Consider the following 72,089-nt stretch of genomic DNA (forward strand, 5'->3'; position numbering starts at 1 on the left):
ACCCCTCCCCCAGGCCTCTAAAGCTTCGCGTTCGCGTTGAGCTGGTCGCGTTCGCGAAGGATAAAGTCCCCATAGCTTCGCGTTCACGAAGAAGGAAAATTCAGCCAGCTCAGTTTGCTCTTCGCGTTCGTCAGAGTACATTCGCGAACGCGATGAAGGAAATACCAGAAGCCCAAAGTCTGTAGAAAACCAGATTTCCTAAGTCTAAAATCATCTTGTAGCCTATCCGAAACTTACCCGAGCTCTCGGGGCTCCAAACCAAACATGCACACAAGTTCTAAAACATCATACGAACTTGCTCGCGTGATCAAATCGCCAAACTAATACCTAGAACTACGAATCGGATACCAAATCAAAGGAAATGTTCAAGAAAACTTTAAAACCTTTATTTTTACAATCGGACATCCGAATCACGTCAAATCAACTCCGATTCTCACCAAATTTGGCAGACAAGTCATAATTATTATAGTGGACCTATACTGGGCTCTGGAACCAAAATACGAACCCGAGGTCAATAAATCCAACATCAGTAATTTCTTAAAAATCATTAAGCTTTCAAGCTTTTAATTTTTCATCAAAATTCCATATCTTGAGCTAGGGACCTCGAAATTCGATTCCGAGCATACGCTCAAGTTCCAAATCACGATACAGACCTACCGGAATATTCAAAGCACTGATCCGGGTCTGTTTGCTCAAAATATTGACCAAAGTCAACTTAGTTGAGTTTTAAAGCTCTATTTCACATTTTAATCTATTTTTCACATAACAACTTTTCGGAAAATTGTACGGACTGAGCACGTAAGTCGAGGAATGATAAATGGTACTTTTCGAGGTCTTAGAATACAGAATTACTTATTAAATTTAAAGATAACATTTTGGGTCATCACATTCTCCACCTCTAGAAAAAAAGTTCATCCTCGAACGGAGTTAGAAAAAGTACATGAGCTCGTGAATAAGTGTGGATATTTACTCCGCATGTCCAACTCGGACTCCCAGGTAGATGCCTCTACTGTCTGACCTCTCCATTGCTCTCGAACTGAAGGATAACTCTTAGACCTCAACTGTCGAACCTGCCGGGCTAGAATAGCCACCGGCTCCACCTCGTAAGTCAAATCTCTGTCCAATTGGACTGAGCTGAAATCTAACACATGGGACGGATCATCATGATATTTTCGGAGCATAGACACATGGAACACCGGATGAACCGCTGATAAACTAGGTGGTAATGCAAGCCTGTAGGCTACTTCACCCACCCTTTCAAGAATTTCAAAGGGTCTGATATACCTAGGGCTCAACTTGCCCTTCTTTCCGAACCTCATTACACCTTTCATAAGTGAAACTCGGAGCAATATTCTTTCTCCAACCATGAATGCAATATCACGAATTTTATGATCAGCATAACTCTTTTACCTAGACCGAGCTGTGCGAAGTCGATCCTGAATAATCTTGACCTTATCCAAGGCATCCTGTACCAAATCGGTACCCAACAACCGAGCCTCTCCCGATTCAAACCAACAAACTGGCGATCGGCATCACCTTCCGTATAATGCCTCATATGGAGCTATCTGAATGCTCGAGTGGTAGCTATTATTATAAGCAAACTCCGCAAGTGGAAAGAAATGATCCCAAGAACCTCCAAAGTCTATAACACACGCGTAGAGCATATCTTCCAATATCTGAATAGTGTGCTCTGACTGTCCGTCTGTCTGTGGATGAAATGCTATACTTAACTCCACTCGCGTGCCTAACTCACGTTGTACAGCCCTCCAGAAATGTGAGGTAAACTGCGTACCTCGATCTGAAATAATAGACACGGGCACACCATGAAGGCGGACAATCTCACTAATGTAAATTTCAGCTAACCTCTTTGAAGAATTGGTAACCTCGTTGTTCATGTTTGTAGCAAATCTATCAAGTATTGTAGGTTCAGGCATGTCAAATAAGAAGCATCATCCCGTGATCAAATATATGGGATAGGAAATTTTATGGTCATAGTCAAGCTAGCACATCTTAGAGAAATTGTTGGAGGTTGCCAAAGGTTTAGTTTGGGTGTTCGGCGTAGAGATTTAGAGTTGAAGAAAGTTAATGGGTTATTCTAAATATTTTCTGCATGAGGATGCTATGTGAATTGTCAATAAAGGTAAAGTATGTGAAGTCACATTAGGCCTTATGAAATTTTGAAAGGAAATAGGCTAAACTGTGAGTATGATGTTTTTCTATTATTGTTCTTCATGTACTCGGTGTTTCATGTGTCTATGTATAATAAGGTGAAGATAAGGGATAATGGGATTGTGAGGAGCAACTATTTGCTATCCTTGTTAGAAAAGTCCGGGAGTTGAGATTGTCTCCGTTAATGTGTTATGGTGAAGTCTGTAAGTTGAGGAGACCACATGGAGGGGAAAAAAGAGTTAAGGAAATAAAATGTTCCCACTTGAGTGTATAGTTAAATGATTGTGATTTGAAAGGTACTTCTGTGTGTTATGATTTAAATATGTGCAGCTCATGTCCAGATACCACTCTTAATAGTATAATGCCTATAATGATGAGATTAGTGGTGTTGTTATACATTGTGATGTTTTGTCAAGTTGCGGATGTGTTGTTAGGAATTGCTTTGGTGTTACTCTGGCAGATGGATAGGCCCAGTTACAGGGGAGACTCTGGCGAAATTATTTTTGGAAATTTAGGGAGTTAGCCAAATTTTGAAACTACTATGTGTGAACCAACAGTTGAACCACATTAAATTCTAATGACGGATTTTGACCCTCATTCGAGGACGAATGATCCTAAGCGGGGGAGAATGTAATACCCCGAAAAAAATTTGAAGTAATTCAGTGTAAAGCCCCGTAATTTTCTCAAGTGAATTCAAGGTTTTGTGGTTCCGGAGTAGGCTTATGTGTTTGAGAATGGTATAAGGGCTTACGTGTCGGACCTTTTGGGTTGAACAATGCACCGAAAAGTAAAGAAAAAGTTTTGGCGAAAAAGCGCGTTTATGCGGCCCATTATACGACCGCATAATCACTCTGCGGGCAGCATAATGGCCGCAGAGTGAAGCAGTAAGTTTGGCCAACTTGAGGTTTGCTTTGTGGTCGATTATGCGACTGCATAATCGATATGCAGACCGCATATCGATCTCATAATCCCTCTTGGGTTTTTGCGGAGGGAGTTCTGCGGTGCATTATGCGACCGCAGAACGAGTATGCGGACCGCATATTGGTAGCATACCTGGGCCGAAAGTTCAGGCCTATGTGGGCCATTTCTGCGGTCACTTTGCGGACCGCATAACCATTATGCGGTCGCATATGCTACCGCAGACCTGTGTCGGAGCACCCATTTTCTTAATTTAAAACTCAACCCCCATTCCATTAAAACAGCCCTTTAGTCAATTTTGAAGCTCATTTCTGATATTTCTAGTGTGAGAGAGAGAGGGTTCTAGAGGAAGGGACTAATTCTCATCAATTGATCTTCAACCATCACTCAAAGCCTTGGAAATATTCAAGTAGAGTACCAAAATTCTTCACCCTAAAAGGTAAGGCTTCATCACTCCAGCTCTTAATTTCAAACATAGCTATAATGGGGTATTAGTGTGATACTTCATGGTTATGAGGGTGATTCATCTTGCATGCATGTGATAAAGAGTGTGGGAAAAATAAAAAGTGAACTAGAACCATGAACGTTTTCCTAATTTTGGGTTCAATTTGTATACTGCTAAAATAGATTGAGGTTGCTAAGGGTTTCGGATAATTGTAGAGTCTAAAGAAGCGCGATTGAGGTATGTTGGCTAAACTTTCTCTCTTGGAATTGAATTCCATAATGTTTATGTAAGTTTCAAAGTGTGGGTTACGTATTAAAAGGTTATGGCTTTGAGTCGTGTTTCAATGAAAGATAGAATTGTCTAAAAGCTTTTGTACTAAATTCATGCCCATTAGTGGCTGCTTTAACTAATGCTTTGATTTATAAATATATCCAATGTGATTTGAGTTCTATATACTCATGTGTTGAAATTGTACATTGTCATTTCTGCGGGAGAGTATTGCAAGAGTAAATGGTGTATTGACTGTTTATGATTTTTCATGTGTGTTTCTATTGTTGGTTGGTATGCTTCATTCTTTGGGAAGAAACCATTTGTGTTTGAAGTTTCAATTTCAAATGGATTTGAAGTATATGATTTCTAAAATATCCTATATGTTTATACTTGATGGTGATCTTTGAAATTGAAAGAGGTGAAAGTGTGGAATATGAAATACGGCCATCGTGCCAGGAATAAAGAATCTTGTGAATGGCCTAATGAGCCAAGGAAATATTGTCGTTGTGAATAACTGGAAATACTAATGAGAATTCATACAATGTGAAAGATGTTGAGGTGAGTACAATTGTATTTATGATATTTCTTTTTGCAAATCAAATCAAAACTATTTTTGGGAGCATCATTAGCAATACCGAGGAAGGGTGGGTCATAAGGCCCACACCTGAAACTACACGTGCCGGTGTAGGGGTGGATTGTGATATTATTCCCCTTAACTGGGATAAAACTGGAACCTTTGTGGATTGAAAAATTCAACCCTCATGGCATATGTAGGAAGGCGGCCTAGTTGATTGGGTGGAGATCAGACGCCATATTGCGCATATGGTGGTACTACTCTTGGTAACAACTTTCATTCGCATCACATGTCAAACCACATTGTTCATGGGGAGATAGCCTAGCTGATCGGGCATGATCGGACTCCGTGCTAACAAAGACGGTGGTATATCGGTGCTAATGATCTCCCAACCAAAATTATATATGAAGTTCGTATTTTGAAAATTATTATGTTTTAACTGGATGTTTGGATATTGTTGGTTGTGACTTGCTGTTTCTATGTGTTGCCTTTTCTTATATGGGCATTCTATTTTGAAAGAGGATTTTTAGCTATACATACTAGTGTTATTCGACAGTACTAGCGTCCCTTTTGCCGGGGGCGCTGCATCTTTAATGGATGCAGGTGGTTCTTCAGCAGGCGGCATTGATCAGTGATAGCAGTACACTCTTTTCAGCTGATTTGGTGAGCCCCACTTCATTTTGGGGTCATGTATCTTTTGTTTCTCATGTACAGTGTTTTGAGGTATAGCCGGGGCCTTGTTGTAGGCATTTCCATATTACTCTTCTATTGTACTTAGAGGCTCCGTAGACAGGTTGTGGGTTATGGTTGATGTTGGGAATTGAACTAGAAATGTTGGTACTTGGAAATAATGTTTTCCATTAATTCTATAAACTCTCAATGTTTTGGAAATTATGAATGAAGCTACTAATGGGAATAAAAAGGAAGTTGTTAATAAAATCTTTTCAGTGATTGATTAATGGAGTACATCTCCTCTTTATTCATGGATGAGTTTGGGTAGAAGGAAGTCTAATAGGCTTGCTCGGCTAGGTTCTCTCGGTTGAGCGCCGGTCGCGCTCCCTGAGTTTGGGGCGTGACATTCATTCTCCTCCACCAATAATATTGCCGCAAATCTTGATACATTTTGGCGGTACCTGGATGAATAGAATACCTGGAACTGTGTGCTTCTTCAAGAATTAATTCACTTCGCGTTTGCTAAGGGCCTGTCACGTTCGCGATGAGTAGCAGCATGTGGCTTTCGTGTTCGCGAGTCCTCCTTCGCATTCGCGAAGGCTTCCCCCCCCCCCTTTGGCCTTCGCGTTTATGTGCCAGTGACGAGAATAGAAAGAGAAGAAGTCGTAAACAAGCAAACAACAAAAGCAAAGTACACAAGTACAGAAACAAGTAACAGGTATGGAAGAAGGCGCAGAAAACAACTTAAGCATCCATATACAAAAATATGTGGAGTTCATTACAAGAGCACTTAAAGAGGAAGACAAAATACACAAAAAAAAGTCTAAGAGAAAGACTACTGGCCCTCGCCATCACGGTCCTCTGCAACCTCGCCATCTCAGCCCCCGTCACCCTCGCCACCTTCGCCCTAAGGATAAGCGGTATCATACCAGGTGTCCTCCTCGAGCCGATCCATACCCTCTTCCCCATCCTCCTTATCATCCTGAGGTGTAGCGGGATCATATCCACAAGCGACTCGAGCTTCATGAGCCTTAACTCGGGCATCCTCAAGGGTAGCCTCAGGAACGGACCCCGCTGCATGTAAGTCCCAAAACACATCTAAATGGGCCTCGGCATGGATCCATTCTTCATATAACTCCCGAGGTGCATTGGGAAAATGTGAAGTGTTGGAAAAAGATGACCGTGCAAGTAGTTGAGCCTTTTAGGCCTCTAGAGCAGTCACTCGATCATAAAGGACGGAGTTGTCTTTCTCCAGCTCGCTGATCCTCTCCTCGAGCTGGTCTTCCTTAGCTCTCGCTGTTGATTGATCATTTTCCCGCTCGGCTCGAAGAGTATTATTCGCCAACTCAAACTTCTCTGCCTTTCTCCAAGCTTCCAAACGAGAGGACTCCGCCTTCTCAAGTTCCTCTTGTTTCTCGGCGATCTCACCTTTGAGGTCCTCCAACTGAAACCGACACTCTTCTAGTTGCCCTCACAATTCAACCACTTGATCTTGAAGATCACTGCATTAGGCCTCTACGCCCCTACTAACCTCATGCTCGTCTTCCTTACTCCTCAACGTCCCTTTGAGGATGCTACACTTCTCGATGGCCTGTACCAGCTCATCATCCTTCTTCTTCAGATTGTCTCTCAAGGCCTGTATGTCGCTGATAAATGGGAATTTTGATTGCTTATTAGCACCTTTTAGCTTTTGCTTTGCTCCGAAAGTATAGAATTATATTCCCAAAACTAATAAAATTGTGCAAATTAGAGAAATACTAGAAGTTTGGTCTCCCGAAATAAAATCTGACTCAAAAAGGAATGTTCTGAAGCACAAGGAAATGAATGGCACATAAGCACAAATATGCGATCCGCAGAAAGAATTCTGTGGCCGCAGAAGAAATTGCGGACCTCAGAATTCCATCTGCAGCCGTAAACCAAGAAGAAAAACCCAACAGGACTTTCAGCAATATGCGGACCACACATGAATTGTGCAGCTGCAGAATTGGGCTTTTACTGAGAAAGATGCAAATTTCAGAGAATATGCAAGAAGAACAAGTCGTGGAGACTTTGTGAACTGCGGACCGCACAAGAATTGTGCGGCCGCAGAAGTTTCCTCATGGCCGCAGTTCAGAAATGTACGGCCGCATAACTCACCTTCCTGCCAGCTGAAGAAATCGGCGGATCGCACATATAATTGTGCAGCCGCAGAACCTCCCGAGGAGCCTTTTTGTCCGCAACTTTTGGCCTTATATAAATAGACGAGTTTCATAAAATTAGGTCAAGTTTGAACATTAAAAGCTGTTGTAGCCGTTTCTTTTTACTACCTTAGGAAGTTTTACATTATTTTGGTGTATTAACATTAGATTTCATCATTTTAATCTTTCATTATGGGTTTAATTAGTTTTTCTTCTTTATTCTCTGCAATACCCATTATGAGTAGCTAGATTTTCACTAGGGTTATGGCCCAACCCTAATGTGTAAACCTTATGGGTGATTAATTTAATGCTTATTAATGATTGGGTGTTGATTATTTATTTTAGTTCATGCTACAATTTTAGAATTAATGATTGCAAACATTGATTCATGCCTATTTGACTTAGTCTCTACTTGAGAAAGAGAGACCTAGTCTAGGATAACTTGGCTAACAAGGAATTAAGTTAATTGAGAGATTGATTAGCCTAATTAAAGGGTTTAAACTAGAGATAGTAAGAACCCGACTTGAGCTCATATCAACTATTTTATTTGATACCCATTTATATTTGAGAAAGCCAAATTAGGCAAAATCACTCTTTGACCGAGAGGTATTGAGTGTGTAACGTAGAGTTGAGAGCTATAATACACCACCAATCAACAAAATAAGTATTAACGTCTTTATCCCATTAGGAAAACACCTAGGTTATGGTCACAACCCTAGGCCTTTAAACTATTTGAAAAAACATCAAAAACATTCATCTCTAATTTATTTACCTTAACTTACAATCAATAGAGTTATAGTAGAAATAGAAATCAAAACTCTATTGTAGAAGTTCAATTTAGGTAGTCCATTCACTTGCTTCAAATATATACTCTTGACACCCCTTATAACTCCCAGTGGATTCGACCCTGACTCATAGTTGGGTAGTTATTATTGCATACGACCGTATCATATCTGTTATTGAGGTGTGTTGTGGATGTCCTCAATTTTTGGCTCTGTTACCGGGGAGTTAAAAGGGTTAGCTATATATTTGGGTATGTTTTTTGAATATCTTCTTTTCCTTTCGTGTTACTAACTTGTGTGAGAAATCGTAGGTACAACCATGGCGAACAATAAGATCGAAAATTTACCTTTAGGGGATGTGGATGTCGAGGATGAGCAAGTTGATGAGGTTACTCTTGAACCTCAAGCCAATAAAAGAGGCCGAGTGCCTCATGACAATGTCCCCGCTCCATCCCCACCTCCACCACGAGTGGCTCCACACCGGATATTACCCAATGAAGGATATGCAAGTGTAATAGTCCCTCCCCGTATTAGGGCGGGAAACTTTCAAATCACTAATGTGATGCTCACTTTACTTGAGCGACGGGGTTTCTTCACCAGTTCTCCAACTCAAAATGTATACAAACATTTGAAGGGGTTTGTGGATACTTGTTGGGGGAGAAAACAAACAAATGTATCCGAGGATGCATTGAGGCTAAGGCTTTTTCCCTTCTCTCTACGGGGGGAAAGCTTTAGATTGGTTGGAACGTTTACCGAACCTTTCCATTCACTCTTGGGATGAGTTGGAGAAAATGTTTATTTCTAAGTTCTTCTCTATGGGGCACATGGCTACACTTCGAGATGAGATTTTGGCATTCAAGCAAGAGCCGAATGAACCACTACACGAGATATGAGAATGTTATATAAAAATGGTTAAGGAATGTCCCAACAACGATATGACGGAGAACATGATTCAACAAAACTTTCTATCGTGGGATTAACACAACAAACAAATGTGTAGTGAATCAACTTGCAGGTGGGAACTTCATGACTACGCCTTATGCGGAGGCATGTGAGATTTTGGATGAGATGGAAAAAACGTCATCAGTTTAGCAATCCTGGGCCAATGTTCCACAAGGTGACCCAAACATGATCCACCTTCACAAAGAGTTGCAAGACCATGGGCAAGCCATTGCCGAGTTGACAACCACCATGACGCAACTAGCAAAGGACCAACAAAATCAAGTGCAAAATCCCAACCAAGTCAAAGCCATGGAGGGAGTGAACATGATGGTGAACAAGAGGAGGACCAAGGGTCCACAAGTGCAAAATCAAGTGGAGAATTATGTGTAAGAAGATAGTGTTTTGAGCAAGATGATTCCTATAATGAACAAGAGGAGGAAGTACAATATGTGAACAACTTTCAAAGGCAAAGAAACAACTTCCAAGGCCCAAACCAACAACAATGGTGACCTCAAAACAATCAAGGCAATTGGAATTCTAACAATCAAAGCAATTGGAGCGGAAACAACAATCAAGGGAATTGGCATAACACCAACAATCAAGAAAATTGGAGTGGATATAATCAAGGAAATTGGGGGGGTAACAATCAAGGCGGATGGAACAACAATCAAGGCAACCGGGGTCGGGTATTCAAAGGTCCCCGATGTATCAACAATCGAGCAACCCGCCTCCTTATCCTACCCATGGTTCAAGTTCTTCAAATAATGAGATGGGGAGTATTGAAAATATGTTCAAGCAAATGATGGAAAAGAATGCCGATTCGGATGCTCAACTTGCCTCACACAACACATCAATCTGCAACCTATAAGTTCAAGGGGGAAAATCTCCAAAGCTCTAAATTCTCATCCTAAGGGGGCACTACCAAGTGACACGGTAATAAACCCAAAGGGTGGAAATAACATGAGGCATGCCATAGCCGTTACTACAAGAAGTGAAAGAGGTGGAAATGCACCCACCTCAAGTCAAAGGCAACTTGTAGATGATGAGCAAGTGGTGCAAGAAGAAGAGATCCCGACCAATATGGTGCAACCTAATGATGAAGTTAGTATTTATATTGATGATAGTGTGAAAGAGACTCAAGAGGAGGTGAACCCGTCTAGGGATCACATTATTGACATACCGGAGCAGGTAGTGCAAAAGGCTAAGGCACCATTGCCTAAGCCTCCACCTCCATACCCTCAAAGACTCGCAAAGAAAAATGGTGAGAATCAATTCAAGAAGTTCATTCAAATGATGAAGAGTATCTCAATCAATGTGCCATTCGTTGAAGCTTTGGAACAAATGCCCGGTTATGCCAAGTTTATAAAGGATCTCGTGACAAAGAAGCGGTCAATGAATTTTGAAACTATCAAAGTCACTCATCAAGTGAGTGCAATTGTGCATTTAATGGCTCCTAAGTTGGAGGATCCTAGAGCTTTCACGATTCCTTGTACAATTGGAAGTACCGAGTTTTCTAAAGCTCTTTGTGGTCTTATGGAAAGTATCAATTTGATGCCCTATACGGTTTTCAAAACTTTGGGGATTGGGCAACCAATACCCACCTCTATGAGATTGCAAATGGCCGATCGTACTATGAAGAGGCCTTTGGGAGTGATTGAACATGTCTTGGCTCGTGTTGATAAATTCATTCTTCCGGCAAATTTTGTCATTGTAGATTGTGAGTTTGATTATGAAGTGCCGATTATTCTTGGGAGACCTTTCCTTACTATGGGGAAGGCTCTTTGTGATGTTGAATCCAGAGAGCTTACATTCCGGGTTGGTGATGAAAAAATGGTATTCCATGTATGAAAGTATGTGCGGCAACCAAATAGCAATGAGGTGTGTTCGTTTGTGGACTTGGTGACCATTGTTATTATTGATGACACAAGTGCTACAATCAATGTTGGTGATATGTTAGAGGCCGTCTTTCTCAACTTTAATGATGATGAGATGGATGGTTTCATGGAATGTGTGAACTCTTTGCAAGGAATGGGTTCGTAAAACTATGCACCCCGAAAATTATCTTTGGATCTTGAAAATAGGACAACTCCTCCTACAAAGCCTTCTATTTAAGAGCCTCACACCTTGGAGTTTAAGCCATTGCCTCCACATCTTCGGTATGCATTTCTTGTCCCTTGTTCTACTTTACCGGTTATTCTTTCCTCTTGTTTGACTAACTTGCAGGTAGATTCCACATTGGCGGTGCTACACAAGAGGAAGAAGGCTATTGGGTGGATATTAGCGGATATTCGAGGAATAATCCCTGAATTTTGCATGCATAAGATCAAGTTGGAGGATGGCGCCAAACCATATATTAAACATCAAAGGAGACTCAATGAGGCTATGCAAGAAGTTGTCAAGAAGGAGATTATCAAGTGGTTGGATGCCGGGGTGGTCTACCCCATCTCCGATAGTTCGTAGACTTCTCCGGTTCAATGCGTCCCAAATAAAGGGGGCATGATGGTGGTCACCAATGACAAGAATGAGTTGATTCCTACAAGAACGGTGAATGGATGGATGGTGTATATGGACTATTGCAAGCTCAACAAAGTCACAAGGAAGGATCACTTTCTACTTCCTTTCTTAGATCAAATGCTTGATAGATTGGCCGACCATGCTTTCTATTGCTTTTTTGATGGGTATTCAGGCTACAACCAAATTCTTATTGCTCCGGAAGATCAAGAGAAAATAACCTTTACATGTCCCTATGGTACTTTCACCTTTAAGCGGATGCCATTTGGTTTGTGCACTGTAACGACGACTTTTCAAAGGTGTATGATGGCTATCTTCATAGACATGGTGGAGGAGTACCTTAAATTTTTCATGGTGACTTCTTGGTAGTTGGGGATTCTTTTGATGATTGTCTTGCAAATTTGGATAAAGTATTGGCTAGATGTGAAGAAACAAATTTGGTGCTTAATTGGGAGAAATGTCATTTCATGGTCAAGGAAGGCATTGTCCTTGGCCACAAAATCTCAGAGCATGGAATTGAAGTTGAAAAGGCAAAAATTGAGGTGATTTCTAAACTTCCACCTCCAACTTCGGTGAAGGGTGTGCGGAGTTTCTTAGGCCACGTGGGGTTTTACTGCGTTTCATCAAATATTTCTCTAAGGTGGTGAACCTGTTGTGCAAGCTTCTTGAGAAGGATGCTAAGTTCAACTTCAATGATGATTGCATGAGGGCTTTTGAATTGTTGAAGTTCAAGTTAACAACTACTCACATCATCACCGCTCCAAATTGGAGTGTCCCTTTTGAACTGATGTGAGATGCAAGTAACGTAGCGGTTGGGGCTATTTTGGGGAAACGCATCAACAAAATTTTCATCCGGTCTATTATGCTAGTAAGACCATGAATAGTGCCTAAGTCAACTATATCGTTACGGAGAAAGAGCTCCTTGCCATTATGTTTGCAATTGAGAAGTTTCGCCCGTACTTGATGGGTGCAAAAGTCATTATCCACACGGATCATACGGTGCTTTGATATCTTATGAGCAAGAAGGACTCCAAAGCTCGGTTGGTAAGATGGGTGCTTTTGTTGCAAGAGTTTGATATTGACATCCAAGATTAAAAAAAAGGAGTGAAAACCAAGTGGCGGACCACTTGTCTCGTTTGGAGGAGGAGGGGACGCTGCATGATGGCCTTGAAGTTAATGAATCTTTCCCCGATGAGCAACTCTTGGCTATTTTAATGAAAGAGGTGCCATTGTTCGCGGATCTAGCAAATTTTCTTGTGTATGGAATCATTCCGGATGAATTCTCTTCAAACCAAAGGAAGAAGCTCAAACGGGATTGTCAAGATTATTATTGGGATGAACCATGCCTTTTCCGAATTTGTAAGGATGGGGTGATTAGAAGATGTGTACCGAAAGAAGAGCAAGGTGAAATTCTTGGGGCTTATCATTCTTCGCCAAATGGTGGTTATCATTGTGGAGCAAGAACAGCGGCCAAAGTGCTTAGTTGCAGCTTTTATTGGACCACTCTTTACAAGGATGCAGGTGAGATAGTGAAAAGATGTGATGAATGTCAACGGGCCGGTGGAATCTCAAAGAAGAATAAAATGCCTCTCACAACCATTTTGGAGATTGATATTTTCGATGTGTGGGGTATTGATTTCATGGGCCCTTTTGTGAGTTCTTATGGAAATACCTACATCTTGGTCGCGGTAGATTATGTGTCCAAATGGGTTAAAGTCGTTGCTTTATCCAATAATGAGGCGATAAGTGTGGCGGCTTTCTTGAAGAAGAATATTTTCACATGGTTTGGTACTCCACATGTTATTATAAGCGATTGGGGGTTACATTTTTGCAACAAGGATTTTGATACTTTGCTTAGCAAGTATGGTGTTACTCACAAAGTCACGACTCCTTATCACCCACAAGCTAGTGGGCAAATGAAAGTCTCTAATCGGGAGATAAAAAGTATCTTATCCAAAACAGTGAATGATAACCGGACGGATTGGTCCAAGAAGCTTGATGATGCATTATGGGCTTATTGGACGGCTTACAAAACACCTATCGGAATATCGCCATACCGATTGGTGTTCAGAAAAGCTTGTTATCTTCCGGTAGAACTAGAGCACAAGGCCATGTAGGCTCTAAAAAAGTTGAATCTTGATTGGGATGTAGCCGCTTACTTGAGAGTTGCACATTTAAATGAATTGGATGAGTTCCGGTACCATGATTATGCAAGTTCGTCCTTGTACAAATAAAAGATGAAATATCTTCATGACAAATACATTTGAAATAAAGAGTTCAAGGTGGACGATCTTGTATTGTTGTTTAACTCAAGGTTGAGGATGTTTCCTGGGAAGCTAAAGTCTAAATGGAGTGGTCCTTTTGAAATAGTGGGTGTGACACCTTTTGGTGTATTAGACTTGAAGAACAAAAACAATGAACTATTCCAAGTCAATAGTCATCGGGTGAATCACTATTTGGGGAAGGTTGGAGATAGCCACGTCGTGGAGGTCATTCATTTCAATTGATGCTATTCTGCGTCGTGTCACGACGTTAAATCAGGCACTTCTTGGGAGGTAACCCATGTTTCTTTTCCTTTTTTTTCTTTTGTAGTTAGGTGTTATTTTCGTTCTAATTTGATTTGAAGTGTGCTACAGGGTTGAGTGTGACTTACGGGAATTGTGGACTGAAATCTGGCTAATATTGCAAGAATTGCGGACCGCGGTTGATTTGTGCGGACCACACATTTTGGGTGTTGTAGCAAAAGAACATTACGGTCGCACAATTAGCTTGCTGACCACACAAATGAAAGGTTAAAAATGTCAACTCTCTGAAATTTATTCTGCCAGAGAAAAGGTCGATGTGCGGCCGCACATGAAATCTGCGGTCGCACACAAAATTGTGCGGACTGTAGATGAAATGTTGAGAGGATGTCTTCAGGTAACAGAGTACGGCCGCACATGCCATTTTTTCCCTTAGCAAACCAAGTCATATAAATAGAGGATTAGGGCCACAATTACGTTTTGTTTTCACTCTTTGAACAAAAGAATAGTGTCCTTTTGAAAATTCTTGGTGATTTCATTTGTCCCCACACACAACATCTTTGATCAGTCACTCATTACACTCATTCATCTGGTGTGCTTCAATTTCTTGTTAATATTTTTCTTTTAATTTGTAGATTTTTGGTTCTTTTTAGGTCATTTGTCAATAGAATTCAATTGTGGATCCATGTGTGGGTAAATCTATAATGGGTTAACTAATACATTCTCTATGGGGAATGGGTCAACATATTTTCATGCCTCTATGATGTTGCCATGTCAAATTGTGCACGAAATTGAAAACCCTAGATAGAAAAAATTGAACTATTCGCAATTTTTGAATTCTGCGATCGCACTTGATTTTGTGCGGTTCGCAGAAATTGATTTTAAGGCAGCATCAATGAAGAAGGGATCTGCGCCCACAAGATAAAATGTGCGGACCGCAGAATTCCCATCGCGGTCACAAAATAACATGCTTACTTTCATCAGAGAGTCTACTTTTTACTCCAATGTGCGGCCGCATGTCTAATTGTGCGGACCGCAAAAATCATGTTACGGCCGCACATCAGCCATTTCTCTGTCATTAGAGAGTTGGCATCTTTTGGATTTCAGAGGTGCGGCCGCAAGTGAAATTGTGCGGACCATACTTCACTTTTGCGGCCGCACAACAAAATTGTGCGGTCCGCAAGTCCTCACCTACGGCCGCGAGAAATATTGTTCAGACCACAGATCATTTTCCTGCAAGCCTATTTTAACTGTGTACCCTCACTATGTCTTCTGGTTTATAGATTACTTGTATATCTCCTGTGTATCTCTGATCATTGAATTGCAACTAACAATTGCCTTTTCTTGATACAGACAATGTTTCAATCTAAAGGACACGGCGATACATCTTCAGGAAGAGGTAAACCTTCTCGGGGTCGAGGCAAGAGTGCCTTACCCCTTTGCAAACAAAAGACAATTACAAAGAAAGCTACAGCCGGCAGAGGGAGAGGTGAAAATCTCTCTGATACGAGCTTATATGTCTCGTCTAGGGAAGCATCAGAGGGCAACTGAGCCTCTATTCAGGAACAGTCGGCCGTATAGTTAAGGCCGCAAGGGAGATACCAACTCAGGGATGAGCCGTCCTCCTCTCATAGCACTTCCGAGGAATTGGAGAGTGCTAGTCAAGCTTCAGAGCCATCAACTACACCAGTCCCTGAGGCACAGGAGGCACCAGTTCAGGATATCCCCGATGATGGCAGAGGGGGAGATTCTACAGCTGGCGGTCTTGAAAGATTGAAGAAGAAAGAGGTTTGGGAGGACCGCTTTGTTAGCTTGGCTGCCTTCACCAGCTTTCATACATGGTGGCCAGCGAGGTCGCTAACCCTTGAGCAACAGTTTCTGCTGAAAGATTTAGAGAGGTACAATCTAGCCGTTTTGAGGCAGTTCAGGGAACGTAAGGGGTGGATGTGGTTCACTCAAAGTGTAGTAGATAGCAAAGAGTACCTTGTTCGGGAATTCTACGCCAATGTGGCTCATATCAAAAAGGGGACCAAGGTTACCAAAGTACGTAAACTCAAAGTGAGGTTTGATCAGCATACACTCAACACGTATTTGGGCTTCGAAGAAGTTGAGCCGAAGGAGTATTTGGATAAGTGTGCATTAGGAGACGCAGTCCGCCGTTGGTTAGCAGAGATTCTAGCAGCACCAAGGCCACCACCACCATGGATTGTCGTTGGGGTCCCTATCCACTGGAGCACTCTGAGTTTCGAGGTGAAGGGATGGCAAACCTTTGTCTGCAGCAAACTGGACCCGAGTCAAAATAAGAATCACTTTCCGATTCCTCGGGCAGTTTTGGTTGCTTCTATTATGGTCGGGTACCCTATCAATGTGGGTGACGTGATGTCGGCCAACATCTCAGTGATTTCTCGGCAAGATAACTTGTCCTACCTGTATCCCAACACTATTAAAGAATATCTCAAGGATGCAAGGGTAGAGCCGAGGGATTATGACACAAAGGTGAAGCCGAATGAGCCTTTTACCTGGTATTCACTGATGGTTACGAACAATTCGAAGAAGATTGTTCAGCCCCATACCACCACGGGCCAGTCTGATGAGCCAGCTATGGTAGTTGCTGAGGCAGTTTATGTTCCATCCACTTCAGCCGAGCCTTGCTCCAGTGCCACAGCTATGCCTCTTCCCTCCTCCACAGCCCCTACTACAGCTCTTACTACATCTCCCACCTCGGATTTGAATCCAGTGCCCCTGCCTCCTCATCCATTATCAGCACTGCGAGTCTCCCAGACATTAGCGAGTCTCAACAACTAGATGCAGATAGCCACTGTAAAGTTGTCTGACCTTTCCAGTATTGTTGCAGCGCAGTCCACCTCACATGCATCACAAGTTCCCTCTGAAATTAAGGAGACATTGAAGAAATTTTTTGGAGAATTAGAAGACTATCATGGACACCTTGGTATAGAATGGATCAGTGATTGAAGAGCTGGGAAAGGAAGTAAAGAATATGAGGAAGTCCCAGGCCAGCAAGAATTCAGTGGACAAGCTCCGGAGAGTGGTGACCAGTAATGCTACAGTCGGAGATCTCCCCTTTGATATGATACTTGACCCACACCATTCCACCACAGATCCTTCAGCACCATCTGCACCGGTGTCACCAGCTAGCCAGTCTGAAGAGCCAGACCTTGTTGCCGACACTGTTAAGGAAGTGCGTCAGATGTTCGCCAAACCAGCTACACCTAGAATTGAGGATGATAAGATTCAGTTGGATGATCTTGATGGCAATGACATTACTAGGGAAACAGAGATGTCCAAGTAGTCATAGGGAATTTTCTTCACTCTTCTCTCTTTTACTCTTATTTTGCTAAGCATTGGGGACAATGCTTACTTTTATTCGGGGGTGGAGTTTATTTGATACATTTGGCCTGTAATAATTTAATGATATTCTCTCTTTTCTTATTTATATGTACATATCTTCTCTCTCTCTCTCTCTTACTATGTAGATTCATTTTATCCTTAGTAGTTTTGTTCATTAGCTTCTTTATCTTTGTTTTTGCTTATTAGATTCTTTTTATATTTTAGTAGTGTATTAGCTTTTGTTTTGCTTAGTAGTTTCTTTTTATGTTTTAGTAGATAATAAGCCTTTGGTTTGCTTAATTCCACGGTTCTTTCCAAAAGGTAGTTTTAGTGTGAACCGGGTGGCTCATCCCAACGATGGATGGCGTGACAACCTTCTTAAGGGAATGAGTTTGTTTTTATGTTTAGGTAATAATAGTAATAGTAATGAATAAAAATACCTAATTAAGTCATGCTCGAAGGGTCAACCATACTTCAATTGGCACCAACACACTTAACTATGTGCTTATGGTTAGAGACAAGGTTTCTGAAAGAAATAGCTCTAGTTAGTGACTTGGTGACTCTTGTGTTGACTTTGGCAATCATCGAGTGGTTTAATTGGACCATACTAATCTTTAAACTTGAATGTGGTCATAGTGGGCCCTCGACTCTGTCCTCTTTTACAATCTGGCTGCGTGAGGGGTGAGAGGAATTGTTGCTAGTCCAAGTATCCGTGCAAATGATCTAGAACTTGCCCCGAATGTGTTTCAAGGCAAAATCCTAAGTTTTGCTTAGTTTGAGAAGTGATTGTAGGCTTTCCTTGGCCCGTTTGAGTTTTTTATTGCCAACCAATGTCATTATCCCTAGTCAACCCCTTTGAGCCTCTAGCCTTTCTCATTTGATAACCATGTTACAAGCCTTTACCCATTTTTTTGTGACCCTCTCTTGGCACCCGAGCTTTCTTTAACACTCATGTGAAACAAATGGCTTAAAACGTAAGTTTGGGGGAGAGATAAGGAACTTGAAAAAGGTATCAAAACACAAAAAATGAAAAGAAATGATCTCTATAAGAAGAGAAGGCATGACGTGGCTATCTCCAACCTTCCCCAAATAGTGCTAAGCAAAGTGTTGAAGGAGTCATTGATTTCAAGGCCATCATGCGGCCTCCCCTCCTCCTCCAAACGAGACAAGTGGTCCGCCATTTGGTTTTCACTCCCTTTTTTTACCTTGGATGTTAATATCAAACTCTTGCAACAAAAGTACCCATCTCATCAACCGAGCTTTGGAGTCTTTATTGCTCATAATATACCGAAGAGCTGCATGATCCATGTGGACATGATCCTTCTTAAGAAGATTTCACAACGGGTTCACCACCTTAGATAAATCTTTGATGAAATGTCACTAAAACCCCGCGTGGCCTAAGAAACTCCACACACCCTTTACCGAAGTTGGAGGTGGAAGTTTAGAAATCACCTCAATTTTTGCCTTGTCAACTTCAATTCCATGCTTTGAGATTTTGTGGACAAGGACAATGCCTTCCTCGACCATGAAATGGCATTTCTCACAATTAAGCACCAAATTTGTTTATTCACATCTGCCAACACTTTATCCAAATTTGCAAGACAATCATCAAAAGAATCCCCAACTACCGAGAAGTCATCCATGAAAACTTCAAGGTAGTCCTCCACCATGTCCGTGAAGATAGCCATCATACACCTTTGAAAAGTCGTCGGTGCATTGCACAAACCAAATGGCATCCGCTTGAAGGCGAAAGTACCATAGGGACATGTAAATCTTGTTTTCTCTTGATCGTACAGAGAAATAAGAATTTGGTTGTAGCCCGAATACCCATCAAGAAAGCAATAGAAAGCATGGCCGGCCAATCTATCAAGCATTTGATCTAAGAAAGGAAGTGGAAAGTGATCCTTCCTTGTGACTTTGTTGAGCTTGCGATAGTCCATACACATCCTCCATCCGGTCATCATTCTTGTAGGAATCAAATCATTCTTGTCATTGGTGACCACCGTCAGGCCCCCTTTCTTTGGAACACACTGAATCGGAGAAGTTCACGAACTATCGGGGATGGGGAAGACCACACCGCTATTCAACCACTTGATAATCTCCTTATTGACAACTTCTTACATAGCCTCATTGAGTCTTCTTTGATGTTCAATAGATGGTTTGGCACCATCCTCCAACTTGATCTTGTGCATGCAAAAGGTGGGGCTTAACTCCTCGAATATCTGCCAATGTCCACCCAATAGCCTTCTTCCTCTTGTGTAGCACAGCCAATATGGAAACTACCTGCACGTTAGTAAAACAAGAGGAAAGAATAACCGATAAAGTAGAACAACGACAAAGAAATTCTTATCGAAGATGTGGAGACAATAGCTTCAACTCCAAGGTGGGAGGCTCTTCAATAGAAGGCTTTGTAGGAGGAGTTGTCCTATTTTCAAGATGTTTCCGCCACTACTGAGGCAGTGCATCAGATGTTGGCCAACCCAGCCACACCTAGATTTGAGGATGATGAGATTTAGTTGGATGATCCTAAGGGCGATCACATTGCTTGGGGCACAGAGTGTCCAGGGAGCTATAGGGAATTTTCTTCACTCTTTCCTCTTTTACTCTTATTTTGCTAAGCATTGGGGACAATACTTACTTTTATTGGAGGGGAGAGGGGGTGGAGTTTATTTGATACATTTGGTACTTTGATACATTTGGCCTGTAATAATTTATTGATATTCTCTCTTTTCTTATTTGTATGTATATATCTTCTCTCTATCTTACTATGTAGATTCATTTTATCCTTAGTAGTTTTGTTCATTAGATTCTTTATCTTTGTTTTTGCCTATTAGCTTCTTTTTATATTTTAGGAGTGTATTAGCTTTTGTTTTGCTTAGTAGCTTATTTTTATGTTTTAGTAGATAATAAGCCTTTGGTTTTCTTAATGCCACGGTTCTTTCCAAAGGTAGTTTTAGAGTGAACCGGGTGACTCGTCCCAATGATGGATGGAGTGACAACATTCTTAAGAGAATGAATTCGTTTTATGTTTAGGTAATAATAGTAGTAGTAATGAATATAAAGACCTAATTAAATCATGCTCGAAGAGTCAACCATGCTTCAATTGGCACCAACACACTTAACTACTTGCTTATGGTTAGAGACAAGGTTTCTCAAAGAAACAGCTCTAGTTAGTGATTTTATGACTCTTGTATTGACTTTGGCAATCATCGAGTGGTTTAAATGGACCATAGTGATATTTAAACTTGAATGTGGTCGTAGTGGGCCTTCGACTTTGTCCTCTTTTACAATCTGGTTGCGTGAGGGGTGAGATAAATTGTTGCTAGTCCAAGTATCAATGCAAAGGGTCTAGAACTTGCCCCGAATGTGTTTCAAGGCAAAATCCTAAGTTTTGCTTGGTTTGAGAAGTGATTGTAGGCTCTCCTTGGCCCGTTTGAGCTTTCTATTACCAACCAATGTCATTATCCCTAGTCAACCCCTTTGAGCCTCTAGCCTTTCTCATTTGATAACCATGTTATAAGCCTTTACCCGTTTCGTCGTGATCCTCTCTTGGCACCCGAGCTTTCCTTAACACTCTTGTGAAACAAATGGCTAAAACCATAATTTTGGGTAGAGATGAGGAACTTAAAAAAGGTATCAAGGCACAAAAAGAGAAAAGAAATGATCTCTATAAGAAGAGAAGGCAAGAAAAGAAAAGAACACAAAAGCAAAATGCAAAAAGTTAATAAGTGGAAGAGTTGAATGGATTCAAAAAGATGTAATGATCCCAAACATGGAGAAATCAAAAAAGGGAGAAAAAGAATGAAATGATCAAGAAAGAGTGATGCTAAGTCTCTCTAGTCCCCAATAAAAAGAAAGTGCCTCTAAGACTTGGCAAAGTGTGAGCCGAGAAATGAAAGATGGAGTGCTTAAGGAAAGGTGTAACCACTTACCCATACGGTATCCTACCCTAACCCAAAAGACTTCATTACATCCCGAAAGAAGTACTACTTGATTCCAAACCGAGTAAACTTACATTAGTGGCGATCTACATGAGGGGCAAGCCTATGGTACTTGAAGCAGTACTTGTGACATTCTCTTGAGAGAGATAAGTGAACCTTTCATAAATCTTTGGATTGAGTGCTAAATTTCTTATGTGAGCTTGGCAAATGGAAAGTAGAGGAGGAAGAGTTTGGAGTCCACCATGGCCTATATTATAGAGCAAGTGTCCTTGATGAGTAAAGTTAATTCTTGAAGCTCAATTATCACATTAGAACTATATGTGCATGAATGTTTAACTTGTCGCCTTGTTGATAATGCACGAGTAGTGTGGGTAATTGTAAGTCCCAGCTGATGTATGGGAGGCTCACTGAACTAATTTATCTGCTTGAGGTCAAGCAAAGACTTAAGTTTGGAGGAATTGATAAATAGGGATTTTGACTGCTTATTAGCACCTTTTAGCTTTTGTTTTGTTCCGAAAGTATTGAGTTGTGTTCCTGAAACTAATGAAATTGTATAAATTGCAGGAATGCTGAAAGTTTGCTCTCCCGCGATGAAATCAGACTCAAAAAGGAGTGTTCCGAAGCACAAGACAATAAAGGGCGCAAAAGCACAAATATTCGATCCGTAAAAGGAATTCTGCGGCCACAGAAGAAATTACGGACTGCAGAATTCCATCTACAACCGTAAACCAAGAATAAAAACCCAATAGGACTTTCAGCAATGTGCGGCCGCAGAACTAGGCTTTTACTGACAAAGATGCAAAGTTCAAAGAATATGCAAGAAGAACAAGTCCTGAAGCCTTTGTGAAATGAGGACCGCACAAGAATTGTGCGACCGCAGAAGTTTCCTCGCGGCCGCTGTTCAGAAATGTGTGGCTTCATAACTCACCTTCCTGCTAGCTGAAGATATTTGCGAACCGCACATTGAATTGTGCGGCCACAGAACCTCCGAGGGGCATTTTTGTTCGTAATTTTTGGCCTTGTATAAATAGACGAGTTTCATAAAATTAGGTCAAGTTTGAACATTAATATTTTGTGTGCGGTCGCACATCGACATTGTCAGAAACCTCTTTCTTTTTCGATCTTTCAAGACCGACAGTTGTAGTATATTCCCATCTGCCATCATTGGGGATATCCTGAACTGGTGCCTCATGTGCCTCAAGGACTGGTGTAGCCGATGGCTCTGAAGCCTGACTAGCACTCTCTGATTCCTCAGAAGTGTTATGAGATGAGGACGGCTCATCCCTGAGTTGGTATCTCTCTTGCGGCCTTGACTGTACGGTCGGATGCTCCTGAACATAGGCTGAGTTGCCCTCCGATGCTTCCCTAGATGGGACATATGAGCTCGTCTCAGAGATATATGCACCTCTCCCTCTGCCGGTTGTAGCTTTCATTATAATTTTCTTTTGTTGTCCAAGGGGTAAGGCACTCTTGCCTCGACCCCGAGAAAGTCCACCTCTTCCTTTAGATGTGTCGCCGCGTCCTCTAGATCGAACCATTGTCTGTATCAAGCAAAGGCGATTGTTAGATGCAATTCAATGTTCAGACATACACAGGAAATATGCAAGTAAGCTATAAACCAGAAGACACAGTGAGGGTACACAGTCAAAACATGCTTGCAGGGAAATAATCTGCGGTCCGCATAATTGTTTTCGCAGCCGCAGATGAGGACTTGCAGACCGCACAATTTTATTGTGCGGCCGTAAAAGTGAAGTGTGGTCTGCACAATTTCACTTGTGGTCACTCCTCTGAAACCCAAAAGATGCCAACTCTCTGATAACAGAGAAATGGCTGATGTGCGGCCCCAACATGATTTATGTGGTCCACACAATTAGACATGCGGCTGCACATTGGTGTCAAAAAGTATAGACTCTCTGATGACAGTAAACATGCTATTCTGCGGCCGCGATGGGAATTCTGCGGTCTGCACATTTTATTTTGCGGCCGTAGATCCCTTCTTCACTGATGCTGCACTAAAATCAATTTCTGCGGACCGTAAAAATTCAGGTGCGACAGCAGAATTCAAAAATTACGAGCAGTTCAATTTTTTCTATCTAGGTTTTTCAATTTTGTGCTCAATTTGACATGGCAACATCATAAAGGCATGAAAATATGTTGACCCATTCCCCATATAGCATGTATTAGTTAACCCATTACATATTTACGCACACATGGATCCATAATTGAATTCTAATGGTAAATGGCCTAAAAAGAACCAAAAACCTACAAATTAAAAGAAAACGATTTACAAGAAATTGAAGCATACCATATGAATGTGTAATGAGTGACTGATCAAAGATGTTGTGTGTGTGGACAGATAAATTCACCAAGAAATTTCAAAAGTGCACTATTCTTTTGTTCAGAGAGTGAAAAAAACGTAATTGTGGCCCTAATCATCAATTTATATGACTTGGTTTACTAAGGGAAAGAAGGGCGAGTGCGGCCACACATTTTTATGTGCGGTCCGCACTCTATTACCTGAAGACATCCTCTCAACATTTCATCTGCGGTCCCCACAACTTTGTGTGCGACTGCAGATTTCATGTGCGGTCGCACATCGACCCTGTCAGAAACCTCTTTCTTCTTCAATCTTTCAAGACCGGCAGTTGTAGCATCTCCCCCTCTTCCATCATCGGGGATATCCTGAACTAGTGCCTCATGTGCCTTAGGGACCGGTGTAGATGATGGCTCTGAAACCTGACTAGCACTCTCTGATTTCTTGGAAGTGCTATGAGATGAGGATGGCTCGTCCCTGAGTTGGTATCTCCCTTGCGGCCTTGACTGTACGGTCGACTGCTCCTGAACAGAGGCTGAGTGGCCCTCCGATGCTTCCCTAGACGGGACATATGAGCTGGTCTCGGATAGATCTGCACCTCTCCCTCTATCGGCTGTAGCTTTCGTTGTAATTGTCTTTTGTTGGCCAAGGGGTAAGGCACTCTTGCCTCGACCCCGAGAAAGTTCACCTCTTCCTTTAGATGTGTCGTCGCATCCTCTAGATCGAACCATTGTCTGTATCAAGAAAAGGCGATTGTTAGTTGCAATCCAATGTTCAGACATACACAGGAGATATGTAAGTGAGCTATAAACCAGAAGACATGGTGAGGGTACACAGTTAAAACATGCTTGCAGGGAAATGATATGTGGTCCGCACAATTATTCTCGCGGCCGCATGCGGCCGCACCTCTAAATCCCAAAAGATGCCAACTCTCTGATGATAGAGCAATGGCTGATGTGCGGCTGCAACATGATTTCTGCGGTCTGTACAATTAGACATGCGGCCGCACGTTGGAGTCAAAAATTGTAGACTTTATGATGACAATAAACATGTTATTTTGCGGCCGCGATGGGAATTCTACGGTCCACCCATTTTATCTTGCGGCCGCAGATCCCTTCTTCACTGATAGTGCCCTAAAATCAATTTCTGTGGACCGCACAAATTCAGGTGCGACTGCAAAATTCAAAAATTATGAACAATTCAGTTTTTTCTATCTAGGGTTTTCAATTTCGTGCACAATTTGACATGGAAAAACATCATAGAGGCATGAAAATATGTTGACCCATTCCCCATAGAAAATGTATTAGTTAACCCATTATATATTTACCCACACATGGATCCACAATTGAATTCTAATGACAAATGGCCTAAAAAGAACCAAAAATCTACAAATTAAAAGAAAAAGACTAACAAGAAATTGAAGCATACCAGATGAATGAGTGTAATGAGTGACTGATCAAAGATGTTGTGTGTGTGAACAGATGAAATCACCAAGAATTTTCGAAAGGTCACTATTATTTTGTTCAGAGAGTGAAAAAATAACGTAACTGTGGCCCTAATCCTCTATTTATATGACTTGGTTTGCTAAGGGAAAAAAGGGCGAGTGCGGACGCACTCTGTTACCTGAAGACATCCTCTAAACATTTCATCTACGGTCCGCACAATTTTGTGTACGGTCGCACATCGACCTTTTCTCTGACAGACTAAATTTCAGAGAGTTGACATTTTCAACCTCTCATTTATGCGGTCTGCAAGCTAATTGTGTGGCCGCAATGTTCTTTTGGTACAACACCTAAGAATGTGCGGTCCGCACAAATCAACTGTAGTCCGCAATTCTTGCAACACTTAGCCAGATTTATGTCCACAATTCCTGCAAGTCACACTCAGCCCTGTAGCACACTTCAAATCAAGTTAGAACAAAAATAACACCTAACTACAAAATAAATAAAAAGGAAAATAAATAGGGGTTGCCTCCCAAAAAGCGTCTGATTTAACATCGTGGCATGACGCAGAATACCATCAATTGAAATGAATGACCGCCACGACGTGGCTATCTCCAACCTTCCCCAAATAGTGCTTCACCCGGTGACCATTGACTCAGAATACTTCATTGTTTTTGTTCTTCAAGTCTAGTGTACTAAAAGGTGTTACACCCACAATTTCAAAAGGACCACTCCATTTAGACGTTAGCTTCCCGGGAAACATCCTCAACCTTGAGTTAAACAACAATACACGATCGTCCACCTTAAACTCTTTTTTTCAATTGTATTTGTCATGAATATATTTCATCTTTTCTTTGTACAAGGACGAACTTGCATAAGCATGGTACCGGAACTCATCCAATTCATTTAAATGTGCAACCCTCAAGTTAGCGGCTACATCCAAATCAAGATTCAACTTCTTTAGAGCCCACATGGCCTTTTGCTCTAGTTCTATCGGAAGATGACAATCTTTTCCGAAAACCAACTTGTATGGCGATATTCCAATAGGTGTTTTGTAAGCCGTCCGATAAGCCTATAATGCATCATCAAGCTTCTTGGTCCAATCCGTCTGATTATCATTAGAGACTTCCACTTGCCCACAAGCTTGTGGGTGATAAGGAGTCGTGACTTTGTGAGTAACACCATACTTGCTAAGCAAAGTATCGAAAGCCTTGTTGCAAAAATGTAACCCCTAATCGCTTATAATAACACGTGGAGTACCAAACCATGTGAAAATATTCTTCTTCAAGAAAGCCGCCACACTTATCGCCTCATTATTGGATAAAGCAACGACTTTAACCCATTTGGACACATAATCAACCGCGACCAAGATGTAGGTATTTTCACAAGAACTCACAAAAGGGCCCATGAAGTCAATACCCCACACATCGAAAATATCAATCTCCAAAATGGTTGTGAGAGGCATTTTATTCTTCTTTGAGATTTCACCGGCCCATTGACATTCATCACATCTTTTCACTAGCTCACTTGCATCCTTGTAAAGAGTGGTCCAATAAAAGCTGCAACTAAGCACTTTGGCTGCCGTTCTTGCTCCAGCATGATAACCACCATTTGGCGAAGAATGATAAGCCCCAAGAATTTCACCTTGCTCTTCTTTCGGTACACATCTTCTAATCACCCCATCCGTACAAATCCGTAGAAGGCATGGTTCATCCCAATAATAATCTTGACAATCCCGTTTGAGCTTCTTCCTTTGGTTTGAAGAAAATTCATCCGGAATGATTCCATACACAAGAAAATTTGCTAGATCCACGAACAATGGCACCTCTTTCATTAAAATATCCAAAAGTTGCTCATTGGGGAAAGATTCATTAACTTCAAGGCCATCATGCAGCCTCCCCTCCTCCTCCAAACGAGACAAGTGGTCCGCCACTTGGTTTTCACTCTTTTTTTTATCTTGGATGTCAATATCAAACTCTTGCAACAAAAGCACCCATCTTACCAACCGAGCTTTGGAGTCCTTCTTTCTCTTAAGATACCGAAGAATCGCATGATCCGTGTGGATAATGACTTTTGCACCCATCAAGTACGGGTGGAACTTCTCAATTGCAAACACAATGGCAAGGAGCTCTTTCTCCGTAATGTTATAGTTGACTTGGGCACTATCCTTAGTCTTACTAGCATAGTAGACCGAATGAAAAGTTTTGTTAATTTGTTTCCCCAAAACATTTCCAACCGCTATGTCACTTGCATCACACATAAGTTCAAAAGGGACACTCCAATTTGGAGTGGTCATGATGAGAGTAGTTGTCAACTTGAACTTCAACAATTCAAAAGACATCATGCAATCATCATTGAAGTTGAACTTAGCATCCTTCTCAAGACGCTTGCACAACAGGTTCACCACCTTAGAGAAATCTTTGATGAAATGTCGGTAAACCCTCGCGTGGCCTAAAAAAATCCGCACACCCTTCACCGAAGTTGGAGGTGGAAGTTTATAAATCACCTCAATTTTTGCCTTGTCAACTTCAATTCCATGCTTTGAATTTTGTGGCCAAGGACAATGCCTTCCTCGACCATGAAATGACATTTCTCCTAATTAAGCACCAAATTTGTTTCTTCACATCTAGCCAACACTTTACCCAAATTTACAAGACAATCATCAAAAGAATCCCCAACTACCGAGAAGTCATCCATGAAAACTTCAAGGTAATCCTTCACCATGTCCGTGAAGATAGCCATCATACACCTTTGAAAAGTCGTCAGTGCATTGCACAAACCAAATCATCTGTTTGAAGGCGAAAGTACCATAGGGACATGTAAAGGTTGTTTTCTCTTGATCTTCCGGAGCAATAAGAATTTGTTTGTAGCCCGAATAACCATCAAGAAAGTAATAGAAAGCACGGCCGACCAATCTATCAAACATTTGATCTAAGAAAGGAAGTGGAAAGTGATCTTTCCTTGTGACTTTGTTGAGCTTGCGATAGTCCATAAACATCCTTCATCCGGTCACTGTTCTTGTAGGAATAAACTCATTCTTCTCATTGGTGACCACCGTCATGCCCCATTTCTTTGGGACACATTGAACTGGAGAATTCCACCAATTATCGGAGATAGGGTAGACCACCCCGGCATCCAACCACTTGATAATATCCTTCTTGACAACTTCTTGCATAGCCTCATTGAGTCTCCTTTGATGTTCAATAGATGGTTTGCACCATCCTCCAACTTGATATTATGCATGCAAAAGGTGGGGCTTAACTCCTCGAATATCCGCCAATGTCCATCCAATAGCCTTCTTCCTCTTGTGTAGCACCGCCAATGTGGAATCTACCTGCACGTTAGTAAAACAAGAGGAAAGAATAACCGGTAAAGTAGAACAAGGGCCAAGAAATTCTTACCGAAGATGTGGAGACAATGGATTCAACTCCAAGGTGGGAGGCTCTTCAATAGAAGGTTTTGTAGGAGGAGTTGTCCTATTTTCAAGATGTTTCCGCCACTGTTGAGGCAGTGCGTCAGATGTTCGCCAACCCAGCCACACCTAGAGATGAGGATGATGAGATTCAGTTGGATGATCTTGAGGGCGATGACATTGCTGGAGACACAGAGATGTCCAAGGATCCATAGGGAGTTTTCTTCACTCTTCCCTCTTTTACTCTTATTTTGCTAAGCATTGGGGACAATACTTACTTTTATTGGAGGGGAGAGGGGTGGAGTTTATTTGATACATTTGGTACTTTGATACATTTGGCCTGTAATAATTTATTGATATTCTCTCTTTTCTTATTTGTATGTATATATCTTCTCTCTATCTTACTATGTAGATTCATTTTATCCTTAGTAGTTTTATTCATTAGATTCTTTATCTTTGTTTTTGCTTATTAGCTTCTATTTATATTTTAGGAGTGTATTAGCTTTTGTTTTGCTTAGTAGATTCTGTTTATATTTTAGTAGATAATAAGCCTTTGGTTTTATTAATGTCACGGTTCTTTCCAAAGGTAGTTTTAGTGTGAATCGGGTGACTCGTCCCAACGATGGATGGCGTGACAACATTCTTAAGGGAATGAGTTCGTTTTTGTGTTTAGGTAATAATAGTAGTAGTATAAAAAGACCTAATTAAGTCATGCTCGAAGAGTCAACCATGCTTCAATTGACACCAACACACTTAACTATGTGCTTATGGTTAGATATAGGGTTTCTGAAAGAAATAGCTCTAGTTAGTAATTTTGTGACTTTTGTGTTGACTTTGGCAATCATCGAGTGGTTTAATTGGACCATAGTGATCTTTAAACTTGAATGTGGTCATAGTGGGCCCTCGACTTTGTCCTCTTTTACAATCTGGTTGCATAAGGGGTGAGATGAATTGTTGTTAGTCCAAGTATCCATGCAAAGGGTCTAGAACTTGCCCCTAATGTGTTTCAAGGCGAAATCCTATGTTTTTCTTGGTTTGAGAAGTGATTGTAGTCTCTACTTGGCCCGTTTGAGTTTTTTATTGCCAACCAATGTCATTATCCCTAGTCAACCCCTTTGAGCCTCTATCCTTTCTCATTTGATAACCATGTTATAAACCTTTACCCATTTCGTCGTGATCCTCTCTTGGCACACGAGCTTTCCTTAACACTCTTGTGAAACAAATGGCTTAAACTATAATTTTGGGGAGAGATGAGCAACTTGAAAAAGGTATCAAGGCACAAAAAGAGAAAAGAAATGATCTCTATAAGAAGAGAAGGCAAGAAAAGAAAAGAACAAAAAAGCAAAATGCAAAAAGTGAATAAGTGGAAGGGTTGTATGGAATCAAAAAGAGGTAATGATCCCAAACATGGAAAAATAAAAAAGGGAGAAAAAGAATGAAATGATCAAGAAAGAGTGATGCTAAGTCTCTCTAGTCCCCAATGAAAAGAAAGTGCCTCTAAGAATTGGCAGAGTGTGAGCCGAGAAATGAAAGATGGAGTGCTTAAGGAAAGGTGTAACCACTTACCCATACGGTATCCTACTCTAACCCAAAAGACTTCATTACATCTCGAAAGAAGTACTACTTAATTTCAAACCGAGTGAGCTTACATTAGTGGCGATCTACATGAGGGACAAGCCTATGGTACTTTAAGTAGTACTTGTGACATTCTCTTGAGAGAGATGAGTGAACATTTCATAAATCTTTGGATTTAGTGCTAAATTTGTTAAATGAGCTTGGCAAATGGAAAGTAGAGGAGGAAGAGTTTGGAGTCCACCATAGCCTACATAATAGAGCAAGTGTCCTTGATGAGTAAAGTCAATTCTTGAAGCTCAATTGTCACATTAGAACTATATGTACATGAATGTTTAACTTGTCGCCTTGTTGATAATGTATGAGTAGTGTGGGTAATTGTTGGTCCCAACTGATGTGTGGATGGCTCGCTGAAATGACCCTTAACTTTTGGAGGTGGGAACTAATTTATTTGATTGAGAACAAGCAAAGACTTAAGTTTGGGGGAGTTGATAAATGGGGATTTTGACTGCTTATTAGCACTTTTTAGCTTTTGTTTTGTTCCGAAAGTATTGAATTGTGTTTCCAAAACTAATAAAATTGTGCAAATTGTAGGAATTCTGGAAGTTTGGTTTCCCGAGAAGAAATCTGACTCAAAAGGAGTGTTTAGAATTACAAGGCAATAAAGGGTGCAGAAGCACAAATGTGCGGTCCGTAGAAGGAATTCTGCGGCCGCAGAAGAATTTGTGGACCGCAGAATTCTATCTGCGGCCGCAAACTAAGAAGAAAAACCCAACAGGACTTTAAGCAATGTGCGGACCACACATGAATTGTGCGGCCACATAACTGGGCTTTTACCGACAAAGATGCAAAGTTCAGAGAATATGCAAGAAGAACAAGTCCTGGAGCCTTTGTAAAGTGCAGACCGCACAAGAATTGTGCGGCCACAGAAGTTGCCTCGCGATCGCAGTTCAAAAATATGCAGCCGCATAACTCACCTTCTTGCCAGGTGAAGAAATTTGCGGACCGCACATACAATTCTGCGGCCGCAGAACCTCCTGAGGGGCATTTTTGTCCGTAATTTTTGGCCTGTATAAATAGACGAGTTTCACAAAATTAGGTCAAGTTTGAACATTTAAAGTTGTTGTAGCCATTTCTTTTTACTACTTTAGGAAATTTTACATTATTTTGGTGTATTAACATTAGATTTCATCATTTTAATCTTTCATTATGGGTTTAATTAGCTTTTCTTCTTTATTCTCTTCAATACCCATTATGAGTAGCTAGATTTTCACTAGGGTTGTGACCCAACCCTAGTGAGTAAACCTTATGGGTGATTAATTAAATGCTTGTTTATGATTGGGTGTTGATTACTTAGCTTAGTTCATGCTTCAATTTTAGAATTAATGGTTGCGAACATTGATTCATGCCTATTTGACTTAGTCTCTACTTGAGAAAGAGAGACCTAATCTAGGATAACTTGGCTAACAAGGAATTAGATTAGTTGAGAGATTGATTAGCCTAACTAAAGAGTTCAAACTAGAGATAGTAAGAACCCGACTTGAGCTCATATCAATTATTTTGTTTGATACCCATTTGGAGTTGAGAAAACCAAATTGTGCAAAATTACTCTCTCGCCGAGAGGTATTGAGTGGGAAACGTAGAGTTGAGAGTTATAATACACCCCAATTAACAAAATAAATGTTAACGTCTTTATCCTATTAGGCAAACACCTAGGTTATGGTCACAGACCTAGGCCTTAAAACTATTTAGAAAAATATCAAAAACATATATCTCTAGTTTATCTACCTTAGCTTACAATCATTAGAGTTATAGTAGAAGTACATATCAAAACCCTGTTGTGGAAGTGCAATTTAAGTAGTCCATTCACTTGCATCAAATATATACTCCTGACACCCCTTATAACTCCCAGTGGATTCGACCCCGACTCATAGTTGGTAATTAGTATTGCATACGAACGCATCATATCTCTTATTGAGGTATGTTGCGGATGTCATCAGTTGTCGCCCTCGCAAAACCGACTGCGAAGATCCCGATACTTGTCGCGATACTCAATGTATTTATATTTCAGTTTCACGAAGATCTCTTTACGCCTCTTCTCCATCCGGACGCCCTCAATCTCCAAAATCATCGTCTGTAAACCAAAAAAAGAGAAGAAAAAAGTCAGAACAAAGAATGCCTGAAAAATAGGAAAAAAGTTCGAATCACAAATACTCACCCTAAGAGTGAGGCCAACAATGCTCCTCGACCAAGCACCGTCATCTATTTCCTTAAGGGTCTTACCCTCAACTTTAAAATAGAGAGGACCAAGAGCACGGACTACCTCCTCGATGTTCACAAATAAGTCACGATCCATAGGGATCGCGATAGTCCTTGTAGACCCATCCAACCTTACCTCGAGCTGAGTTAGCCCATCTCCAATCATCCTTAGGTCATTCGCATCAACATCAGAACCCGATTCATCACCCTCTTCAGCTATGCTTTTGTCCTTTCCGTCAGTAGGCAAAGAGGTATCAGCGGCTGTCCGAGAGGTCAAAGCCTCATCTCACCACGAAGGGTCAAGAACATTGGCAGTCGCCCCCTCAGTCTCCATCCCCTCAGAATGAAGGGATACGTATGCATCAACTACCACCGGCCTCAAAGCCTCGAGACTCTGTTCAACATTATCTCCCACAAAAATCATCGTCGTCTCGCGTAGCAAAAGGTCCCCTTCCGTCACACCAGTGGCCAGGGCAACTCCGTCACCCGCATCCACAGACCTCCTCTTTCGAGGTTGAATATCTTCATCATTGGGCGAAGGCTCACCGTCCTCATCAATGAGAGAGTATAAAGGAGAAGCAGAAATCACAATGGCCGAAGTGGAGGCGAAGACGGAAGTGGCAACGGGTAGAATGGGAACAAAGATAGGATCGGTTGTAGTCGAATCAGGGGCGAAGAACTAAGTTGGATTGGACTTCCTCTTTCGAAACGAGGGCGTAGGAGCTCTCTACCTCCTCGTAGAACCCCTGACCAAAGCTAAAGAAAAACGGGAAAAGAAAAAATCAGCAAAGGTAACAGGCATGGGTGAAGAAATCATGGCGTTAACGGTAGGGAGCAAGTTATCTACCGAGTAAAGAGACGGCCTAAATCTCTGGGAAAAGTTCGACCAATCGCGTATCCTCGACGTATGAGAAAGAATCTGTCTAACCCAATCGGCAATGTGGGCCACCATCTGGAGAGCTCGAGTAGTAGCTGCAGAAAGGAGAAAGTAGATTAATCGACCCGCAGTAAGGAAAACATTAGAAACAAAAAGGTATGTAAACTAATACGAGCACTTACGAGTAGGGTTCCAAGCTTCAGGGAAGCCTGCCGCAGTGGACACTACGTCTTCGGTCCTGACAAAGAAATAGTTAAGCCAAAAATGCTGACTAGCCTTGTCATCCATCATCACCATCAAAACGTTTCCCCCGTGGTGGTGAAGATTTTGCAAAGTCCCTAGATAGAAATGAGGGGCGAAGAGATGGATAAGGTGGCGCATTGTTATGTCGACATAGGCCAATTCGGCGAACTTCGTCAACATCATGACCACCTTAAAAATATAAGGGGCGAGCTACGCTGGGCATACGTTGTAGTAGTGGCATAGCTCTCCTATCAACGGCGGCAAAGGTAACAAATATCCAATTAAGAACGAATATGCGTAAAGGGCGCAGAAGCCGGGACGGTGAAGCCGAACCTCGTCGTCGCCCGCAGGGATCAAGTTCACGTGACCAGGTAGGTCGAGTCTAGCCTTGAGTTCGGTTAATCGCTGAACCATCATCGTGGATTTAAACCTCTCTGTCACCACTTCCGATTCCTTTTGAAAGTCGGGTGTAGCATCGGGACACCGAGGTACAATTTCCTCTATAGTAGGTAGGTTTTTCTCCTCAACAACAGTTCCGCCATCTTCCCCCTGGTCGGGAAAAACGACGTCCAGAGGAATAAAGTGGTCTTTCATATGGACATCTGATGATATGTCAGACATTGTTGTTAAAAAAAGATAGGGAAGCAAAGAAAACAACATAGAAGTTCAAGGGTTCTGCGAAAAAGGTGAAGAATAAGCTTTGGTTATGAAGTAAAAGGAGTTTGGAAAAGTTTCAAAATCAGCAAACCACCCCTATTTATAAGACTTGAGGGCACCAGAATCGAAACGGCAAGCCATGATTAGAACGAAGAACGAAACGGCATAACCAATCAAGGGTCATACGTGAATCGATGCAACACATCAAAAAACGGCGCCATTATGACGCATAACATCATGATGTCACTCTTTCTCTTGGACCAGATGACTTCAACGGACTTCCCGTAAAAATTTGAATTCGAAATGTGCGGCCCTCAAAAAGCCACGTTGCCAGATCGTCACGATCACAACCTGTATAGCCAGCTCGGCAAAACTCGACCACGACTTGCATAGCCAGCTCGGTAAATCTTGACCACAAACGACATTATCCACTCGTCAACCTTGCTCGCGAGGAAAACCTCAATGAGCGGAGGGACTAACTGTATGGGCCAAAAAATATCTTTGATATGGGCAAGCCATGTCAGTATCATTATAGCCTTCATCGACCGCCACGTGCTATCAGTGAGGTCCCCACAAAGAACGGCCTCGGGGTGAAGTATCCTTAAAGCAATGAAAGATGCGGTCGAAGAGTCACCATAGTTCAAGGTCGAGGTCGAGGTCGAGCATCTTAGATAGAATTATAACGATTAGTACTAAGATATGACATAAAAAAGAATATTCTAGTGGATATTCTCTGCACATATACTATTAGGATTTCTAGGAACATGTTCCCTATAAGTAGAAAGCGACACAAGAATAGGGGACATAAGATATTCATTTGTAAAATACACTTTGACTTTATAGAGCGGATCTGATTTTATCACAAGGATACAAAAAGAACCTTTTTCACCAAGATTCTTGTCTAGCATTTTCACTGGATCTAAGAGCAACCTAAGTACTCAAAGACTTATCAATCATTCATCATTATCAGAAAGAATATCCACTGATCTCATACCTTTTCGGGTGACTCACACGTTTTATTTACTTAAATGCCACTTATTGCTATTTATTACTATTTAAGGCCATATTCCATCTTTTTGGATCATTGAACACTGCTGTTATTGTTTATATTTATTGCCATCCGAACAAACATACAAGTTATTTATCACATCAACGACAATTTTGTCTTTAGGATATTATTATTAACTAAGATTCTCTTCTTTGCATAAATCTAATTGGTTGGACCTAGATTTCTATTTTTTTGGTCAAACATTAGGTCAATTTATTTTTCTTACCCTTCTCAGTTTACTCTCTCTTATTTTCTCCTTCCCTCTCTCCAAATTTAGTGTTTACCCAGCCTGTCAACCATACTTTTTCACCCCTACTTTGCTCTTATCTTTTCCTAATAAACCATTAAACAGGTGTTTGCTCATCGGCCTAACAAATACTATTTATTTTTAAGCTGGAATAGGAAACTATATTATGAAAAAGAAGGCTTGCTACATTCCAATTTAAGTTTGCGAGGGTAAGTATTGGTAATTCTACTTTTATTGATCCTTACTTTAGCTATAAGCAAGTTTATAGAGTAATATTTGAAAATGAGATGATATAAATGTGTTGTAGGCAAGCTTGTTGAGATATACGAGTAGTTTGGAAATTAAGGGTTTGTTTGGAAAGTCACCCGATAATTGAAATTGGTGTAATTATTAGGGTAGTAATTACACAACATAGTAATTACACAATATAGTAATTACGATGACCTGATTGTTTGTCATAACGTAATTACAATGTAATTACAAGCATACTGTTTGGTTGCACAAGTGTAATTACACAGATAGATTAAATTTTAAATGATGTAATTATAAAAACTTAAAAGTTAATATAATAAATATATGCCTATAAATAATTTTTTATAAGTATAAATAATAAATGATATTAGATTTGGTATTTAAGATGCATATTTTTCTTGAATATTCATTAATTAGTAATCATATATTTATAACTAATATTGTAAAAGTAATTCATATATATATATATATATATATATATATATATATATATATATATATATATATATATATATTTTAAATTAATAATATTTATTTAATTAATTATAAAAACTAAAAATATACGTTTTGTAAGAACATCATCGAATGCATGTTTGATAAATAAATTAATATTTATAAATATAATGTCATAACATTATTCAAATATTTGACAAAACTAATCTATCAGTTCTAACTAAAAAATGAACAATATGCAATGTGAAATAACAAATATAACACTATTTCAACATCCAAAAAAAAGTAATAATTTAACATATGTCAAATTCTAACATAATAAAAATAATTTTCAATACAACTTAAGATTAGAAAACATAATAAGTTTATAACCTCATTTAATAACGAAATTCTACTTTAAGGACATCACTCATTATATGTCAAGTTTGTTAATGACTCATTATTTCTAATACTAAGAGGTGTAGTTTCAAAAACTAGAATAATAACGTAGTTATGCAAAATGAAGAAAATAAAACAAATAGAAATTACATGGAATCACAAGAAGTAAAGGTAGAGAAATAAAAGATAAATAATGTACAAAGAAAAATATATTTTAAAATTAAAAAAGAAATAGAAAAGTAAAAATAAAAATTTTAAAATAATGGAAATAAAAATTTATAATGATAATAAATTAAAATTAAAATAAAAAGGGAAAGAAATTAAAAAGTAACCTTGTAATTACATAGTGTAATTATCACCAATTCTTACCTGCCCCTTGAGAATTAGAGAGTGTAATTACATCTCTCCAATTACACCCAATTACATGTTAACCAGGTAATTACTTGGCCAGACAAACATGTCAAACGGTGTAATTACACCCAATTATACCAAAATCCAATTTCTAGGTGATTTTCCAAACATGCTCTAAATAAAAACATTGAGGACTTGAACATAAGAAATAGGGTGTTAGAGAAAATAAGAGAGTTTTCTAGGGAACATGTACTCCTGCTCATTGCGTCTTAGTGGGTGTTTGGATATAAGAATTATGAAAATCCAGAAAAACGTATTAAAAAAAATTAAGTGAAACTTGGACATGAATACAATTTACAGATGTTTTTGAATTTTTGTGAAAATTTAAAAAATAACTTTTTAGAGTTTTTCATATTTCCAAAAAATTTCGAAATTCAATTTCAAGTGAAATTTGAAAGTTTCATGGCCAACACTGATTCCAAAAAAATGTAAACAAATTTCGGAAAGAATTGGAAAAAAAAAAAAAATTATGGCCAAACGGGCCCTTAATTTCCCAACCGAAGTGAATGTTGATCTGATATTATAGATGGACTGGAACAGCTTAGCAAAACAAGGAGGACAGATTTGTTCATTTGCAGATAGACGAAGGACTAAAATTGCAATTTCCCTTGTCAATCATATTCATCACATTAATTTCAAAATAAATAGTATCAAATTATGTCAGCACCATAACTAGCAAGATTAACAAAATAAGGAACAAAATTTAGGACTAATAAGGAAAGTGTGTCGTCTGAATTGAGAAAGAGTAAAACATGATATAATAATCTGATCTCCCGAATAAAAAGAAACAAAAAAATAAAAATAAAAAAAATCTATGAATCAAAATCTGTTCATCTGATCTAGAGAAATGGTTGACGTGCCCAAAACCTCGACGTCACAAAATACCATAGGAGAAACCAGTTCGGAAGGAGAAGTGGGGGATAGCAAGCCGACAGGCAGTGAGGCAGTCAAGTTGCAGAACGAAATCCTTTCATCTCGAAGTGGCAGCTTCAACTTTGCTACTCCTCATCCACAAATCAGTCAACTCATGACTTGAAACGTCCATTGGGGACGAACAAGGAAATGGTAATTCTTTCACAGGTTCAGATTAATTCGTCCCCAGCTCGACTGTTTTCCAAAATACGCCTTATCGCCCACAGGTACAGAGTAATTCTGCCCACCTATATAAAAATATCTTAACATTTTTTCGTCGAAATTGAACCTTGATAACCCGTATTTTGTATCCCGTTTCATTGACCACTAATCCACAATTTGGGTGCAGTAAATGATAATTTTGTTTTCTAGTATCCTTTTTTTCTCTGTTTCTTTTTGGTTGGTTCGCGCCGTGGGGTGGGGGGGACGTCAATAGGGGTTCAGAGGTTTTTATGGAGGAATTTTAAGTCGGGGGAGGGGATGAAGATTGAAAACAGTAGAGTGAGGAGAAAATAAAAGAGGAGTTGCTTGCATCCCTTTTTTTCATTTTTGTTGATCTCCCAAAAAAATAGAGAGAAGTGAAGTTTACATTTCTGTAGCGGCAGAATAGAAGAAAATGATCTGCCTTCTCTGAATCTATACATAATAACTCAGACCCAACTTTCGTCAAGTAATAGCTATATTATTGACCCAAACCATCTACGGAGCCCCCTACTAGGAAGGAAGAAACGTAAGACTAAAAATTACATATTCCTCTAGAATCACTAAAATTAGCAAGCTGTGAGAGGGTGTAATGGTTAGATCTCCTTGTGGAGGAAAAAAATTTGTGGAAAGTGTAAACCTAATTCATGAACTTTCGGCAGTTTGGAGCTTTACACAGGCAAGGAACTTTGAATTCTTCACATTCGTCTGGATCAAACAAGTAGTCATACCTGTCATTATTGCAGCCAAATAAAATAAATCAGGGGCAGACTTGCTAATATTCAGGCATTAATGTGTGCGTGTATGAGAGAGAGAGAGAGAGATACGTTAATTCATCACCAGCAGACACATTTGTCTTTGCGATAAGTACAACCCGACTCTCATCAGCCCCTACACTCATGATCCTTGCATAACAGTTTGGCATGCACTGTGAAAATAACAAAGCAAAAGATCGAAAAGAGTCAAGTACGAGGAACCATCGATAAAGGTAACCTGAGAATGAAAATATTGCATCTATTGACTTACTAAATTTGCTGACTACAGATAAATTATAAGTAGAAGGGATATGACTTGAATGGGGCACAAAATTCCTAGCATTACCAGGTCTAAGGAGACTTTGCCATGATAGGTTGTACAAAAATATTTGGAGTATATTGAAACATATTTATCAATCAAAATGTACACTGAAGCATATTTTATCTGGTTCTAGATAGGGCTCCAGTCAGATAAATTTTCTCTGATATTAGATTAGGTTCAGACTACAGACAAGTTTAGACATCCTAATATAATCTTGTGCGGTATGATTGGTACTCAATTCTTTTGCCCTGTTAAAATCATCAATGACATTAATCTCATTAAAGCAGTAACACCATAATGCAATCACTGTTCCCATTTGTTATTAGCCAAGCAAAACTATTTACAACTAAAAATCACTAGGTGATGGGGAGAGTATAATGCAGCCGCTGTTCCCATTTATTATTAGCCGAGCAAAACTATTATCAACCCAAAATCACTAGGTGATGGGGAGAGCTACCCAGTACATGTGATGGAACTGCGATTACTCTTCATTATCATTTGCACTCATTTGGTGATTCCTCGGTGAAGCATGAGCTTCACATGCATATATACTTGCAATGTGTAAATAGGTGGCTTGGCCTGGATTTAATAACCGTTTGTACCAGCTGTATGGGCTGACATTTTATAACCAGAATTCCTTTTTCTTTTATTTTTTTCCCTTCAGATTAGTGAAATTTGAAATTCCACATTTCTCTTTATTCAGCATCATCCTTTAGTCAGCTCCAAAACCAACGTAATGGGATTGAAACTGATCTCCTTCAGTTTTACCTGATTTAGTACACACTAGTCTTTGCCTTTTCATTTGCTGGTTTTGATAACAAGGACCAGCACAAAGTTAATACTACATGAAAAAGAATAGATAAAAAGGAAACTATGATCACTTTCTCAAGAAAAAAGAAAAGGATTGACAAGATCTAAAGAGCACGGTAGAAGGAAGAAGCACCATCAAACATAATAATTCTAATTTGATTCCAAAGATGGAGAGAAGCATCAGAAACAATGAAAGAAAAGTGATACTTACTGAATGGTTAATTAAACGTGCAATGTTCCCCTTATCAGTGGCGTCCACCACAACTTCTTCACTAATCTTAAATAACTGCATAAGATAATTCAATGACATTAATTGGTGCTTGTGACCACGTACGGGTTGGAGAGAGGGAGAGAGGGAGAGAGAGAGAGAGAAAGCACAAAGAAAAGAGTGAAAAGAACCTACATAGCAATCTTTTCCCTCAACACGATACCGTGCCTCCCTTAAATCTGCAACACTTCGTCTGATCTGCTCACCACGATACTCAAGAACCTGAAACAAGTAAATGCATGCTCTACTAAGTAACTTCTAGATTTGATGCTGAAGTAATTAGAAATACGAGCACTTCGGTTAGTAAGTGATTATTGAGATGAAAGATGATCATGTAGCATACTCAAGCAAGGAGGAACTAGTTCTCATTGGAAATGTTCACAGGTTATGACACAAAAATCATTGACTATCGAGAAAAGCTCCTAAACATGAAATTTAGGACTCCACTTCCAAGCGATTACTCGGACTGCCGTTTCTTTCTTTTCATAATATGATCAACGCATTGACTATGGGCAACCCGGTAAGAACTAAAAAAGATTAATGTACCATCTCTCCTTCTGGTATATTTCTACGAGCAAACAGACCCCATCTATGTATCCCAGATCTACCAAAGCAAACACGATCATTTTCTGTTCTCTGCAATTGCAAAATAAGATGAAGATGCTGAGAATATGAGCTGAAATGCTGTTAACGTGATGAGCAGCAGTGTTAAAAAGAATGCCTGTAAATCACGAAGCCGCTCCCTAAAGGTAGAAAATGTTTTGGATCCCTTGACTTCCTGTTAAAAGGAAGAACGGAATAATATTTAAAAAAACACCATAGAAGCTAAGAGAGAAACTAGTGACAGGAGAACATTACTTTACGTAGGAAGGAGGGAAGGATATGGGAGGGAGGAAGAAATTTACTTTAATAATGTTCAAACTCCGTATTGAACTTGAAGAATGGTGACAAGGTCCCCTCACGTGGTGGGCAATGGCAGATTCTCCTGCTCCCTGACAAGCAAAAAATAAGGAGATTCATAACTGGCAACCCTTTAGGATGATTAAACAACAGACACCAGCTAGTTAAAAATTTGTGATAAGAAAGCAAATGAGTGAATGTCAACTAAAAAACTTAAACCACAAACATAACATACCAATCAATACCAGGTAGCATAACTAGAAAATTTAAGGTAGTTAAAAAGCATGACTAAAAGCAATTATGGTTATTGGACTTATAAATAGAACAAACCACGGATAGATATTAAGTATCGACTAATAAGCAAAGTGTAGATAGATATCAGAACAAAGTTTAGTTCTTATATCTCTAATGTCTTCTCGTGCACAGAGATGCTAATAATGAATTCACACATCAAGAGTTTCATGGTTCAAAAAACCAAAAGGGAGCAACGCTTTTCAGTTGCCCAGTGTCATAAAGACGCTATTTAGGGAAAATGCGGACAAGTTTAGGGGGGCGCTTATGACTTTGGCCTTAAATAAAACATAAATTCTTTCATTTCCTTCCTGTGTATATTAATAAAACTTAGCATAATCAATCATAACATTGTGTATTAGTAACATGGTGTAATACCTTATCACGCAATCGATTATAAACACGACACCTTGCTGCAGAGAATGGCTTGATCTCCTCTATCTCTGCTGCTGGAGCTTCCTGGAGTTGCAGTCTACTTGTTGAAATTAGACGTGAACCTGTGTGCTTACTGTTTTGAAGAAGGCTTCTAGCAGAGAATACACCTTTGGGAGTTTGAATAATGAGAACGGTATCCGGATTGGGAGCCCTGTAAAATCATGAAGCCATTAGAAGCATTTATTCATAAAGATACAGTTGGCGTTTTTTTTTTTTTTTGAAAAAGCACAGTTGGCGTTTTTTTAGGTGATTGGCAACGCAAGTTAGACCTAAAGCCCCCATTAAATGTCATTACTTGAATAATCAAGTATCCATTATTCTGACTGGAAAGCAGGTCTCACAAATGACTAACTTCCTCTTTCTACCCTTTCTCAGTCTCCTTTCTTAATGTTTGATGCAAAGAAAATGGAGCAGTACCTGTGGTAGGCACAATATGAAACCATTCTTGTGACCTGTTTTCCATTTTTCTCCAAGCAGTGCAGCTGCAGTTTGAAAAGTATTAACATCCAGGATCAAATGACAAAGTAGAAGGATAGGGGCAGATATAGCTGAACTGTTGAATGCGTTGACTAAACAACATAAAATGAACTAGTCATCAATTCAGATTTACAAATCAAATGTAACAGTACCCAAAATGTGCTGGCAGTTAAGGCATTAGAATAACTGATTGAAAATGGATAATCAAAACGCCAAAAGGAAGGATGTTCCGATGGAAAATAAAAACGGAAAAAGGTCTGCATGTGCACGTGCTTGTTAGCCGAATGATGAATAAACAGTTACCATAACACGTTACAAATATTTTAAACACTAACTGGACAACTCTGTTTCCTTTCAGTGGGCACTAAAAGGAATGATAGGCTCTGAAACAGGAGGGAAGTTACATACTCTGGAAAGTACCTATTAAATTCAATGACAATAGAAGATTAGATAAGTAATCTCACCTCCATGCGATACCCTGCTCTTGATGCGCACATAGCATGGTAATAAGTCGAGCACTTGCAACATTGTGTGCAGGAACCATGAATTTGTTTGCAGATCACACATATCTGAAATTTACCAAGTCAATGCTCACTTCAGATTCAACAGGAGAGTTCTTGCTATAACATGATGTTTTTCCATTTTGATTTGAGATTCAGATCTAAAGAATGCCTATATTAACTGGAACAATAACGCCAAGTTGATAACATGTTACGTTATAGATGACAATTGGGTGACCAAGACAAAGTAAAGTCTTTTGATATACATTTGTTAATATATATTAACCAAATAATTTGATTAGGAGCTCTTTCCACTCTTATGATGGGATCCGGAGAGTTAGTGCTTGTATGATCGCTTTAGAGGAGCTCCTTCCACTCTTATAAGATATCGATTACAATGTTTGCCTCTAATAGTAATGGGCTCCGCCTTAACAAGGAAGGCTGAGTTATTCAAATTGTCAAGTCGCCATGTCCATTATGAGGTAACAGTAACAGAAATATTTAAAATATAATATTACGTCCTTTAGCTTCGTGAAATAAACCAGCACCTAAATCATCAGTATGGATAATGTCAGATTTAGCATGGATGAGAAACAAATATTGCTACAGAAACTTTTCATTATATTCTTTTACCAGAAACAAAAATGAATACAAAAGAAAGATGTAGGGTTATGAACTTCATCTTAAATTTCACTTAAAACCCATTTCAAATTTAAAAAATTAGGTGAGAAAAAATCGAGACGGCGTCTTCAAATTATCTTGCTTCCTTCGCCTATCCAGGATAAAAATCTCCTACTGGAAATGAGAAATGTTACATACTATTATGTCTTTTTTTAAGAAGGTAAAAGACTATGTTACATACTATTATGTCATAACACAGTATTTTCTCCATCACTCAAGCCACTTTCCTTCTGGAGATAACACTGAAGTGAGATCACCGGATTTGCGCCACAAAGTGGAATAACATTACCCCAAAACAAAAAAGCTTACCTTCACAAAAGAATTTGAAGGGATTCTCAAAATTCCAACAGCAGGCTCCATTTTCTCATCACTAGCAAAACAAACTTCAGGTTGGAACCAAGCACAAGTAACATGAACCCACAATGGCTTAATATCTGTGGGCTTCAAAGCACCTCCTAAATTAAGCAATAATATAAGGTTAGTAGTTGCAGGTGAAAGGAAATAGGTTGAAAACAGTTTGGCCAAATTCCAGCAGCACTACAATTAATACAAAATAGTAATTAGTGTCATGCCTTTCACAGGACAAAGACAACATTCCCGTTCAATCTCAGGAGTCTCGCAAGATCTGCAGACCCACGAAGTGAAATCACGAACATTTCTTGCTCCATAGCATTCTTGATGAACAGCTATTTGACACCTGATGAGAAATAGAATTTCAGTACATTTTGTTTTTTTTAAGGAAAAATTTGAACAATCATCTTAAGATTAAACAACCTTTGCAAACAAAATCAACAAGAAATCATGAAATTACTTGAGAAACCCACCAAAAAGTATTACTCCTAAATGAAAGCCTAGCACACATATCCTATTTCAAATCAAAATCTTTTCCAATGAAAAGTAACCAGAAGTTGGTATTCAAATCAAATAACGGAAGTCTCCAGAAATTGAACACATATGAAGAGTTTCCACTAATTTCCTACCAGGCAGATTAGCTTTTTGAAGTTTGGTCATACCTAATGCATATAATAATTTTGTTGTAGTCCCAATCTTCAACCCATCGACATACTGCACACCTTTCTGTGGTCCACTTCGCATAAACAGGTTCATACTTTTCTGTATCATTGAAGAAAAGAATTGACAACTGATTAGTGCTTTTTTATAAAGCAGCAGATGTGGTTATGGGGCATAGCCAAGTGTAGTAATACAGGTATGGATGCAGAGGCCAGGAACATCTAAAACATAATTATTAGGATTCAGATCCAGACAGAAATACGAATACGGGTATAGGGAGATTCGGTTATTCAGGCTTGTCTAAATTGTTATTTTTTTTGGAAAAAAAAGTGGTTACCAGGTAGTGTCTAAATATTTAGCGCAATTTAGTATTGTTACTTAATTGGAACAAATAGTGGTTTCAATAAGACACACAGGGATGGTGGTTTCAAAAATTAAAAGTAACATTTATATCTTCTGATCCCCAGTTCAAGTTCATGCACAACCTAAATCCATTTGAAGAGCATGGAAATTAATATGGACATCTATTATTTGATGTTATTATCATATTAAAAGTTTGTAGAGTTATAGAATCTTCTTCTTGACACAGATGATCGATCCACCTCTCCCCTTCTATATGTAAATTTAAATTCATCTTTAAAAAATAAAGATTTCTTCTCCAACAATATGATTAAAGACTATATAAAAAGGTGGAAGGGAAAGAAAGGAATTTGCTAAGACATGATTGAGGACAATATAAGTGGTCGAATAATGAAAAAAGGATTAGAACATGGTTTGTTGACAAGTATCCTGGTTCTAACACATATCTTCTATTATGCTGGCACAATGCCATTTTAAAAGTACATATGTTGCATAGATGTGGAATGTCTCTTCCAAAACAAGTAAATAAAGCAAAGCATGTACCTCGGAGAAAACTTAGCAGCTTTTGTCTCCGTACTTTTAAAGGAGGACGTTTAGCCGATTTGGTAGAAACAACATTCTGTGCATGATACTCTGCCATTTCTAGCATCTGTGGAGCAAAACAAGATGTTACCTGCCTTACTTCATTTCTGAATCGAAAGACCGTAGCTAACAGAATGCAACTGAGTTGTGACTTCAGATAAAACATTCTGAGAATGAACCCATGCCATGTAAATTATGAGAGTACTGTTCCCTTAATCAACCAAAACAAAAAACAAGAGAGAGAGAGAGAGAGAGAGAGAGAGAGAGAGAGAGAGAGCACTTTCCAACAAATCTTCATAATTGACAGGTTATGAAAGTTCACAATTTTTTCCCATAAAAAGCAAAGGAATGATATCCACTAACGCATGAATCAATTTCAGATCAATTCCCAAATGTCAATAGTTAAAATACTCTCCCTTGTTTGAGAATTTGAAGCACTCAACCCCCTGGACAGTCAAAATTAGTGGCATTAAAGGAGAAAATTTACTCTTTCAATTTTTCCCTTCATGAAATTTATAAAATCAAAATTTCATTCCACCAACACTCAAGAAAAATATTGAAACACAAAAATGATAGGGAAAGAATACTTTTAATGTTGAGTAGACAAAGTAAATGATAAATACAAATTTCACATAAGGGCATATACGTCATCTAAAGTTTACTTGGTTGTTCTCATTGATAGGGAGTATCATGCAGTTGTCAAGAGCATCAGGCTGTCTAACTGATGTCATCCCTAACCAAGGAGAAAGAGGAAAGGAGAAAAAGGAGGGGGGAAAAGAGGATTAAGCTTTTTCTTTCACGTTAGCACTTCAAAACTGCATTACATTGAATTAGTTTCTTGCCCCCTTGAAATTTATTTGTTAAGCTACCCTTATGCAGATAAGATTCACTATGAACTCATGCGTAAAGAATATTACAAAGCCATAAACTTAGCAGAACATTTATAAACATTTTGTTTGAATAGTATCATCTACTACCCATTTCCAAATTTATAACATCAATTAGTTTGAGAAATCCCAAAATGCCTGCAACTCTTTTAGTGTATCATACAATAGAAGATTGTAACTCCTGTGAAAAGTACTTTAATAAAAAGTTTTTTCTTTTTTGAAAAAACCTTTTAACAATACTATTTATCTAAACAAATTTTTGAAGTTCAAATTCTAGACGATGAAAGCTATTACATCAAACATATGACGAACCTCAATAATATATCTTATATTTTTACTGCCAATAATTTGAAGAAAATCAAACTTCCTCTTCATAAACAGTGAGATCATGTCATGTGCCCATGATGATATTCGACGTACTTATTCCTAGAAAATAAATACAGCCACCACAGACTGACACAATGGCACACATAAAAGGAAGCAATGGGGCACGTCAATTGCTCTTAAACTTACGGGAAAATTAATTTGCAAAGCTGATACGTCAATATCTTACCAACATAATTCTATTGATAAATTACAAGTGTATGATAGTAGTTCCTTATTAAAAAAACTACTATTGTATGATAGTATCCAATAAAAATGTGTAGTCCATGTCAAATCATAAGCAGCATAAGAAACTGAAGAATACAAACCCATTGTTCGAGAGGTTGCAAAGAACCCTTCACCCTGACACTGGTCTTCCAGTTTTTTATTTTAGAACCTGTGTGCCTCTCCCATTCACTAAGTGCCTGTTTTTCTGCTCCACAATATCCACACTTGCAAACAACTCTGGAACAAAAAGAAAAGAGAATATGATTGCAAAATATATGACCTGAGTCAATGGTAAGAAAATCCTTGATCTCTTAATGCTGGAACTTGTCTTGAAGAGAACAAAGGTCCACCCAGAAAAATCACATGTAAACAACTTGATAGATCAAATCTCCTAACTGTGACTTGCATTCATGTTCACTGCTTTTGCTTTCCACAAAGGTTAGGTAGAATTTTTTAAATAAGACAAATGTTAGATAGAATTAGTCAGTTAATTCCAAAACTTACCATTGAAGTGTTCAAACCTCCACTTAATTATAAAATCCGAGATTATAAAGGAAACACTAACAAACACAGAGTAAGATTCAAAAGTATGAGAGCTGCTACAGGGAAAAAACAGGTATTAAACTCTTTATACCAGACAGACAAACTTAAAGGAAGTGATGCACAGCATCAGACAGAGCCAATCGCTGGTGAGTGATAAAAAAACAGTGGACATAACGAAGGCCTATGTACACTTACAGGTGAAGCCTTGGGAAATAAATGCCTTCCACTCCTGAGCAGATAACAGAAACCTTGTCTGGCAATGCTACTGTCTGACAATCATTTTTGTTGTTTCTGAACCAGGAAACAGTAAATCGTTAGTTAACACCACAAGCTTCAACTTTAACACAACTGATTGATGAGACTAACTTGGCCTTAGAATTCATGTTTTCTGAGTCAGACAATTCAAAGTTAAATCTTGCTCTGCATTCTGGACAGTAGTAATCAGAGGTACTCAGCTCCTGAAAAAATAGGACAGCAGATTATGTTATCGCAAAGAAGTAAACAAAACATGGATATAGAAAGGGAAGAAAAAGTTTCAGCAGAATTGAGATACCTTGAAATTTTCTCTTGAGATTTTGTCACACTCAGCATGCACCCACACTTTGCAACCATCACAGCGTACCTAAACCAGCAAAGAAACTATTGTTGTTTCTATGAAGAAATATCACCATAAGTAATTTCATGGAAAGAAATAGGAAGTGGTTACGAACAACCAGCAGAAGATAACAGGTTTCTCACCCAAGTTCCACTATCTGAGGGATTACGGATCTTCTTGCATATGCCACAATAATGTTTTATCTTCTTTAGCTGGAGTATAAGACACAAATTATTACTATCATGACATCAACATCTAGATCATCCATGAAAGTTGGTCAAAGAAAGATAGAAAGATAATTTGAAAGCTGTAACAGACCCTAGCACAAGCAGTACACAGACGATTGCCCCTAAAAGTTGAGTCATTCAATTTCCTGGATGGCTTAGAAGAAAGACTCGATCCACAAGCGTCGCAAGAGTCAAGTTCTTTCTTCTTCGGTAATTCCTGCACAAAGATTCTAAACACGATAAACTTACAGGAAGTACCCTATAATATGAGACATTTGTTTCTTTCTCTTGATTTTAGGGGCTGCAGGTATGGGGAAGTACTGCAGTGAAATTTTAGCAGAATCATTCCACCCAGATCAGGATAGGAATGCTAACTAGAGGACCTCGATGGTAGTATGTTAGAAAATAAGGAAAAAAGCCTGAGTGACTCTGAAACGTGCCTGACTTGGAGAGTTACACTCTTGGTCCTGATTTGAGTCAGAGACCTCAAATGCTCCTCGGGGAAGAGACTGGAAATAATCTAGATTGCCAGCCGCTGCATTTATTTCAACCATCAACATCTCAATAAAGCCATTTTCAGCTAGAAATGCCTCTTCTATGGCAGAGCGGAGGTCACCAGGTGTGCTGTCGTTCAAGTTAGTCTGCCCCTGAAACCTAAACAAAGCAAAGGTTCACCACACCCCGACATTACTAAGAAATTATATCAACATTAACAGACATAACTGCCACAGACCTGTCTACATATTCCAGAAACGGAAATAGCATCCCACGTCTAATCCATGCATAATCCTGCTCATAAAAACATGTCATCTTAGTAGATACACCATTACCTCATACCCGGCACTTCGGGAGTCTGCATAATGCACAAAAGATAAAGTCTTACCCTTTGCGTGCCATTTCCAGAGTAACCAAAGAACATGACACAGACAGCGCCAGCAACTCGAAAATTTAGAACTTGCTGGGGAACTTGTGTTTCTGAATCAAGGACAACTGCGGGCCAAGCAGGACAATGTCTTCCAGATATTGCCCAAACTATGTCACCCGAATTAAAATCCTTACCACCAAACTTATTAGCTCTCTTCCCTCCCTCCACCTTCACCGTTCCATTAATGCCACTTAAATCTATAGCTTCATCAAAATGTGTGTCGACTGCATCTCTCAATCGCTCATGTAATGATGTGAGTGTACTGCGAGAACTAGAATACTTCCTAGTAATATCCAAACGCTTTGAACCATTATTACACCCAATTTCACGTTTGGCATTTTTAAAGCTAAGCTTTTCTCTTGCATCCGGGTTAAATTCAGGGTCCGAAGTTGATTCTTTAGCACTAGTAGTAGTTTTGCTCTTCTCTTTCTTCCAATTATCAAGAACCGAGTCATTGAATCTAGAAGGAAGTACCTGAACACGCCCCCGTGAAGTCCTCACTAGTGGCGGCCGTGAAGCCTCCGGATTGCTCCTCCTCTGTTTTGGCAACTCAGCCTCACCGGGGGCGATGCGGGAAACCTCCGTGCACCACGACGCAGCTGCTCCGCCGTTACCTCCGGCGGCGGCTAAAATTCTTTGAATACCGTATCCATTGAACGGAATTATACCAGCAGCGGCAACATCACGGAGCAGATGCAAAGGGTAATATCCACCACTGCTACTGCTCTTGCGCTTTTTCCGATTACCGGAAAACTCGTCGTCGGAGTCACTCACTCGGCACCGCTTCAAACTTGGCATTACCGTTTTCAAGTTCTTCTTTATAATCATTACTGCCCCAAAGTCCAAATTCAGCCGTCAATTCTATACAAAAATTAAAAAGACCTCAAATTCTTCAATCCGAAACCCTAATTTTGACTGAAGAGACCCAGTAAATTGTTTAGAGAATACAAGAAGAATCAACCGAAGTAACAGAGCGCGAGAAAATTGAAGTAGAATCCAATTACAACAGCGAAAAATAGGCAGAAGAAGATAATATGAGAACCGAAATTGAGAAGAAGATCTGATTAGCGGAAAGAATAGGGATCTCTGTTCCACCAAGTTTTCTCAAAACCGGTGATGAGAGAGAGAGAGAGAGAGAAAGATATTCAAGGAACAACTTTATATTAAAACGTTAAAAATGTGTGTGAAAATTTTGTGAATTTGACGAAGGGAAATTAATTTAGGAACATTTTCTCATATATACATATAGGTTGTGTGAATGTATAGATAAACTGCAAGTTAGAGAGGAAAAGGAATAAGGATGACTGACAAAGGGGGTGGGTGTGAGGAGTAAAGCAAAGTAATATAGTAATGCTAGAGAGAGAGAGAGAGAATTGCCAACTTGACCCAGACGACTGCATTTTGGTTCGAGAAACATGGCTAAATTGAAGTTGGTTTTAACGTAAGACATGGCGTTTTATTATTTTGGGTGTTGCAGAGGTTGGTGTTTTTGTCACAAGAGTGCTCTCCAAGAAACTTGGGAGCAAAAAGTGACAATGGATAATTCATGTCTTGTCAATTTTTGTGTTATTGTTTTTGTTTATTTTTTATTTTATTTTATTTTTTCTCTGAATAGGATCAGAATTTAAAATGCTTGAATTTGATTCTCGTAAAAAAGGAAAAAGGGATGCTTCAATTTGATTGAATGATTTTTCACTAGAGATATTTTGCCAAGTTCTGCAAGTAGTGAATTACGACTTGATAATGGAAGCAAGAAAGAATTTGGAGGTGAAAGCTGCGATAATGTGATTGAAGAAGCTTCTATTTCTTCCTTGACAAAAAGCAGAGATTGAACATTTGATTAATCTTTTAATTTGTTTTTGAGTAATCAGCCAGTCCAAAAATTTAAATCGGGTGTTGGATAAATTTTACCGGTCTAAATGTAATGATCGAATTCCTAGTCTGAAAGTGCAAGTTGGAATAAGAAATTTTGTTAATGGATTTACTTTATTTAGTTGATGAATCTAAGGCGTGGATTGTAAACACATAAATAGCCATGGACTGGTAAAAATTATATACTTGCCTCTTAGTTACAGGGATTTTGGGGGTTTCGTCTTGGTATAGCCTTTATAGAAGAAAGAGTTTACTTTTCAAATCGAATTGGGTATTTGAAGAAGTGGAAATATTTATTTTTAGTAGAGACTGAGTCTTCTGTTGGCTAGTTATTCACCGGAGTTTTTCTATTTGTTATGAGGGGAGAGGGGAAAGAAGTTGCAAATAAGATTTGTGGAACTTCGAGCTAGGAAAGAACCCCACATATTTCCACTAGGACAAAGCAAAAAATATATGTGTGTTTATTTTCAGCTTTTGTTTTCATCTTCTTAGACTTCGTCCTACTATGTTGCCGGCACTCGGCGGGCTCTGTTATATTTAGGGCTGTGAGAAATGATAGTTTGTGGCTTTATGAGTAAATAATAGTATAGCAAACAGTTAAATAGGTAGAGCTGTGGATTTGTACTGTTTAGTTATAAAAAGGAAGGAGTCATGGTGTTTTTTGTGTGGTTGGGGTGTTGTCTCTTTGGTGTTTTACGGGGGCATTTATATTGTGAATATTTTCAATGTCGAGGCATAGAGGGGTGGTTTCGTCACTTCTCTCCTATCTGTCGAAAGATGGGTGAATAAATCTGGCAGTTCGTTTTCCTAACTTTTTTTTAATAATAGAAAAGAAATTCTTGTTCATCTTCCCTATTGATTACTCTATTTGTGAATTCTTTATTCTTTTCTTTTTAATTGTTGCTCTTTTCTCTTGGTAAAATCAAAGATGAGCAAGTTGGCTCACTGGAGAGGATGATAATACTGTTATTTTGTGGATCTAGATCTGACTTGATTTCGGTTACATATGAGGCAAGTTTGGATGTCTTTAGCTTTCAGAGATCTTTCTGGTACAAATTCTTGAATGGCATCAGTAATAAGGAGAAAGAATTTTTATTTGTTTATTTATTTATTTATTACTTTTCTATGGTCTGCAGAGGGGGAGGGGGTGAACGTGGTATTTTTTTAAGCAATAAGTTAAATACAGCAAGTACGACTATTTATTTCAATGTAATCTTTTGGTGGGCGGTGGAAGATAGTGGTTTCCGAATGATTCAGATGGAATGGGGAAGGGAAAGATTAGGTAGTTTGGGAAAAATCACAACTTGGGGTTGGGGAGATGAAACTGAAAAATTAGCAAATGGGGGAAAAAGAGAGAAAATCTAGGTACGTACTGTTACACTTGTCTTGTCAAAATCACCAAAGGACTATGGCTTATCCCAGTTATCTGATGCTCAAGGAATTTCAGTTCTTAAGCTATATATTTGTCTTTTGAATTTGAAGACGCCGATTAGCTAAAGGTTGTAACTTGCAGAATGTTGGAAGATGAATTCCAGTTTACTACTATCTCAAATGATTTATGTAATTGGTTGTGAGTCTAAAAGCTTCGAGAAGCTAACAAAAATTGAAAGTGGTCGAGGTTTTGGTCGTTTCCTAAGTCGTAAATGCTGAGCAATTTGGAGGTTGACCAAAACAGAACATAAAGCTGAAGGTCTTTTTCTTCTCACTTGTGTAGAAAAATGAAGGCAGAAAGTAAATTGCCATTCTCTACGGAGAGATCCCTGCACACCTCCCCACTGGCGGCTCGATATAATATGGGACCTAAGGCAAAAATAAAAAATGAGGCCTTAAATTATTTTTTTTCTCTTATAATTTATTAAAATTTAAAGAAGTTATAATCAGTTTTAATTATTGCCAACATTTAACCAATTTGTTTAATCTCTTTTGTGTTATCAGTAAAGACCAATTTGTTTAATCTCCTTGCCGATTAATCTAAAGAACTTTATTGATTTAGTTTTGAAAAACTTTTTCAACCTAGACAACTGTTATATTAATTGTTAACGGTAATTGAATTAACACTTTTTACCTGATTGAGTTTGCCAATTAGAGTATTCTTCTACTTATACAGTTTCTCTTAGCACTTTTAATTCTAAATATAAGTTGAAACAAATAATATTGTTTTAACTACTATGTTTCAAGATTCATTCAATGTTAAGGACGAATTTTAATAGTTACTTATCAATGTAGCTTGAAAAATGTCTGCAAAGGCATTTAAAGAATTAAGAAAAGTTGTTCTAAACTAATATTGTAAGAAGATCGATTTAAGTTGGGACGAATTAAAGACATGAAACAACTAGTAACAACAATTTAAGATGTGTAAAACTTTTAGATGTAACTATTTAACCAAATGATTTAAAAATTCTATCAATAGTGCATAATTTAATATTATTTATAAATTTTGGGGGCCTAAGGCCATTGCCTTAGTGGCCTTAGGCTCCGGCCGGCCCTGTCCCCCCACCCTATCCCACCCCACACCCCCTCCAAAAGAAAAAAGAATATGAACAAGATATAGTTGATTCCGCTTCTTTTTTGGAAGAACTAACATTTGTAGTTTAGTCTCGCTAGTGCTCAAAAGCATTTCTCTATTTTGGCCAAACACAAAAGCAACTCATATTTTTTTTTTGGTAAAAAAAGATTAAAAAAATACTCTTAAGTCTTAACCGCACCACAAGAAGCTTAGTCAAATATACTCTAAAAGGCAAATCTCATTTTTATGGTAGTAGGAAGTGGTAATTGGCCCAAATATCTATGGGGTAAAGATGTTGTTAGACGTTGAGACCGGAACTTTCTACAGGTTTAGCGGGAATAGAAGCGATTTCCCTTTGAGAAGGGGTAGATAATTGAGTGAATTGACAATATCTATGTGTACCAAAACCTCAAAATTGATTTCATCGTCGTAGAAATTCGGTTAAGGTTTCCTAATTTGGTAATTCGGTCTATCGAATACTAATATTAGTTCAAAACATCTGACGGCTCAATACCCTACATCTAGTAACTGCTGTGACCTGTGCTTTTGCGCCCACAGTAAGATTTGACGTAGGAACTCATTTTTTGCCATTTTGGTTTCATGTGTTGCAAAGTCCTCCAGTCTCATAACTGAAACAACTGCATGGAAATGACACCATGTAGTCATTTTTAAGCGTATTTTTAAAATATATTCACATTTTACCATGTATTTAAAGATTAGGCAATTCGCTCAAATTTCAGAATACGGCGTCCTTAAGTTTAAACCTCAAGGTTCAAACTTCCGGACACTGTGTCCTAAAGTTTGAATATTGCGTCAAGAAATTCGAATCTTATGTGAATTTTAAATTAGCAGTTCAGAAATTCAGGACAAAGTATCCTGAATTCCAAATTAGCATCTCAAAACATTTGAAGGCTAATAGCATGTTTGGCCAAGCTTCTTCAATCTTAGAAACACTTTATTTTCCAAAAAAAAAAAGTATTTTTTTTTTAAAGTTGAGTTGTTTGGCCAAACTTTTGGAAGAAAAAAAATACTTTTGAAGAGAAGCAAAAGTAATGTTGGAGAAGCAGAAAAAAGTAATTTTCTCCAAAAATCACTTTTTTGAAAAGCACTTTTGAGAAAAATACACTTAGAAACAGTTTTAAAAGCTTGGTCAAACACTAATTGCTGCTCAGAAGTACTTTTCAAATTAATTAACCAAACACAAATTGCTTCTCACCAAAATTACTTTTGAGAAAAACACTTTTGAGGAAAAAAAAATTCTTAAAATAAGCTGATTTTTGCAGCTTGGCCAAAGTCATAAATTTCAAATTAACAGCTCAAAAATTTAGGATTTTTAGTCCTGAAGTTTAGGTGAATTAGTTACTCTTTAAATACATTATAATTTATAGATATATTTTAAATCAGACTTAAAAGTGGCTACTAGTACACTTCGCCCAACAACTGCTAGCCATAGACAATGGGCTTTGTCGTCGAGCTAGCCATAGACAATGGGCTTAATCGTCGAATAAGATTGAAGACGGATCCCCTCCCCACCAACCCCAAAAAAATAAAATCAGTACCGGAATGCTAGATGATCAAGGATTTCTTATTTTAAATTTTCTTTTCTTGGGTGAGAAAGCGAATTAAAAATATGGATCACTTCTAGTGTAATGTTAAAAGAAGGTAAATTTTGAATTATGAAATGAAACAGATTCAAATGGGTGTAAACGGGAGATGATTCGCATAACGAACTAGTGATAATTATTGCGTTGGGCAGGGAAGATACAGAATAGCCTGAGCCACCCCTCAATCGTACGGTGATCAATAATTGAAATATGGTGTGCAGCCGTCTGAAGCTGAACCGCGGAACATAGCAAGTTACAGAGTTTTATTTAACATTTAACAAACACTATATACAACACTAGTTGGTTTGTCTAATCTACAAAGATTATTGCCCCTAACAAACTTGCAAGTTTTTGGATGGATGGATCCCCAGCTTATTTGAGCAGATCCTATTCTAAAGCTAGCTTCCATTTGCTATTATATCATCAGCTAATATAACCAGTGAATACTTTCCATTACTACCTTACTATAATTCTTCCAACTCTGAGACAGTTAAAACTGTTAATGCTTCTTTGATGTGTCGCTTTCTTCGGTCTTGGCAAACCTTCCACGGATCCTTGGTTGACTATCAGCCAATGCCTTCCTGCAAGCATACTGCAAAACACACAACAGAAATACTGTGAGTCTATTGCCGACAAAACAGCCGCACGAGTCATTTCACCTTTGCTTCTCTACAACCAAATGACTGCAGACACAGAGTTGCTCAAAAACAGAGAGAAGCTCTAGTAGTCCCTCTTCTTACCTAGTACTAATATTTCATGAACAGTTGGATCGTTTCCATTCGATTTCACTTTCTAAGGTTTGGAAGTGCAACACCAAGCTAAATGACATAATTAAACATACAAGAGTTTTTCAATAATACCTTGATTTTTCTGCCAAAATTCCTTTTATTCTTCTTGCTCCGATATCTGGAAAGCTTTTCCTTGCGAATTTCAGAAGTGGAACCTCCGACAATTTGTGGTTGACCCAGCGGAGAATGGATCAGATTTATGTTGCCATTACCCAGAGTCTGCAGTAAAAACTCAGTATCAGTGGCCGAGCCTCTTTCTCTTGAATAAGCCAAAAACATCTATATATTTCACGGCTGGTACTTCATAGAGAACCAACAAATGCAGGCGACTCAATCAAAGGCGTACAAACCAGTGACACCTATGGTTCTCAGCCACTCGCTACAAATAGAGGCGAGGTGAATAAGTACTTGCCTTATCCCTAGATTTTGCACATCCTCCCAAGCTAACAATACGTCTACAATGACAGAAAAAGACTATATAGAGGAAGTGATCAAGGAGAAAATAGTGATAACCAGATAACAGCATCAATAAACGGTGGAATTCACTAGTTTGACTTAAAAGGCCTCTGATTAACCAGTTCACTTAGTCCATTATCTTTTTCAGGAGAATTGAGAATCTCATTGAATTCAATACCCTCTTTATAATATTACTAGAGGAAGTTTCATATTACTAAAACATGGATCTTCCAACTATCTTGTTTTTACTCTCAAAATACTCTCAAAATTCAGTTAATGACTCTAGATCATAAAATCAATACTTCCCTGATGTAAAAGATTGACTTTAAGATCTTTCCTTCATCTCTGACTCGACGTTAACAAGAAAACATAGATATCAGGCCAACCGAGCAAGAAAGAAAAGGGATATTCATTGTTTAAAGAATAAAGAATATTATTTCTAAGTTTTTCAGAAAGAAAAAAAAAGAGATAAAATGAAAGATAGGTGGAACACAAACCAATCATAATTGAAACAACACATTAGAGTACTTAAAAATTGACCTTTATGTCTCCTTCACTGTAAGCTCTTCGCATACCATAAACAGCTCCAAAGTCCATTCCACCAAAATCTATAAAATTGGGCCTCATTGGAGCCCCATGTATCCACTCCATGGAGGTTAAAGACTCTGAACTAATACTTTTCTGGAAAGATCCTTGAGAAACCAAGTTCTCATCTGCAGTCAGGTTTTCGTCGGCCTTCACGATAGGAGTTTTCATGTCCAAAAGTTCAGCGAAGGGTATATCAATTGCATCTTTGTCAAATAGGTCTTTTTTGCATTCATAGAAAACTTCACTCAGGAGTTGTTCATTCTCAAACGATGTTTCTAGATCCGAAACTTTGAGTCCTTGCGGCGAGATGGTATCTTCGGCACAAGAAATCATTGAAATAGCAGCAGTCATAGGATCAAGGCCCATCAATGGTTCTTCAATAATTGATTGTGGAGCTTTAAAGAGATCCCCTTCTCCCCCGAGGTCATATTCTGATATGATGGATCCCTGTCGAGATTACCAACATGAGAATTCAAAATCAATGCTTTATAAAAGTGACAAACAAAACGCTTCATAAGATCTGGTCTGAACACGTAAATCTAGCACAGAACCAAACTCAACACAACGTTAAATGTCATAATTTGATGCTTCACGGTGAGGAGTTTAACTAAATACACTGAGCAATAGCAATAAAGAAGTAGACCAGAAAGTGATAAATCATTACTCAAATGCTATCAAACTTTCAAGATCACTCAAACCTGAGATATGTTAGTACCACACACCATCACTTTATAGCAAATCAAAGGGACTCGATATTTATGTCATGGCAGAAGCACAAAAATAAACCGCATGAGCTTTCATATCTCGTCAATCATATGGTACCAGAGTGATTTGCTCAAAGCTCACCATCAGGAACTTCTGATAAAATAAAGTGCAAAGATTCTTGTCTTATTAAAAGAACAAACAACACAAAAGGATTCTTATGACGAACAGCGATAGATAATGGCAGCCCTTGTTTATTCTCTGTTATGTATATAAAGTAAATAAGAGGTGGAGGAGAAGAACCAAACAGCTTTCTAAGTAATTCAGCATGCACACACCCCGAGAAGGAAAAAAGTGAAAGATTGAGAGGGATAGAGAGCACATTCATACAGATAGTGGAAACTAGATAATGTCCTTTAAGTTAAACAAACCTGGAAAAGAACAACACCAACAACTAATGACAAGAGAATCAGATATTGTCATTTGTACATTTCAAGCAAAGATAAGATCAGACCGAATCAACCATGAATTCGATATATTTCCATGTAAAAAGAACTTATTTTAATAGTGCGCTGAGATCAACTAGGTTCTCTTCCTACCTTCTGAAAGTTACTAACTTTAACCTTTAAGCTCCCAAATGAAAGTTTCCGCAATGTTGTCCTCCCTCTTCAGAGAATCAAGACACCAACCAAACAGAACGCCCTATCCTCTAAATAACAAAGGTGAAACTTAACTTTTGCTTTTCTCTTTTTCCTTCTTTTCCAACTTTTTCAATATTTCAACTCTTTATGTGGGGTGAAAAGTGAGGCCTTAACGACAACTTGGCCGCCAAAAAAGGAAAATGAAGAATCAGAAAGGGAAACACATGGGAAGAAACTCGTGGCCACTTATGTTTTTTTTATATATGAAGGTAAAGAGAATAATGAACACGGCAACTCATGATTTTGATATTCTGCCTTCTTTCTCTTTGTTCAACTTACAGATCTAGCACATGTCATGAACTCACATGCTTTCCATTTATACTCTACATACCACCATAAGACATCATATTATATACTTCTAAGCAACAATTCATCTTTTCCTGTTTGGAAAGGAGAGTTACACTCAACTATTTAGTAAAGACAATCAAGTGAAAAGGGGAAGAAATTAGCATAAAAAGATTGGTTCTTTGTCTTTCATTTCTCCAATTACTTAGAAAGAAACTAAAAAGGGGAAGAAAAATTGGTTCTTTATCCTTCATTTCACAAATTACTAGTAAAGAAAATGAAACTTAGGCAGAAAACTTAAACCCCACAAAAAGAACAAGACACAGTTGGAGGGATTTGGACTCTAAAGACCATGATTTCACCTAAAAGACTTCAGAGTTCAGACAAACAATAAATACACTTGACACAACACTTAAAATCAGTAACCCTAATTTAGCACCCCACTTGAAAAGCCAAGAATGAAAACCCACTAACCCTAAAGTCTACATCATCTCACATTTCAAAGTTCAAATCTTTTTGCATTTTAATTAAATCAGAAAGATGCCAAACAACAAAAACAAATAGAAAAAAGGGTTTTAACTACCATTGAAGCATTAGGTTCCTGAGAGGAACAGAAGTCTTCAAATTGTTGAACTTCAGAAGGGAAAGTCTGAAAATAAGGGAACATTAGCCCAGTCTCTGCATACATTTTTTTTTCTCTTTTACACAACAAGTCGCCCCTCTTCTTCCTATGTGTCAATAGAATGAGGAAGGAGATAGTTCAATGAAGCAGAGGGGCATTTTATAGGTGTCAAAAACAGAGCTAAAAACAAAAGCAGTACTAACACAGCCGAAACAGAAACAGCCGTATTGAAAGAGAGAGAAGAGAGTGTAAAAAGAGGGGTTGAAAAATAAAGAATCTGATTTTGGCTGGTTCTTGGAGTCTTCATTCAAGAAAAAGAATTTTAGCAATTAAAAAAAGAGTTTTTATTTTCTAAGGCAATATTTTAATGATGTAATTATACCAAAAGCTAGTACCTATAAAAAGTCATTTTCTAGGTTTAAGTCCAAGTTGATGAATTAAATTCGATAAAAATATAACAGAATTGACAGATTAAATAGGTAGGTTAATCTCTGGCAAGTCTATACAAATTAGCTACCACATGACTTGATTTCCCTAATGTCCCACATGACAAATCTTTTATTTACCACTATACAAATTACTGTACTATAAAGATCGTATATATATATACAGACAAAATACATGTGAATGAAACTAGGACGACAGAAGAATAAATGCTAGTTACCGAACAATTTATTAGCTATTATAATAGATTGGTAATTTAGATTAGTTTATTTACAAATTGTTTCTTTGAGATTTTTAGTCATAACATTTAGCTAGCATTTAGACATAGATTCTTGAAAAAATAATTTTTGAAATAGTTTTTAAAAATAAATTTTGAAAGTTGAAATTGTGTTTGGACATGCATTTTGTTAGAAAAAATATAAAATTTTGTGAGTAGAAGAAAAAAATTCACCCAAAAATTACCCTAAACTAGATTTTGGGAACTTGAAAAAAGATTTGAATTGTTTTTCAAAAACTGATCATAATCTATGAACAAACAATATTTTCAAAAAACAATTGAAAAAAAGTTGCCAACATCAATGGCCAAAACGAGATCTTATTTACTTGAGGTTTTCATTATCTATAACCGCAGCAAAAATCCAGTAAAATCTTGTAAGTGAGGTATGGAGAAATTAGTGTGTATAGATACCTTACCTATACCTTGTAAAGGTAAAAATACTATTTTCAATATAACTTCAACACACAAAAAAATTCGAAAAAAATAATAACACAAGGAGTAACGACAAAAAGGCATTATTTGAGTAACAAACACTGCATTGTGGTAGTGTTTCAGTGACAAACTCGTAGTAATGCAGCTAGCATACTCTCTACATAGTACTTTGTTTCAATGTACATGGCGGATTTCGGGATAAGGAGTTTTTAAAAATAAAGAAATTTTTTTTTAATATTCAAAAGTATTCTATAATATATTAAAAGCACGAAGGTATTTAGCAAAATGCCGTTCGTCTTTTTTATCCCTCTAAAAATAAACTTCTAGACAAAATAGTCATTTTATTATTTTCTTACTATTTATAAATAGTCATTTAATTAAGTCCCTAATATTTAGGATCAGTCATTTAATAATATTTAAAAAATAATCATTTAATTAGGACTTTGTAATCAACTAAAATTTTAGTTATTAGATCTTTTCTTATTTGAAATATGCATGAGTTAGAGAGATAAAGAAGCTATAGCCCTAGAATAAAACGTTATACATAGAAGACAACATAAAAATATAATAAGCCTAAGAAACTAAATACAGAAACCCAAGTTACGGATGAACTAATTACTCTGTAGTTTGTAATGATTTAATAGAAAGAAAAAGTTTCATTCTTGAAAACATGAACTCTGAAAAGACTCGACAAAAAAATAATTCATAAAGTATATATTACTTCAGTGACCTTGCCTTTATTAATAAAGTATATTTTTTTTATGAATTCTAATTATTCTTCTTTCAATTATCTAACAAAAATTTCATATTTTCATAAAGAGGAATGAAAGAAAGAATAAATTTAAGAGGAAAAACAAAGAGACACAATATCAGTAATATTAATTTTATTTTTTTTATAAAAAGTAAAAAAAAAAGTTGCATAATTCTATTAAAAAAAAGGTGTTCTCGAAAAGAATTAAGAGGTATTGATGTGCATTTTAAAATTTAACGAGATTTATAGTTTTGAATGATTTCAAAATTGTGGTATTTTTGATTAATTCTACCTAATGTTTAAAAGTTTGAAATCCACTTATTTTTAACTTAAAATTCAAGGTGAATAATTTATGTCCGAGAGAATAAGGATGAGACAGATTAAAATATATTCGAAGTAAGTTGTAACTAATTATTATTATTATTATTATTATTATTATTATTATTATTATTATTACTATTTCTTTTCATCTTCTATTATTATTGAATATTATTTAATTATTTTGAGATTTTCTTTCTACACTGAATTTTATTCAATCATTTTGAATTTTTTTTATTCCCACAAAATAAGTTCTTCAATCATTAACACTCTATTAGATGGACTATTTCTTCTATTTAATATTTACAATTGTTCATTATTGTTATGTTCTCTCGATTTCTTAGGAAACTTTTCTTTTTTCAAATTGACCAATTCCGATCGTTCGATTGAGTAAGACTAAGAAAATAAAAATAATAATATCCGCTAGCAACAAGAAGTTTTATTTTGGAATTTAAATATCGTGAATCCTCATATTGAATTTATTTTCCATGACAAAAAATTAAAGATGAAAGAATAAAACTAAAAATATATACGATAAGAACTGATAAAATTAACTAAATGGATCCAAAGTTAGGGACTTTATTTTTATTAAGTTTTATTTTATAACTCAATTACAAATTTTAAATGTTATTTTTTTAAAAATTAATTTTATTAATATGGGTGCACGCGCAACGCACGTACCTAAGACTAGTTATTATAATTATAAGAGCGTGCAAAAATAATAATTTAGAGTTAAAGAATTTTCAACTATAAAAAGTGTTATTCTTATTGTAACATACCAAAAGTATTATTTTATAAAATAGAACAAAGAGAGTAGTATCTTTACCAAAACAAAAAAATTGAAATCGAAAACTTTATTTCGTAAAAAGAAATTGTATTATATATGATATCGTATACGGTAAAAAACGTTCTCAAGAGTTGGATGACTTGGGAAGCGACACGTGTCAAGGAGGATCAATCTGCAGTGACTCAACCAAGGTGACACCAGATACAAACCGATGACCGAATAAGAAGCAATTCAAGATATGACTGTTATAGAAACGTTACAAAAGACCCCAAGATTTCTCTGGCCTTTATTAGACTTTATTAACTTTTACTATTTTTTATCACCTTTTATTAATATTAATATTAATAATTAAGGGGGCATAATTTGTATATCATACACCCCATAGCTCTAGAATAAATAGAGACTTTCATTTTATTGTGAGACATCAAGAAATACTAATAGGAAAAGACTAATTTTCTTTCTCTCATTCCCTTAAGCTTTATACAAGTGTTATCAAGATCTTCAAATTATTCTTGGTCCCGGTGAGAACATTCTAAACGCTCAGGCTTGTCTCTTCGTCAATTATCCTTATTTACTATATTTGCACTTTGTTATTTTATTTTATCGGGTGAATTTAATGCACATGTCTATAAACCACGTTACAAATCTAATTGTTCTGTTTTATTGGTAAATAGTTTGGCGTCCACCGTAGGACTTAGACAATTATGGTATTATTTGATCTGTTTATTTTTTACTAACATACTTTGAAACTTTTCTGATTGTAAGCATAAAACAGCTATGGCACCCAGTGATGTCAACAACTCGCTCAATGTTGGAATAAACAACAATGACGAGACCGTGGACAATCTCCGTGATGAAAATCAACAGGATGGCTCAACGAGTGAAACTCGTCTCGATGCGAATAAATCAACTCATAATCAGGTAGAAAGAAAAACTCGACATGAGAGAAGTCATACCCCTAATGATATGGATGATGAGCCGGTGGTTGATACCGTGAAAGTGTTGAGAGCACAACAACGAGAAATTATGAACCATTTCTCAAGACATGACCGGATAATGATTGAACTTCAACAAGCAATATCAGGGACTTCAAATAATTCAAACGGTGGAGTTCGAGTCCCTTTTGGCGTGCCAATAAGTCAAGCAATCCCAGGAACCGGAAACATTGCTTCATGAGAAGAGTTTAGATCAAACTACAACCAAGCGGATGGAGTATACAATGGATATGGAAATGAGAACAATGTAGATGATCTTTTCAAAGCTGAACTCATGAGGTATATGAGAAATATAAATGCTCGAATGGATCAAAATGCTAAGGAGTTTAATGCTCGAATAGATCATATTCTGGGAGCACCTCCGATCCTAAAGGGATCGGATAAAAGAAAATATATTCAATTATCATTCAAACAGAGTGTAGCTCTAGAGTTGATCACAAAGAGATTCAAGATACCGGATATTCCAAAATATGATGGAACATCGGATCCCAGTAACCATTACAACTCACACTACAGTAGTGAAAGGAAAGGATTTGGCTCCACATAAGATCGATTTAATATTGTTAAAGAAATTTGACGAAAACCTAACAAAAGGGGATTTAACATGGTACTCACTTTTAACTGAACACTCAATTGATTCTTTTGAAATGCTTGCAGATTCTTTTATTAAAGCTCATGCTGAAGCGAGAAAAGTTCAAGCCAGGAAAGCAAATATTTTTAGAATCACTCTAGGAGACTTAGAGTTATTACGAGAGTTCGTGATAAAGTTCCAAAAGGAACGCATGCTGTTACCGATAATATCGGATAAATGGGAAGCATAAGCATTTACCAAGAGCCTCAATCTCTCAAGCTTTGATGCCTCAAGGAAGTAGAGTTTTTTGGAATTTAAAGAAATAACGTGGGCAGATGTTCATAATAGGTACGAGTTAAAGATCCGCGTAGAAGATGATCAGATAATTATATCAAAATCTTCTACATCCTGGAATCAAGGTCAACTAAACTTTCATCGGAGGTATTCCAGATACCGGTTTGAACCATATCGATTACGATCATGGATTGACAGGAAGCAGGAACATTCCCACAATGAGTCACCCAAAAATAACTAGTAATGTGTACAAACGCTGGGGATTGTTGCATCAGATAACCAAAAATCGCAACCAATAAGTACCGCAAGCATCTAAAGATGGCTCCGGAAAAGTTCGTACAAGATACTAGAGATAGCCCAAACTGGCTCCGGAATAAATAGAAAAAGGACTGGGGATTGCCTGATAAAAGACCGAGGACTGCTCGATCAGTCTCGTGGGAAGAAAAAATACATAGAAGGAATCAGAATCAAGAACCTGTTATACCTAATAAATGTCATCCCTATCGCAATTCTCTTGCAATGAGTTTTTGTTCATTTTCTGTAAACTGTCGTATATACAAAGTTATAAACACTTGTGTGCATTTAAGGAATGGAATAAAGCAAAACTTGCACATTCTAAAACATTCTCGTATATGTCTGAATGAACGAAATCATTTTTTGCTCACATTTAAAACCAAATAAGGATTATGAATCCGAACAATTGTGCTCAGATGAACATGAGACGTCCTCTTCACAAGCATCATAAACATAAGGACCCTCTCTTATAAAGTCGTCCAATCAAATGGATAAAGGCCGGATGCCTTGTTTCCCAGTCGTAAAGTTAATCGGATGCATTAAATTCTCGAACTTTTTCAAAACCAGAGGTACACCATTCCTGATCATCTTCGGTATCTAAAGCTATAAGGTTAAAATTTTTTTGGGTACAACTAAAAATCCAAGAGTCAAAACTCAAAGAAAAGTTTTCGGGTACACCTAATAACCAAAGAGTCAAAATTCAAAGAAAAGTTTTAGAGTACAACTAAAAACATAAGAGACAAAATTCAAAGATAAAAAAGTTTCGGGTAAACACTAAAAACTTGATATCAAGCTTTCCGTGATGGTAGTACTTCTTTGACACCAATCGGTCATCGATAAAAGAATAATAGGTGGTGAAGTTGTCATCTGAATCCCTAAGTTCTGCACTCTTTTTTCCTTCATCCGGTTTTTGTTTTGATTGGATTTTTTCCGGCAAGACTTTTAATGAGGCAGTAACGAGGGTGAAAAGGATAAAATCTTTCATTTTCTGATCACATTACACTGAGTAACCGAAAAGTAGAGGGACTATCTGTATACGGTAAAAACCGATCTCAAGAGTTGGGTAGCTTAGGAAGCGATATGTGTTAAGGATGACCAGTCGGTTGTGACTCAACCAGGATGACACCAGATACAAACCTGTGACCGGATAAAAAGTAATTCAAGATATGACTGTTATAGAAACGTTATAGAAGATCCCAAGATTCCTCCGGCCTTTAGTAGCCTTTATTAGGCTTTATTACCGTTTATTATTCTTTATCATTTTTTAATTACCTTTTATTAATATTGATAATTAAGGGGGTATAATTTGTAGATCATACACTACATAACTCCAGTATAAATAGAGGCTTTCATTCTATTGTGCGACATCATGAAATACTAATAGCAAAACACAAATTTTCTTTCTCTTATTCTCTTAAGATTTATATAAGTGTTGTCAAGATCTTCCAATTACTCTTGGTCACGGCGGGAACATTTTGAAAACCCAAGCTTGTATCTTCTTCAATTATCCTTATTTATTCTGTTTGCATTTTGTTATTTTGTTTTATCGGATCAATTTAATCAATGTGTTTATAAACTATGTTACAAATTTAATTGTATCGTTTACGGGTAAACATATATTGATTACTTGCTAATTACTCTAATGTAATATAAAATGCTTATTTCTATTTATTTCACTGTAATATACTAGTTTATATATTTTTTGTCCATATAAGTAGATTATTTTGCTTTCAAGAGCTCGGTAAATTAAGGATTTTTCTTAAATTTCTCCTTTCAACGATTTGCTATCCAAATGACAAATATCAATGCAGGCTTAAAAACACTAGGGCCACTTATGGGAAGTTTAGAGTAAATGCAGTCCTAATATTCAAAATCACATAAAAGGAATGCGTGACAAAGGTAAATCTCAAAGGAATATATATATATATATATATATATATATATATATATATATATATATATATATATATATATATATTTATTATTCTAGTCGAACTGACAAAAGATATTAATATGTAATTTTTTTTATCAGTCTAAATTTTAATGAACAAAATTACTAATATATAGGTACTTATTAAATAAATGTGTGTGTATAAATTGATACGAACACTACTGTTAAAAAATAAAGATGATCAAAGAAGGGTAGTCATGGCCTCATGGGCATGAAAAACAAATAGTGGTCATGAGGAGAAAATTTACAAAAAGGAACATCAACATCATTTATGATGTAATTGTCCCCATTTTTATGATATGCTTAATAATTTAAATGTAACTCAATGCATATTTTATTGTTTATATATGGAGAGTACTGATGAATGCACCAAACCCTTTTCTTATTATAGATCAGTGGACCTTTTGTGGAGTAAATAGTAGTCGTTTGGACATTTTTTTTTGGTTCTATTTCGGTGTTCGATACCAGCATTAAGGCTCAATTAAATTTATATCTGTGTCAGAAAATCTTATATTGGGGGTAAAATGCTCCCTAACAGAGACGACTCTATAACTACGGCTTGAACATGAGACTTTTAGTTAAGAATTAAAGAATATTTACCCCTCCACCACAATTCTTGATACAGTCATTTGGACCTTACTAAAGTCCAAGCGATTCCAAAACAAGCGTGAAGCACTCTCCAGAGCTTGTGGACGAAAACTTTCGTCCTTTTATTCTACTAGTGCTAGACATACAAGTGATAAAGCTCGTTGAAATGTCTTGGCTTCATATGTTAGGATAAGTGCCAATGCAATGAATAAATAAATAACTAGGTGTGAATTCAATAAAGCAATAAGATTTAATTTTTAAAATAGGTCTTTTGTGCTTTCTATAGTTATAAAATAAGTTATTGGACCAAGAAAGTTTGGTAGTGAAGTATTTGAATAGTGGCCGAGAACGTGACTAAGTTAGAGTTATGATTTGGTGTACCATTATTGTGGGGATACCATAAGTAGTTGATTACCATTAGTGGTAATATATCACCCTTGTTCACGTGAGTTGTGCATCCACATTGTAGGAAGGATATTTATAACTTAGCTAAATGCAATAATGTTGGTGATGGTGTACCAAAGTGGATCTAAGCATCACGAGATTAAATGATTGATTTTCTCTCTTGGGATTATGCAAATCGCCAATCGGATTTATTATTTGTTTTTCTTAATTGGTATAAATGTATTATATACTAATTATATGCGGTTAAAATATATTATACATCTGTTGATTGTTTTCGATTTAGGCATTTAGGTGAGCGGTTATTTAGATTAATTTTTCTCTCTTATTTTCTTTTCTTCTAATAATATCTTCTGAGTCAATTTGCGAGCACTTTAACTAATATACCTTGCTGCCTGCTAAAGCTCATAAACACCGGTATCGAAAAATCATGTTTATCAAAATTGGAGCACCAGAGGTTACAATTGAATATTTAACTAGCATTTGAATATGTAATCTTCAAATTGTTACTCTTTTGGTTCAACTATTCTCTAAAGAATCATGTGATTTAATGGTTATACTCTTATTGCATGGATTTTGACTAATTCACGTAAGCATCTTTCTGTTGTCACATAAACAAGAAATTGTAATAGATTCTGGCTAATATATATGATAATTAAATCAAACAAATATATAACATTAGAATTCTGAATTCGACTAAAAAAAACAGAAAGTACATGAAGTATTTTGTGTTCACGCAGGATCCAAGGAAGGGTTATATCCCAAGAAGGTATAATGTATGTAACTTACCCTAATGCAAGTATCGGTGGCTGATTCTACAGTTCAAACCTTTAAACTATGAGTCACATATAGAAAATTCTGAATTCGACTCTAGACAATAAATTGACCATCGCCTAAGAGAGTATACACGTATTTTGTGGACAATAGAACGCCCTCTAGGTGCTTTGAGTCGTTTGCCGTTATTTAGTAGTTGTTACATGTGAGGTGAATCTCTTGCCCTCACCATGTCTCCTTATAATAGGATGTGGGTCATGATATAATTGGTAACTATAAGAGGAATGTGTTACCTGCATCTGCATTTGACATTTGATCATATTTGCTAATTTTGCTTACCTAATAAACGTGAATAGAATAGATATTTATAGATTCATGTTTTAGAAATGATATTTGAATGATTACTCAAAATCATGAACATTGACCTTGAAAGTCAAATTATGTCTTATAAATTAAACAGATGAAGTAATACATACTCTAAAAACAATATTCTCCTATCCAAAAAAATTCATAATTTGGCCTTGATATAACGCCCATTAAAAAATGGAACAACTCTGAGTTGTAGCAGTTTTGGTTTCATCTGAATCCAGTTTTTTTCGGTTCAGAGCATAAATTTAAGTGCAAAAGTTTGTTGAAATTGAAATAAATAGCAAATATTGTTGGAAAAATATTGGATTATGGAGAATAAGATTTAGCTTGAGGCGTGTCAAAGGACGTTGTCCTTAAGAAAATTTCGCCCACACAGTGATAAAATTAGGCGTATCCCACAAGATTCAACAAGCTCCTCCAGTTATTAAATTGGGAACAAAACTAACAGAAAACTCAAAAAAGAAACCCAACATATAGGAGGAAAAGATGATTCGGAAAGTTCTATTAGAAAGTGTGTCTTTAGCTCTTCAAAGACCATGTTTATGTAGGTGTTGCTCCAACGGCTAGTTTGACTCTACTAATTGTAAAATAACTTACTAAATAATAAATATATGTAAATAATATTAAGAACAGAAAAGATTTTCCAAACCAAGATGGGCATTACCTTTTGAGATATCACTAATTTTCTAACAATCCCCCACATATCTCAAAAGGGATATAAAAATAAATAGTAAATAAAGAAAGAAAGAGAGATAATTTGTTGGGTTTCAGGTATAATAAAATTCATCTCGTGTCTTAAAGATTGTGAACCAGATATAGATAAAATAAGATTTAACTTACAAAATAATTGGTGAAGTTGGCATGTGAGAAGGAGAGACTTAGATGCCCCGGTCAGGAGATGTGAGAGGTTGACCATGGCGGGCTTGAGGAAAGGCAGGGGTAGGCCAAAGAAGTATTGGGTAGAGGTGATTAGGCAGGATACGTTGGTGCTTCACCTAACCGAGGACATGACTAGCGATAGGAATGTGTGGAGGTCGAAGATTAAGGTGGTGGGTTGACAGGTAGTTGTGAGTTGCTTTTAGGTTTACCAATAGTGCTAGTATTATTCTTGTTTTTGGTTGAAAGTTACTTCCTTTTAGTTTATTATTATATGTGGTACTTAGCAACCTCGTCCATTGATTTTGAAAATTGCTATTGGAAATAGTTGCTCCGTGATTACTACTATTTGATGCTACTCTTCCTCCTTTTTACTGGAAGTTGTTTCTCCCTGATTGTTACTATCTGACATTACCTCCTTAAACTTAGCTCCAATTTCTATTTTAATACCTCAATTTAAGCCAATACCTATTGAACACTCCAACTCCAATAATAGTATGTCTATTAAACACAACCCCTGATGTGGCAAAACCTGTGTTCTTCACCTCTCATGCGTGCGCGTAAATTGGTCTCAAATTAAATTTTTCCTGTTTTTCCAACAACAAAAAAATCACATCTTCTCTTTCTCTCTCTCTTTTCTCATCTCGCCGCCACCAACCCAGCTTTCTCTTTCCCCCAGCTCCCTATCTTTGTGTCACAACTCAGTCTTCTCCTTCACCTTGTTCTCTCCTTACCATCACTGCTACCACCCTTACTCATTAAATTATCCACTAATCAATTATAATTTTTTAATTGAACAAAAAAAATAATAAATATACTAGAAAAAAACTGCCCAGGGATTACATGAACATAACATCGACAGCCAAATCAGTGTTCGCCAGTAATGAAAATTCCGACGAGTTCTAAAAATTTAACTGCCATTTTCTTTAATTTTTACAATTATCATCCCTTCTTTTTCATAATCCTTGTGGCCTTCTCCGTAAGATCTGACGCAGAACTTCTTTATTGAAGATAATAGCATTTCTGCTTACCAATTTTTAATTTATTCCTCATTTTTCGATTTATCCGTTTATGGTTAGAATGAAAAATAGTTATTTATTGTACTAGTAGGAGGATCTGATAGTTGTGTGTGTCAGGGGAAGGGAAGATTAAGGTGGGTCTGGCAAGAGGAAGAAGATACATATACAACTTTCTTGGAAGATGATGTTGGTGGAGTATTGAAGGTTATGGCTGGAGACTTACGGGGTTGTAATGGGTTTGTGGAAGATATTTAGTTTTCTTGTTTTTTTCCTTTTGTTTTGTTTTGGTTTTTTATTTTCTCTAAGGTCTTTTTTAAATTCAAAAGCCATGTGGCATTTTGTGCTTTGTGCGTTTTGCCATGTCATTGTGCGTCCAGTTCACGCGACTGGACTTACTTAAGAATATTATATGAGGTGTTTAATAGACACACTATTATGGGAGTTGGAGTGTTCCATAGGTATTGACTTAAATTGAGGTGTTAAAATAGAAAATGGAGCCAAGTTTGAGGGGTCGTATAAGTATTTGGCCTTCTTTTTTCTTATCGTCTTTTATCTCCCTCGTCTTTCTTTCTTCCCCCCCCTCCCCTCCTTTCTTTTTCCACCTTATCTTGAGCCGAGGGTCTATCGGAAATAATCTCTCTACCTCCCCAGGTAGGGGTAAGGTCTGCGTACATACTACCCTCCCAGTCCCTACTTGTTGGACTATACTGGCTATGTTGTTGTTATTGTTACAAAATAATTGGTGAAGTTGATAACTTTTATGAACAAAAAAATTCTTGTTGTAAGCTAGAGATCTTATTCATCATATTACACCCCCACAATTTCTATTGTTATCGCAGTTTTGCGCTAATATGTCATGCACACGCCTGGTATTCGTGAATACTCTATAAATTTTGCCATAAATTTCATTGGACACTCATATAGATTCATCAATTAAGTGCATTCTTCAATGCAATACACCACCTACAATAGGATATGTATTATGGGATTAAGAGTTTAATAACTCAACCTCACTTCCTTGCACTCAACCTCACATTCCTTGTACTCTTGCACTATATACACATACCATAGGAAGAGACATAATTTAATAGTGCATGTTTGATCAACTAATGAATTGTTATTACTTATATGAACCTAATTCATGGGATCTCCAATCACATAGGTTGGGTTATCATCATTGTTGATGCATCTCAAATTGTTAAAAGTCCCAACCCCTCAATGTTTCATTTATAAGTCAAAGGATCGACCAAATCCTCTTTTAACTACACATAATATGTATAAAAAATTCTCATCTCTAAGCAATTGCTATATCGCATTATGTCTCTAGAGAATGTATCTACTCTTCTCATCAAAAGATTTATTTTCTTACAGTGTCTATTGCGCCTTGGAAATCACAATTCATCGACATAATTATTGTCGGTTTAACTCACCAAGAGGTTACTTATTCAACCTCACTTCCATGCAATTTCAATATGATAACACCCAACCAAAAGGTGATCACACAACCACTATTTAGCTTTTCTCATATGAATCAAAGATTCAATATCACCACTGTATCCTTCTAATACAGTAAAAAATTCACATACAAAATACTACTTCATAGTATTTCTCAAGTAAGGCATAAAATCATCTCAAATGAAATGAAATGAAATTTAATTTTCATGCATGTGCCTTTTGAAACATCTTTTAGCATATAAGATTTTTTTTTTTTGTA

The 72,089-nt window shown here is 37.6% G+C and overlaps 3 protein-coding genes across 9 annotated transcripts; all 3 read right to left on the reverse strand.

The window, feature by feature from the left end:
• Positions 1–21,603: 21,603 nt before the first annotated feature.
• LOC104102585 (uncharacterized) lies at positions 21,604–25,273 on the reverse strand. 2 transcript variants are annotated; one of them, XM_009610330.3, is made up of 3 exons: positions 25,209–25,273; positions 23,789–24,319; positions 21,604–22,812 (listed from the first exon to the last, which is right to left on the reverse strand). In XM_009610330.3, exons 1-3 carry the CDS (start codon positions 25,227–25,229, stop codon positions 22,336–22,338), a joined length of 1,029 nt encoding a protein of 342 aa, XP_009608625.1. In that variant the 5' UTR covers positions 25,230–25,273; the 3' UTR covers positions 21,604–22,335. The 2 variants fall into 2 exon arrangements, with proteins under 2 accessions (XP_009608625.1, XP_009608626.1); XM_009610331.3 differs by having other exon boundaries at positions 21,606–22,812; positions 25,014–25,272.
• A 12,126-nt stretch (positions 25,274–37,399) lies between these two features.
• On the reverse strand, positions 37,400–50,618 carry LOC104102586 (histone-lysine N-methyltransferase ATX4). Of its 2 annotated transcripts, none has more exons than XM_070197236.1 (23): positions 49,068–50,618; positions 48,918–48,973; positions 48,625–48,838; positions 48,276–48,401; positions 48,101–48,169; positions 47,916–47,984; positions 47,729–47,820; positions 47,558–47,653; positions 46,921–47,056; positions 45,303–45,408; positions 44,402–44,501; positions 43,961–44,085; positions 43,698–43,843; positions 42,672–42,776; positions 42,148–42,212; positions 41,674–41,881; positions 41,010–41,096; positions 40,821–40,882; positions 40,651–40,735; positions 40,240–40,326; positions 40,048–40,122; positions 38,777–38,877; positions 37,400–38,680 (listed from the first exon to the last, which is right to left on the reverse strand). In XM_070197236.1, the coding sequence occupies exons 1-23, from the start codon at positions 49,935–49,937 to the stop codon at positions 38,590–38,592; spliced, it is 3,171 nt and encodes a 1,056-aa protein (XP_070053337.1). In that variant the 5' UTR covers positions 49,938–50,618; the 3' UTR covers positions 37,400–38,589. The 2 variants fall into 2 exon arrangements, with proteins under 2 accessions (XP_070053337.1, XP_009608627.1); XM_009610332.4 differs by having other exon boundaries at positions 40,651–40,740; positions 40,826–40,882; positions 49,068–50,616.
• Positions 50,619–55,337: 4,719 nt separating this feature from the next.
• Positions 55,338–59,503, reverse strand: LOC104102587 (zinc finger protein CO3-like). Of its 5 annotated transcripts, none has more exons than XM_009610333.4 (4): positions 59,195–59,503; positions 56,876–57,370; positions 55,952–56,098; positions 55,338–55,683 (listed from the first exon to the last, which is right to left on the reverse strand). In XM_009610333.4, exons 1-4 carry the CDS (start codon positions 59,297–59,299, stop codon positions 55,591–55,593), a joined length of 840 nt encoding a protein of 279 aa, XP_009608628.1. In that variant the 5' UTR covers positions 59,300–59,503; the 3' UTR covers positions 55,338–55,590. The 5 variants fall into 5 exon arrangements, with proteins under 5 accessions (XP_009608628.1, XP_009608630.1, XP_018628475.1 ...); XM_009610335.4 differs by lacking the exon at positions 59,195–59,503 and adding an exon at positions 58,225–58,889; XM_018772959.3 differs by lacking the exon at positions 59,195–59,503 and adding an exon at positions 58,057–58,184.
• Between the last annotated feature and the right edge of the window lie 12,586 nt (positions 59,504–72,089).

Source organism: Nicotiana tomentosiformis, chromosome 3 (assembly GCF_000390325.3).
Source record: "Nicotiana tomentosiformis chromosome 3, ASM39032v3, whole genome shotgun sequence".
NCBI lineage: Eukaryota > Viridiplantae > Streptophyta > Magnoliopsida > Solanales > Solanaceae > Nicotiana > Nicotiana tomentosiformis.

Excerpts from the sequence above, each read along its gene's own strand:
- LOC104102587 (XM_009610333.4), bottom strand. The coding sequence starts at position 59,299 with ATGTATGCAGAGACTGGGCTAATGTTCCCTTATTTTCAGACTTTCCCT. Across the intron at positions 56,099-56,875 it reads ACAGTGAAGGAGACATAAAG|ACTCTGGGTAATGGCAACAT; the intron begins GTCAATTTTTAA and ends TTTTTACTGCAG. Across the intron at positions 55,684-55,951 it reads ATTTTGGCAGAAAAATCAAG|TATGCTTGCAGGAAGGCATT; the intron begins GTATTATTGAAA and ends TGTGTTTTGCAG.
- LOC104102586 (XM_070197236.1), bottom strand. The coding sequence starts at position 49,937 with ATGATTATAAAGAAGAACTTGAAAACGGTAATGCCAAGTTTGAAGCGG. Across the intron at positions 38,878-40,047 it reads CACGTTTAATTAACCATTCA|TGCATGCCAAACTGTTATGC; the intron begins GTAAGTATCACT and ends TTATTTTCACAG. Across the intron at positions 38,681-38,776 it reads TCTGCTGGTGATGAATTAAC|GTATGACTACTTGTTTGATC; the intron begins GTATCTCTCTCT and ends CAATAATGACAG.
- LOC104102585 (XM_009610330.3), bottom strand. The coding sequence starts at position 25,229 with ATGTTTAGAGGATGTCTTCAG. Across the intron at positions 24,320-25,208 it reads TGTTTAGAGGATGTCTTCAG|ACAATGGTTCGATCTAGAGG; the intron begins GTAACAGAGTGC and ends TTCTTGATACAG. Across the intron at positions 22,813-23,788 it reads TGTTGAGAGGATGTCTTCAG|ACAATGGTTCGATCTAGAGG; the intron begins GTAATAGAGTGC and ends TGCTTGATACAG.